The sequence below is a fragment of the Sciurus vulgaris genome (genome assembly GCF_902686455.1).
Source record: "Sciurus vulgaris genome assembly, chromosome: 19".
NCBI lineage: Eukaryota > Metazoa > Chordata > Mammalia > Rodentia > Sciuridae > Sciurus > Sciurus vulgaris.
The window spans coordinates 7,271,616-7,343,704 of NC_136480.1; the positions used below are offsets into that span (position 1 = coordinate 7,271,616).

General features: G+C 40.5%; 2 protein-coding genes across 7 annotated transcripts; one reads left to right on the forward strand and one right to left on the reverse strand.

Moving 5' to 3' along the window:
• Positions 1-2,211: 2,211 nt before the first annotated feature.
• On the forward strand, positions 2,212-52,510 carry TAMM41 (TAM41 mitochondrial translocator assembly and maintenance homolog). Of its 6 annotated transcripts, XM_079122316.1 has the most exons (9): positions 5,010-5,146; positions 5,231-5,330; positions 8,179-8,271; positions 15,033-15,181; positions 19,830-19,980; positions 32,353-32,498; positions 40,560-40,725; positions 42,023-42,085; positions 52,374-52,510. In XM_079122316.1, exons 5-9 carry the CDS (start codon positions 19,845-19,847, stop codon positions 52,448-52,450), a joined length of 588 nt encoding a protein of 195 aa, XP_078978442.1. In that variant the 5' UTR covers positions 5,010-5,146; positions 5,231-5,330; positions 8,179-8,271; positions 15,033-15,181; positions 19,830-19,844; the 3' UTR covers positions 52,451-52,510. The 6 variants fall into 6 exon arrangements, with proteins under 6 accessions (XP_078978438.1, XP_078978439.1, XP_078978440.1 ...); XM_079122312.1 differs by lacking the exons at positions 5,231-5,330; positions 15,033-15,181 and adding an exon at positions 2,212-2,589 and having other exon boundaries at positions 4,964-5,146; XM_079122315.1 differs by lacking the exon at positions 15,033-15,181.
• LOC306650550 (tubulin-folding cofactor B-like) lies at positions 29,644-30,594 on the reverse strand. The gene has a single exon (XM_079122585.1). It carries the CDS (start codon positions 30,546-30,548, stop codon positions 29,814-29,816), a length of 735 nt encoding a protein of 244 aa, XP_078978711.1. The 5' UTR covers positions 30,549-30,594; the 3' UTR covers positions 29,644-29,813.
• Positions 52,511-72,089: the final 19,579 nt, after the last annotated feature.

Below are 72,089 nucleotides of genomic sequence, written 5' to 3' on the forward strand. Positions count from 1 at the left end.
GAAGGATGGCAGGTCAGTGGCTTTGCCTCACCTGTGCGTTGGCTCGCCGTGCCTGTATGGTCGTCTCCAGCCCGCAGCAGACCTGCTTAGTGCTTGCGCTTTGACCCACCCATGTGGAACACTGCTCCCTTGCTCTGCTCCTCTGCTGCCACTGCTTAGCAGGGACCAGTAGGTTGTCTGTGCCGCCCCGAAGCTAAGGATCCATGTCACTATCGATTTTTTTTTTTTTTTCTTTTTCTTTTTTTGAGGTACTGGGAATGTAACTACCACTGAGTTACACACCCTTTTTATATTTTATCTTGAGGCAGAGACTCGCTAAATTGCCTCAAACTTGCGATCCTCCTGCTTCAGCCTACCAAGTCGCTGGGATTACAAGCATGAGCCACCATGCCTGGCCTTTCAGTTCTTCATAGAACCTGTCCTATTTGTCTTCTGCGTGATAAACTGCTACCCATCCTTCAAGCCCTGGCAACAATGTCAACACTGTGGCTGTGGCTTCCTGTGGTCTCTCCCCTGCACACCCAGAGCTGATTAATGTTCCCGTATTAGAAGGACGTTATTACAGTGCTGGGTACTCAGGTTCATTACTATACATTATTTTCTGATTTGCTTGCATCTCCTCCATACACTCTTGTCCCTGCATGGCCATAACCCTGATGTATTCATCTCAAATTCCTCAGCACTACACCTCAATTAATTTTTCCAATTGATCTAATCTCACTTTTCCCTGCTTTTACCACCAGGGAGTCACCATTTTTCATTCATGGTGGCATTATGGTAACAGTTTTGGTTACTCTTTTTTTCTCCCTACACCAACCTAAGCTCACAGCTCACTCGTAACAGGATGGTACTCAAAACCCCTCAAGGACAGAGTAGAGAACTGCAAAAGAACCACAAGGTGGAGCCAGACCTAAGTTTTAGCTCCAGTTTTGCTAGAGAATAATGTGATCAAACAGGTTGCTTTATCTCTCTGAGCCTCAGGTTCATCGGTAAAATAGAAGCGATTACCTCCTTCCACAGGGTACTAGAGGGGGATGAATGACAAATTCACATGAAAATATGCCCATATTACCTAAATGTTAGACATTACAACTTCCTTTTTCTTTCTTTGCTTTTCTATTTTGGAAATGGGGTCTCACTATGTTGTCCAGACTTGCCTCAAAATCTCCTCTCAAGCAATCCTCCTGCTTCAGCCCTCCAAGTAGCTAGGTCTGTAGGCGCACACCACCGTGCTTGGCTCATTTTTGACACACCGTATATATGGAGACAGAATGAGTAGCTATCAAGTGTCTGTCCTGGATGTCAAGCTGCATCCTGAAAATTCGGCTGATCTTGAGAGAGTTTCTATGATTGCAATGAAAAGGATGCCTCTAAGATCTTTTCTACCCTTGGGTCCTATTTGATCCAGAAACCACATCTCACTCTAAATTCAAATATCAGAGAACATGTGTACAGTACTTTTCCATTTGTGAAGCATTTTCATATCCATCATGGGATTTGAAAAGGGCTTTAATGGGAAGAAATCACAGCCAAATATTAACAGTTTTTAATCTCCAGATGGTAGAGTTTAGGCGTATTTTTTTAAATTATTTGTTTTTTTCTAAACCTTCAAAATTCCCTTCAAGCTGGGCACCGCAGCACACGCCTGTAATCCCAGCTACTTGGGAGGCGTAGGCGGAAGGATCACAAATTTGAGGCCTTCCTCAGCAACTAAGCAACTTAGTGAGCCCCTGTCTCAAAATAAAAAATAAATAAATAAATTTTAAAAGCGCTGGGGATGTAACTCAATGACTAAATACCCGTGGGTTCAATCCCTAGAACCTCTCCCCAACACGAAAAAAAAAATCCTTCAATATAAAATCACAAAGTGATGATGGTTGCCTAATATTGTTAATGCATAAATGGCACTTTAGTTAATTCTACATATGAGCTTTGCTTCATTTTAAAAAGTCTTCGACACACAAGATTTTTTAACTATTTCTTAAACTGTGGCTTGAGGAGAAAGTTACCGAAGATTCTTTAGACTCAAGATAAGTTTCGTTAGCGTACATTCACCTGCGACCCCCATCCGCCCTGAGACCCGCGCTAATGTTCAAGTTGCTCAAACCAGGCCTGCAGAGCGCTCCTCCGACCACCAGGAGTCTCTGCGGAGTCCTTGTGTCCGCAAACACCGGAGAGCGCCGTCTCTTGTGCGTGAGGGGCGGGGCCAGGAACGGAAGCTGAGCCTGCGTGACCGCCGCCCACCTGAGGCTAACCCGGTGCACCTCTTGCCTTGGGTTCTGACTGACTGCTCCAACTCCGTGCGAGTCTTTGAAGTCCCTCCTCTCCACTCAGCCTTCATTCGTTTGATCGGGTCCCCAACTTCCATTTCCTCGCCCTTAATCTTTGTCCCTGCTACCGTGTTCCTTCAACCCGCTCCGCCAAGGGTCCTCGGTTTCTCTCAGCCTCTGGCCCATGGCGCTTCAGGCGCTGCACAGTTCGGGGGTGGCCTTCCGCAAGATCCTGTCTCATTTCCCCGAGGAACTGAGCCTGGCTTTCGCCTACGGCTCCGGGGTATACCGCCAGGCGGGTCCCAATTCAGACCAGAAGGTGAGCCCGGCCCCAGAGACCGGACCTTCCCCATGCGGCTCCTCCGGTCAGCCCCATTGTCCGAGATCCGCTTGTTCTCACGAGTCCCCTCGTGCGTTCGATCCCTTCAGAGCCCTAGAGTGACCTGTGGGCTCTGCGCACTCCAAGCGTCACTTAGGAGGATGCAAATCGTTCAGAAGTATTCTTAGTATTACGACAACGTGAGCTGAGTTTTGAAGAATAATTTAGGAGTCCATTTGGGTCTAGAGCTGGAGCTGCAGTTAGGCGTAGGGAAAAGCTGTTGCATAGGCAAGGTGGAAGAAAAACAAAGAAATAGTTGCTAGGTACTAATTCAGTGTTTTCAGCCTTGACTCTACGTTGGAATTTTCTAGGGAACTTTAAAAAATAACCAATGCCTGGGTTCCACCTGAGATTTCTGATTTAATTCATCTAGAATGACGCTTGGGCTTCAGAAATTTAAAAAACTTCCCTGGTGATTCTAATGTGCAGCCAAGTTTGAGAATCCTGTCCGTAACTGTAGGAGAAAATACAAAATAATCCTCTGACTGAAAGAAAACTGATGAATTGTCTGTAGGGTCAGGGCAGGTACCGTGAAGGTAACTAATGACAACAGTTAGTGGTGGCCAGCATATTTGTACTCACGCTCAGCACATTTAACAAGTGTCTAGTGGGGACTAAACATTGTTACTCTTCAGAGTTGGCTGAGCACAACAGCAATATAGTTTTCATTTGTGATTTACAGAATTCAGTGTGAAAATTGCAATAGGGATTCTGGGACTTGGATACTTGGCTGTAATTTGCCTCCTGGTTAAAGTTTGCCTATTCACTTCCTGGTGAGGCTATCTGTAGCCTGGATTTCCTGTCTATGCTATTACAATGTTTTTCTTTAAATTGGCAGCATTTGAAATTGTATGAGAAATTACAGGATAGTATGGCCTAATTACTTTTTCTAATATACTTTTACATAATTATAGATTTTTTTAAGAAATCATGTTTATCCATGTCTTCCTCACATCTTAAATATCACCAGTGGTTTGTGGATCACACTGGGGGAAACCCAGAGCATCCTTTAGTCTCCTGTAGCCTCCTCATCATTTTTCAGTGAAGGTTTTCCTTTGAGTAGAATTCGAATTCCCTCCAAGAAAAGATTCTTTCCTTTCCCTCATTCTCATACCCTACATTCATGTTAGCAAGGCTTGTATATTCTAACACTAAATCTCTTCCAAACCAGTCCCTCCCCTTGGTGCCTCACCTCATACCTTTTTGGTACTCACCTGGAATTTTACACCTATCAGATTTCCCTTTTCCTTTTTCTCGTCTCTCCAGTCAGTTCTTTTGCAGGAAAGTTTTCTATCATGACAAACAGCCTCTCTTTCTGGTCATATCTCCACAACAGCAGTATGTTTTGTTCTGGCACTATCAAACTACAGGTCCAGAGCATGCCTGTCTCCTATCCGTAGAAGCGGTTTCCTGTACATGACTCTCTTCCTTCTCCATGCTTCTCCAAGTCCTTCCAACAACCCTGTTTCCCTTGCATGCCTTCTTCAAGACACATACTTGAGTCCCCTAGAAAAATCTCTGCTTTTTTTTTTTTTTTTTTTTTGTACCAGTGATTGAACTCAAGGGTACTTAACCACTGAGTCACATTCCCAGCCCTTTTTATTTTTTTATTTTGAGACAGGGATTCACTAAGTTACTTACAGCCTCACTAGGTTGCTGAGACTGGCTTTGGACCTGCAGTCCTGCCTCAGCCTCCCCAGCCACTGGGGATCTGCCCCGACTCTTCAGTGATGTTAGTACATGACACATTCCTTTATCAAGTCAATTTGTCTACTCTCTCCAGTAGACTGAGCTCTTCTACCCTAGGACCTATCAGAACTCATAGTTACTTTATTAGTAGTAATAACTTATTTCCTTTTATATACTACTAGTAGAGTTTGTCCTTGTAATCTTATCTGAAAGAAAAGTGGAACACATTTATTTAACTGCAGTTAAGTGAAAGACAGTGTAGTATAATTATTCAGCACACAGAATTTGTTATCATACTACTTAGGTCTATAGCTCATTAGCTCTGTGTGCCTGGGCACAATACTTATCCTGAACATTGGTTTCCTTTCCTATAAAATTGGAATAATAGCATGCTTACCTTGTGGGATTGTTTTGAAGATAAAATGAGTTACTGTATATATTACACATAAAGTACTGACATAATATATGTTAAATCAGTATTTGTATTGATAAAACAAAGCTCACATTGCTTCCAGAGACCCTAGATCTTCTGACTGTTAATCATAATAGCACAGTATTTGGGAGGTTTCTATTCTGTCTAGCCACTTTTCTAGGAATTAATGAATTCATTCTCTTTTCCTTACAGAATGCAATGCTGGATTTTGTGTTCACTGTAGATGACCCTATTGCATGGCATTCAGAAAACCTGAAAAAGAATTGGAGCCACTACTCTTTTCTAAAAGTTTTAGGGCCCAAGATTATCACATCTGTCCAGAATAACTATGGTGCTGGAGTTTACTACAATCCATTGATCACATGTGATGGTAGGGTAAGTGACTTTGGGCCTTTGTCTTAACTTGGGCTCTATTAACTTTGTTAATAGAGCACCAGTGAAATATGTATGTTTGTGCAGGCAGGAAAGGGTCACACCCCTGCTGGATGTCCTGAACCCAGGGACAGAGCAGACACTGGAGTCTTCATCTCCCCTTCAACCATGATTGCAGTGTGAGAAGGTGATTGAATGTCATTTGCTTTATTTTTTGGCCTTTGGTTCTCAAGTTTTAATCTATTGTACACCCAATTGCAGGGATCCACCCCAAGTTTTTGATTCAGTAGGTCTGGGTTGGGGCTAGATAATTTGTTTTTCTAACAAGCTTCCAAATGATTGAAACTACAGGTCTGGGAACCACACTTTGAGAACCACTTGTTTGGGCAATGAAAGGAATAGACAGTCCTGTTTAAGATCAAGGTGGAGATTAATCTTATCTAGAAGGAGGAGCAGACACCCCCAGAAAGAAGTTGGAAATGAAGAGGGCATCAAGTGGGGCTGGGAGTCGTGGGGCCAAATGATAGGCAGGAACCTATCAGTGTCAGCAGGTGGGTGAAATTCAAGAGTAGGGTGTTGGAGAGCAAGGGTCCCCAAAGAGGGATTGTCTGACATCAGGGACCCTTGCCTATCTGTCTTTTAGATGAAACACCCCAGAGGCTTGGGCTGTAGCTCAGTAGAATGCTGGCCTAGCAGGTGTGAGGCCCTGAGTTTGATCCCTAGCAATAGCACTACCTAAAAAAAAAAAAAGCAAACCAGATGAAGCATCCCAATATCTTAAGAGGACTGCCAAAAGCTAAGCAGACCTGTGAAGACCAGTGGGGATCTAACTCAGATGCCTCCTGTACATTAACTGGGTTAGGAATGAGGTGTGGGCTTTCCTTGCTGGGCCAGCACTGCTGCTGATTTTAGAGCAAACTTACAGGCATATGGATCACATGGGGATCTTGTTGAAATGCATATTCTGATTCAGGTAGTCTGAGATGGAACCTGAGATTCTGCATATTTTACAAGCTCACTGGTGATGCTTATGCAACTGGTCAAAGAAGCATGCATTAAAGGGCAGGACCTAGTAAGTGATTGGAGTACTGACTTGAGAAGATTTGAAGACCTAGCTGAACTTGGCTGAGGAATGAATGCTGTGATTGACTGGTGATGTCTATAAACCCTTAGGGCCATCTATTTGCTTTTCTGGTTGAGGTTCTATCCTGCTTCCCCTGCTTTTTTTTTTTTTCTTTTCTTTTTTCTTTTATGTGGTACTGAGGTTTGAACTCAGAGGTACTCTACCACTGAGCAACATCTCCACCCCCTTTTTTAAAAAAAATTTTTTTAGATGTTGATAGACCTTTATTTCATTCATATGTTTATATGTGGTGCTGAGAATCAAACCCAGTGCCTCACACATGCCGGGCTAGCACTCTGCCACTGAGCCACAACCCTATCCCCCCAACCCCTTTAAAATTTTTATTTTGAAACAGTTTCTTGCTGGGTTGCCCAGACTGGCCTCAATCTTGTAATTCTCCTGCCTGAGCCTCCTGTGTAGCTGGGGTTCTAAGTGTACACGTAGCTGCACCTGCATCTTGCAGATGAGGAAATAAAGTTTTAAAGAGAGGAAACGCCTTCTATAAGGTCAGGACCTAGTTAGTGTCAGGCTCCTTGACTTCCAGACCCATACTATTTCCACTGCCTCCCATCTTTTACTTGCTTATAGCAAGAATGATTTCTGCAGTCCTGTGACCTAGTGGAGGGTAAAGGTAGGTAGTTATTCAGCACAACCTTCTACTTCCACTTATACATGCAAAACACATAACTCTGATTTCTATGCATAATTAATGTTATGCTGAGCCTATCTCTAATTAGTAATTTTCAAACAATATTAGAAGCTCCAGTAAGTAAAGATTTAGGCAAAATTGTATACCAAGGAGGCTGTACATTGTAATTGAACTTCATTAGATACTTTGTAGATAATGTGCAACCTGAGAAGGCTATTTGGATACCAAAGTTGAGTAAAGTGAATCTGAAGGTATTTGTTGACACAAATCAGACTCTGTAACCTGGGAAATCTACATTCAGGTTTATACAAATTATTATGGAAATTGACTTGACTATAATTCCATGTGTTTAGCACTGATAAAGAGGTTTCATTTGGGGATGTGGCTTTGTAACTGTAAGCCTTTCAAAGTCAACAGCAACAGATAAATTCACCATGTAAAGGATATCAGTGAAAATTTTTAATTGAAGAAACTTTCTGGTACTTTGCAGTGAAAGAACATTGGAACTGAAATTCTAGGATCTAGTTTGTTTGTCTTTGTGGTACTGCAGATGGAACCCAGGGACACATACATGCTAGGCAAGCACCACTGAGTATGTTCCCAGCCCTTGTTTTGTTTTAGAGGGGACACGGTCTCTTGTATTGTTCAGGCCTGGTCCTGAACTATAGTACTGGTCCTGGTCCTATAGTACTGGCTCAAGCAATCCTCCTGCCTCAGCCTCCAAAATATCTGGTCTATAGATACATACTACTGTGCCTGGCTCTAGGACCTAGTTTTAACTCTGCTACTACTGTTGCCACTTTGGGTGTTTCTTTTATTCTCTCTGGGCCTCAACTTTTTGTTTCTCAGATGGAGAACATTAACTAAATCAACATTTCTCAAACCTGTGGAAAGGACCAGTTTTTTGTTTTGTTTTGTTTTTTTGTTTTGGTTTTTGCAGAATAGACTGTTATGGACTAATGGTGTCCAAGAGCCATTCTGTCTTTAATCACTCGGTTTGACCTAAGTTTGTGGTCAGCTCACCTCATGTACCTTGAACTGTACTTTGAACCATACCTGACTTCCAGTTCAGTTTTGGACATTAAACCTCTCAAGGGTTTTGGTGGAGATGTGGCTGTTCACATGGAAGGCATTTTGAGTGGTTTTGGAAATCAAGGTCCTACTCTGGTCGAGATTTCGATCTATTTCCTTATATTCTGTACTTCCATAAGCGACAACCTGATATTTTGCTATTTTTTCTCACCCATTTCTTTCCTTTTTCAGCTTATCAAATACGGGGTTATTAGCACTACTCTTCTGATTGAAGATCTTCTCAACTGGAATAACTTATATGTTGCTGGACGCCTCCAAAAACCGGTGAGTGAGTGTTTTTTTAGGCTGCCATAATCAGGGTGCCTCTGATCCTGACTTGACTTTGATCCTTGTGATTACAATGAGATGGAACTCCAGGAAATGGAAATGCCTGTTAGATTCCTCCTACTCCCTATAAAATTATTACCAATGTCCAGATATTACTCTGATATTGTGATATAATAAGAAATATATATGATTGGCTTTTGCCCCTGGCTTCTGGCACAGAGCTCCTACAAGTTTTGGAATTCCTGAGTGGTAGGAATAATAAGTCCCTTTCAACCATACCTGAGTTCATGCTAATGAGGTGACTTTTTTTTTTTTTTTTCTTTTCCTTCTGCCTATGCTGGGGATTGAACCCAGAGCCTCATGTATATGCATATTGAGCAAGCACTAAACCACCAAGCCCCATCCCCAGCCCTCCCAGGTGACTCCTGATGGGCCCCTAGAGAGCTTCAGGATAGGGGCTGGTTACCAGAGGACCACCAATGTGCTTAGTGGGTTAACCTTTCATCCTGAGCTCCCTTTCTGCCCCGCCTCCCCACCTCTGGGAAGGGAAGAGGGCTGGAGACTGAGTTCCTCCTAATGGCAGTGAATTAATCAGTCATGCCACCATAAAAACCCTCCATAACAGAGTTCCGAGAATTTCCATGTTGATGAACATACTGAGGTGCTGGGAGGATGGTACCCTTAGAGAGGGCGCAGAGCTCAGTTCCCAGTCCCACCCCACAATACCTCACCCTGTGTTGTTGTTGTTGCTGCTGCTGCTCCTCCTTCTCCTCTTCCTCCTCCTCCTTCCTCTTCTTTCTTCTTTTCCCCTCCTCCTCCTCTTCCCCCTTCTTCCTTCCCCTTCTTCCTTTTCCTCCTCTTCCTCCCCTTCCTCCCTCCTCCTTATCTTCTTCCTACTCCTTCCCCCTCCTCCCTCCTTCCTCATCTTTCCTCTCTCCTCCTCCTCCTCTTCTTCCTCTTTCTCCTTTTTCATATGCTTGGTGTCAAACCTAGGGTCTTGCACATGTTAAGTGCTCTACCACTGTGCTACATCCCCAACCCCTGCCTCACTCTATTAAGCTGATCCTGAGTTGGATACTTTAGAATAAACTGATGATAGTAAGTAAAGTGCTTTCCTGAGTTCTGTGAGCCCTGCTAACAAATTATCAACCCAGAGTAAGGAGTTGTGGAAACTCCCCAATTTACAGCTACTTAGTCTTGTGGAATTGAGCCCCTAATCTGTAGGATCTCTATGTAGCTTAAGGTGGATAATATCAAAATTAAATTGTGGGACTGGGATTGTGACTAGCGCACTTGCCTAGCATGTGTGAGGCACTGGGTTCCATCCTCAGCACCACATAAAAATAAATGAATGAAATAAAGGTATTGTGTCCATCTACAACTAAAAAAAATATTTTTTAAAAAATTGAATTGTATTGTAGGACACACAGCTGGTGTCCAAAAAGTTGGAGAAGTGGTTGGTGTGAAGGAAAAAGCCCCATGCGTGTCAGATGCTGACAGTAAAAGACAGATTGTTATATGCCCACACTGCTGTCCCTGCTCTCAGGTACAGGGTCAGTCCATTTGGGCTGGAGGAAAATGGCAGAGGAGGTGTCCAGTGTCTTAGTGGCACCTCTGTCAGTACTATCCCCATCATCTTTTCTTCTAGAACCTCAGTGCCATGGAGGTATTCTTTTGTCTACTTTTGTTTCCCCAAAGAGATAGTGCCTGTAGGACAGTGCTTGTCACACAGAAAGCAGTCAGTAACTGTTGAGTAAATGAATGAGCCAAGCTGTCATTCTAGGGTGGAGTGATATTCTGGACCCTGTATTATCCTCCTGAGGCCAGTGGTAATGTCCTGTCACTACTTTCTTACCTCATTGGAGATACTCCAAGAAGAGACTATGTGATTTTGGCTTCTCCAGGGCTTTGATAAAAACAAACAGGAACAAAGAAGTGGGAAGGAACTTGAACTTTAAAAAGTGTTTCCAGCTATCATGTTTCCTCTTTTTTTTTTTTTTTCCCAAATATATAGTCTATTTTCTGAGAAAGTTTCTTTTTCCTAGTTTTAAGAACTATGTGAGCCAGGTGCAATGGCACACACCTTGAATGCACATAACTCAGGAGGCTAAGGCAGGAGAATCACAAGTTTGAGAACAGCTGGGGCAACTTAGCAAGACCCTGTCTCAAAATAAAAAATAAAAAGGGCTGGGGATGGAGCTCAGTGGTTAAGTACCCCTGAGTTCAATCCCCAGTACTATGCTAATTAGTCACAGTGGTCAATTTCACACACCTCCCAAGGAAAATTTTCATTATATTGACCAAGGGTCTTAGGTTCCAAAAATAGCAGATGGGTTGTTCTCAGGTATCTCCCATAACAGCGACCCCCTTCCTTCTTTTATAGTGAGCTATGGGAAAAATTAGAGCGTCCTCCAGTCATAGTTCATTTGGTTTGTGTCAGAAAATTTTCTTTATTGGTGTCTGTAGGCTGTCAAGATGCTCTTGCTTTGTACCTGGTCTTAAAATTTAATAATGTAAATGGAATTTTATTCAGAAAGAATAAAACCCTGCCTAAAGAAGAATAAAATTCTGTCATTTGCAGAAAAATGGATTGAACCAGAGACCATAATTTTGAGTGAAATAAGTGACTCACAGATTAAAGTATCATATGTGAAAAACAGAGATATGTATTCTCTCATGTGTGAAAGCCAGAGGGATGAAACCAAAAGGATGCCATGAAAATAGAAGGGAGACCACCAAGGTAGAGGAAGTAGATAAGGGGAGAAGGAGATACTAGGGAATGAAAGTGATCAAATGACATTTTATTTATATATGTATATACCACAATGAAATTAAATAATATGCACCAATAAAAAATAGAAAAAGCCAGGCACAGTGGCACACCCTGTAATCCCAGTGGCTCAGAAGGCTGAGACAGGAGGATTATGAGTTCAAAGCCAGCCTCAGCAATACAAGGTGCTGAGCAATTCATCAAGACCCTGTTTCTAAGTAAAATACAAAATTGAAATGGGGATGTGGCTCAGTGGTTGAGTGCCCCTGAGTTCAACCCCCAGTACCCAAAAAGAAAAAGAAAATAATTAATAGTATAACTCATTAAAATATGCAGAAATACTTGAGCATGGTACATATGTAATAAATATGTAAAAATTTATCAAGCCAAACCCTTCAGATATGTGAATTTATGTAATTTTTCCTTTGGTAAAAACTTATACATATACTTATTATTTTGGCAGTGCCAAGGATCAAATCAGCACATACTAGGCAAGTGTCCTACCACTGAGCTGTATCCCCTCACCCAAGAAAAACAGATTCTTATTGAACCTAAGGAAATAACTGTATTACCATAAAATAAGAATATTTCCCAGTAAATTTTAAAATTTTGGAGAGATGATTAAGTAGGAAGAAAAGAAAATGTAATTTTGTTTCAGAGCAAACTACCAAATCACTATAATCCATAAATAGCCCTAAATAGAAAAAGTTTTCTTGTGTCTGGAAAACAAGAGAATTTGCAAGGTGCTTTTTCATTATGTTTTGTTCTTGTGGTGCTGGAGATGGAGCCCAGAGCCTCATGCGAGGCAGGTACTCCACCACTGAGCTACACCCTCAGCCCATACATAATTTTTTTTTTTTTAACATCCAGAAAGAGTAGGCTTACTGAAACAATTTTATATATCTATAGATGAATTTCTCCTTCCTAGACTGGATAACAGGTAAAACTTGTAATTAAGCAAATAAAAGCAATTGAAAATACATAAATATTCATTTTATATTTTAAGGGTTTTTTAATTTATAAAATGTGTTATTGATAAGAAGATAAATGAGGGACTGGGGATATAGCTCAGTTGGTAGAGTGCTTGCCTGGAAAGCACAAAGCCCTGGGTTCAATGCCCAGCACCGCAAAAAAAAAAAAAAAAATGATGATAAATGAATGTGAAATTATAAGTCTAAGGTCATATTCATTCCTACCACTTATTAGCAGTTTATATGAACTCAAGCAACTGGTTTTATCTTTCTAAATGTCAGTCAATTCATGTGTAGAATAGGGATAATAGTACTTACCCTGCCGATGCCATAAGGTGTTGAAAATTGGAAGCAGAGTGATAATGCTGGGAAGCACACAGGCGGTTTAGAATCTGACAGAGCTAAGGTTACGATCCCAGGACACTTCCTAATCTGTGACCCTGTGCTACTGATAGAGTCCCTCACACCTTGGTATGTTTTTATCTGTGGACAAGGGTTCTGAAATTCCTGGCTTTTCAGAACCATTCAGAAAATCGTATTTCTCTTCTCTCCATCCTTGACTATCTCAGTTACGTTGAGGTAAAATGAGATCATATAGAAAAATATTCTCTATTATACTCTATGCTTGGAATTTTTTAAATTAAAAAAAAAAAAAAAACAGGTGTTAGAAACCTATAATGCCCCCAAATTTAAGAATGTAAGTACTGGAAATTACTTTTTTGTTTTGTTTTGGTTTGGTTTTGGGGAGTGAACCCAGGACCTTGCACATGCTAAGCGTGTGACCTACTGAGCTATACCCCCTGGCCTGATCTCAGAATTTGTCTAAACGTTCTATGTTTTTATAAAATAAAAGCAGTCCAAGACAAGGAATAGCAGCTACACTTAGCCTTAAGCAAAACTATGCATTTCTTGACTAATTTAGAGAATAAAATGTCAGTGATAACAATGATTATCTCTCATTCTTGTTAAGTTTCTAACACTAGAAAATTAGGCTAGAGAGCTATTAGGGACATAGTTCAGTGTGAGAGCATGTTGCTTAGCATTGGGTTCAATCATTCCAAGCTCCAAAAAGAGACAAAAAATGAAGACAAGAAAAAAAGCAAAAGAAAGTTAAGCTATCTTAAGCTTGGCATGGTGGCGCACACCTGAATCCTAGCCCCCTGGAAGACTGAGGCAGGAGGATCTCAATTTCAAGGCCAGCCTCAGCAACTTAGTAAGACCCTGACTCAAAATAAAAAATAAAAAGGACTGGGGGTGTAGCTCAGAACACCCCTGAGTTCAATCACTGGTACAAAAAAAAAGCCAAAAAAGAAAAAACTATCTTTTAAACAAGTGAAAATAATAAGCAGGTAAAGTAACTCCATCCCACTCCTGCCCCCAGTTTTCCACTCCTGTGGAAATCACTGTTAACCAGACTTCTCAGTGATAACAGTCTTTAAATAAACCATTTTTCCCTCTAGGTGGCAGCAAATATTAAACAAACTTGAGCAAATCTGATGAAAGGGTGGTAGCATTTTCAACAAGAAAAATGGGTAAATGTTTTTAAAATATGAGAATGAGTATGAATTCTTTTTTTATGTTTTAAAAGAAGTTGCATTAAGTTATATTGTCTAAAACTCCAAAGTCGACTTACCCTTGCAAATTGAAATAGAATTTCTCAATTTCTTGCAAGTCAAGTCTTTAAAAGGAATATACAGGAGTTAAAAAGATGGATATTTCTGGGAAAAGTTGGGTCTAAAATTAAACTTCTGTTACACTTTACTAGCAACATACCTCATAATTGAGGAGATACCATGTGTTTATTTCTAGTACAGCCTTAAGTTTCTGAGTCATTTAGTCATTTGCAGTTGGTGTATGCTGTGTGTGTGTGTGTGTGTGTGTGTGTGTGTGTGTGAGGCTGAGCGTGGAACCCAGGGCCTTGTGTGGCTGAAGGCCATCACTGAGCAACATCCTAAGCACTGCAAATATTTTTTGAGTGAAGAATCATGGAATTTAAAGTATTTAATTGAACATTGTGGACAATCTTTTATAAGTTAAAAAAAAAACTAAAGCAACTTAAAGTCAGTTCCCTAATTAATTTGACATAACTTTGGATTTTTATATTTCACATTGTTTTTCATGTAGATAATTTTGTTTCACATTTCTTTTTTTCTTTCACAGCTCTAGGGGTAGAACCTAGGGCCTCAGGCATGCTAGGCAAGCCCCTCTACCTCTGAGCTACACTGAATTTTTGGTTTTTTGTAATAGCTTTATTGAGATACAGTTCACATACCATATAATTCAACCATTAAAGTGTACAGTTCAATGGTTTTGGTATATTTACAGTCCTGTAACTATCACCATATTGTAGCTCTATTTATTTATGTATTTTGAATAGAAAAAAGTCCAATGGTATAAAAGATCCCTGAACTGGGAATTGGAAAACCTGGTTTACTAGTTTTGGCTCTTCCCTGTTGTGAGCCAGCATTTGATTCTCTTGCCTTTGAAATGCAAAGATTGAGCCATTTATTTAGTTATTCAAAAGACAACTAAGTTTCTTCTTTGTGCATGCCAAAAATAAAAAGACCCCACATTACGTGTCCTTGAAATCCCCCAGTCTAGCAGGCAGATAAGGTTTGATCCCATTCTGTGTTCCACCCTTCTTCGTCTTGAAGCAGTGACTATTTAGAAGAGTCACCCCTTTGACCATTTGGAATGGAAAAGTTCTGGCAAATGGTTGAGTCCCACTAGGTAGGGTTGCCTTTTTTTGTAACTGAAACTTCACTCTTTGCAATTCAAGTAGTCTCTCCCCATGACTGTTATAGAGACTAAGGGTGGCTTTCTTTTTTTTCTCTGTCTTGAAAGGTACTCACAAATCTCTCCTTTGAAAGTCCCTTCAAGCTTTGCCCCTTCCTCTCTGCAGTCAAGATCTGTGGCCTGGCAGTAGTGCTACTGTTATCTATGCAGTTCAGGTCGGGGCATTCCCAGTAAGGTACAAACAGCTATTCACAACTCTGAGGACTTTCTTCTTTTCCCAGGCCTCTCTGGCAGTGCCCCAAGCGTTCACTGGCTTTTCACTCTGAACAACAAATAACAGTGCTGCCGAGACAAGTTCCTAGTTCACCTTTCGTTGAAGAACCAGATCAGCACAGTAGCAGAGCCTTCAGAATTCACGTTTTCCCTTTGAGTAAGGATGCTTTTATTTGCACTCTCTTCACCTTAAATAGTAGACTGCTTTCTTACAACCTAAGTAGAACAGCTCTCTTGGAGAACAAGTGGTTATTCTGTTAACTAGGAAAAATCTTCCAAACTTATTTTATTTGCATCTTTGAATTTTTAGCATCTCAGAATAGTTTTTAATTTCCCTGGGTTTCTGTAATAGCCACAAAAACAGAAGCAAAAGAGAGAGAGAGAGAGAGAGAATTATTGGGAAGGACCTGGTGAATTAGGATGAAGAATGAAGAGCAGGAATGTGAAAGCAGAGCAATATCACAGGGGACAAATTAGGGGTCTGGACCCAGATTGGTCCATTTTGCTGCTTCTCTTAGAGAAAAATTTTTAACTTCTCAGGCCCTCAGTTTTTCCACCAACAAGAGGAGGAGGGTGACCTCCTAGATCAGTGATTCCATATGGAATACAAAATTGGGGAAAGTTAGTCAACAATAAAAATAGGAGTTATAGGACCTTAATATTTCAGGAGCTGGAGATGCAACTCAGTAGTAGAGTACTTGCCCAGAAAATGTAGAGCCCCCAGTTCAATTCCCATATGGAAAAAAAAAATTGTATTTGTTTTAATCATCTGTCAAAATAAGAAGTCAAACAGAATACATCCCTAACTGAATGCATGAGAACAACTCAAAATATTTAGATTTGCATAGTATAAGGGTGTGACCCTGGTTTTTGCCATTGATTCATGGTGCGACCTTAGACAAGTCTTGTTCCTGGGCTGTTCCTTGGTTTTACACTCTGCAGATGATTGCAGAGATACTAAACTCACCCAAGCTGAGAGGCTTAATTGAGGCCTATTAAGTTCTCATAATTATAAGAGTGGAGGAGGTGATATTGAATCAAGTGGCTTACCTCTCACTTGTGAGTTTATAAATATTCCCTTAGAAAAAAGGTAGATAACACAAGGCAAAAGTTAGAATTTAGTAAGCTTGATTTATAAATTAGTTATATGCATTATGGTACTGCTACTTTTTTTTAAACAACGAAAAACTGTGCCTTGGAATAACATCATTGTCCTCTTTCCTTGCTTTCTAGTAAAATTTTATTTTGGAATTTGTTAGAGTATGCCTTTTATATGCCATTTTAATTTATCATGCATTATTTGAATTTGACAAAAGGAACTTTTGCCCTGCCTTCTAGAATAGGAGGACAATTTATCGATAATACCAAGTTGTTTAGAGACAATTGATACATTTCAAATATATACAAGTCCAAAGATCTCCTATGTTCTTGGATAGGCAGAATTAATTTTGTCAAAATGGCCATACTACCAAAAGTGCTATGCAGATTCAATGCAATTCCAATTAAAATCCCAATGATGTACCTTACAGAAATAGAGCAAGCAGTCATGAAATTCATCTTGAAGAATAAGAGACCCAGAATAGCTAAAGCAATCCTTAGCAGGAAGAGTGAAACAGGTGGTATTGCCATACCAGAACTTCAACTATACTACAAAGCAATAGTAACAAAAGCGGTATGGTATTGGTACCAAAATAGACAGGTAGATCAATGGTACAGAATAAAGGACACGGACACAAACCCAAATAAATACAATTTTCTCTTACTAGACAAAGGTGCCAAAATTATGCAATGGAGAAAAGATAGCCTCTTCAACAAATGGTGCTGGGAAAACTGGAAATCCATATGCAACAGAATGAAATTAAACCCCTAACTCTCACCCTGCACAAAACTCAACTCAAAATGGATCAAGGACCTTGGAATCAGACCAGAGACCCTTCATCTTATAGAAGAAAAAGTAGGTCCAAATCTTCAACATGTCGGCTTAGAATCAGACTTCCTCAACAGGACTCCCATAGCACAAGAAATAAAAGCACGAATCAATAACTGGGATAGATTCAAACTAAAAAGCTTTCTCTCAGCAAAGGAAACTATCAGCAATGCAAAGAAAGAGCCTACAGAGTGGGAGAAAATCTTTGCCAATCATACTTCAGATAGAGCACTAATCTCCAGAATCTATAAAGAACTCAAAAAACTCTACACCAAGAATACAATTAACCCAATCAACAAATGGGCTAAGGAAATGAACAGATACTTCACAGAAGAAGATCTACAAACAATCAACAGATATATGAAAAAATGTTCAACGTCTCTAGTAATAAGAGAAATGCAAATCTAAACCACCCTAAGATTCCATCTCACCCCAATTAGAATGGTGATTATCAAGAATACAAGCAACAATAGGTGTTGGCAAGGATGTGGGGAAAAAGGTACACTCATACATTGCTGGTGGGGCTGCAAATTAGTGCAGCCACTCTGGAAAGCAGTGTGGAGATTCCTTAGAAAACTTGGAATGGAATCACCATTTGACCCAGCTATCCCACTCCTCGGCCTATACCCAAAGGACTTAAAATCAGCGTACTACAAAGATGCAGCCACATCAATGTTCATAGCTGCTCAATTCACAATAGCCAAATTGTGGAACCAACCTAGATGTCCTTCAATTGATGAATGGATAAAGAAACTGTGGATGCAATGGAATATTACTCAGCCATAAAGAATAATAAAATGATGGCATTTGCAGGCAAATGGATGAAATTGGAGAATATCATGCTAAATGAGATAAAGCCAATCCCAAAAAACTAAAGGATGAATGATCTCACTGATAAGCGGATGATGATACATAATGGGGGATGGGAGGGAGGCAAGAATGGAGGAAGGAGGGACTTTATAGAGGGAAAAGAGGGGTGAGAGGGGTGGGGGGAAGGAAAAATAACAGAATGAATCAAACATCATTACCCCCTGTAAATGTATGATTACACAAATGGTACTCCTCTACTTCATGTACAACCAGAGGAACAAGTTGTACCCCATTTGTTTACAATTAAAAAAAAGAAGAAGAACTTCTAGGGACTGGGGATGTAACTCAGTTCATAGAGTGCTTGCCTGTCAGGCACAAGGCCCTGGGTTCAATCCCCAGCACCGCAAAAAAAAAAAAAAAAAAAAAAAAAAAAAAACTTCTGGACTTTCCTTGTATAGAAAAATCAGTCAATAGCCGATGTTTTAAAAAGATTATGGTGGGAGTACAAATTGATATAACCATTCTGATGAGTAATTTGGTAATTCTACTTCTAAACATAATGCCTTAAAGTATTCTCAGTGTGGTTTGTGCCTGGGCACAGTGGTGCATGCCTGTAATCCCAGTGACTCAGGAGGCTGAGGCAGAAGGATCACAAGTTCAAGGCCAGCCTCAGCAATATAGTGAGACCCTGTCTCAAAATAAAAGGGACTGGGGATGTGGCTTATTGGTTAAGCACCCCAGTTCAATCCCCAGTACAAAAAAAAAAGCCGTCCCTGAACCCAAAGCAGCCTCAGCATTTCCTAAGACTTCATTAGAGATACACATTTTCAAGCCTCGCTCAGGTCACCTGAATTAGAAGCTTTGGGTTTGGGGGCCCATTATTATGTGTTTTCATAAGCTCTCCCATGATGCTAATGCTAGCAAAGGTGAGATCCCCTCACCCAGAGAAACGCATTCCTTGTGTACTACGAAGCACGCCCAAGGAAGCTCATTTCAGCTAGTGTATCATGTGCCATATCTCAGTTGGTCTTCCCAGCACACTTATGAGCTTGATTTTGATAACCCCATATTATTGATTAGAAATTATGTCTCTCACCACAGTTAGGAGGAGGATAAGCTGGGACCTAAACATATTCTCTTAACTAGAGTGCAAATTTTGTCTGTGTGTATGTGTATGTCTGTAACTAGGGATGGAACCCAGGGCCTTAAACATGCCAAGCAAACACTCTACCACTGAGCTACATTCCCAGCCCTGCCTTACTGTCTTTAAAATAGAGACTCTCAGAACAGACTGGAGCTCTTTTTGTATTTAATGGGTTTGGAGAAAGTCAAAGACAGCTGCTTCCGCCATATATTTAGGAGAATGATCCTTTTTATTGAGCAAGGCAAGTACTTGAACACGGGGCACTTTACATTTATTGTTGTTTTCAATCTTTGTGACAATTCCTTGATAGAAATCGTTATCCCTATTTTATAAATGATGACTTAAGTTCTGAGAAGTTAGGTCATTTGCCCAAACTCACACAGTTAGTAAGTATCTGGATATGAGCCCAGAGCTGTATTTAAAACCCATGATTTTTCAATTGTAGCTAATTTTCTTTCCATTTTCCTTAGCCGAGTTCCAAATCTGTGTATCTAAAAATCATAAAGCATGAACTGCCTGGGTTATATGTGAGCAAGAAGAGATGTGAGTTCTGAGTAAAGAAATAAAATGCCATCTTCCCCTAGAAAATTTAAAAAGTGAGATAAAAAATTTTAAAAATTGATGTTCCCAAAGGATATTTATTCTTTTTCAAAGCCTGTGGTGAGTTTCCTCATTTAAAAGGAATATTAATTTTGTTTTCTTTGGCATTGTGATCCTTTCCTATGTGATGATTTCTCTGATTTTGGCATAAGAGGAGATTCTGGGATTACATATTAGAACAGTAATTATTTCATGTGAACCAAACTAATTCCAAGGTCCTCAGTAGTAGGCATCTGGGATGGTTCTGGCTGCATTGTATCAACCTGCAACTTGAGCAATACTCCTCTTCTAAAATTTTTCTTCTGAATGTTCTGCCTTTTCCAGGTGAAAATTGTTGCAATGAATGAAAATGTCATCCTTCAGTCAGCCCTTGACAAAAATCTGAAGAGCGCTGTGACTGCTGCCTTCCTCATGCTCCCTGAAAGCTTTTCTGAGGAAGACCTCTTCATAGAGATCGCTGGACTCTCCTATTCAGGTTAGTGTCCTGTGTGCCCAAACCTTTTCCAAGAAGATTTGTCATCTGAAGGCTATGCAAATGCTTGCTCCTCACTTTGCACTGGAATTGCAACAGTCTTAGTTCTAAATTCCATCACTTCCTGTATAACTGCAGTAACTTCCTAATTTGCCTCTCTACCTCCAGTGTCTCCTTCTTCCTTTTCCACATCCCTTCAAATATGATATGAGAGTAAATTTTGGTTGTTGCTTTTGCTCATTTTTATTTTGAAATGATTGTAAACCTACAGATAAGTTTTTGAGAAAAAGAAAACTCCCTAAACCCCTTTCCCAGATTCACCAATTTTAACATTTTACTACATGTTTTCTCATTCTCTGTGTATCAGTAGTTTCCAAACTCAGTATGCCTCTGAGAGCTTATTAAAACACAGACCACTGACTGGATTTGGTGGTACATACCTTAATCCCAGTGATTTGGGAGGCTGAGGCAGGAGGATTGCAAGTTCAAGGTCAGCCTCAGCAACTTAGTAAGACTGTGTTTCAAAATAAAAATAAAAAGGACTGGGGATGTAGCTCAGTGGTAAAGCACCCCCAGATTTTATTCCCAGTACTGCCAAAAAATATTTAATTAATTAATTAAAAAACACACAGACTTCTGACCTTACCCACAGACAATCAATTTAGTAGCTTTGAGGTTTGGCCTAAGACCTTGTATTTCTAACAAGATTCTGGGGTGATGCTAATGCTCCTCCAGGGACCCTGCTTTCACTGCTCTTTCTGCATATAAATATGCTGTATTGTTAGTTTGTTCGTTTGTTTCTGAACTGTTTGATAGTAGGTCATACATATCCTGTCTTCTTTAGACCAAACCACAGTACAGTTATCAAATTCAGGAAATTTAATATGGATGCAGCAGGTCGAGGTGTCCCACATCTGTAATCCCAGCAATTTCAGAGGCTGAGGCAGGAGAATCTAAAGTTCCAGGCCAGTCTCAGCAATTTGGTAACATCCTGTCTCAAAGTAAAATAATAAGGGCTGAGGATATAGCTTTGTGGTAAAGCATCCTTGAGTTCAGTCCCTAGTTCTAGATGATGATGATGATGATGATGATGATGATGATGATGATGATGATGATGCAGTGTTTGATCAAATTGACAATACATATTCCAAATATCAGGTGTTCCAATGTCCTTTGTGACATGTTTTTCCTCAAGTACATGACAGTCAAAAAGTATATACTGAATTTAGTTGTACGTCTCTTTTTATTTTTTATTTTATTATTTAGTGGTGGGTGTTGAATGTCAGGCCTCGTGCATGCTAAGCTTGCTTACATTTTAATCTGGAGCATTTCCTCAGTCTTTCCTTTCCTTACATGACATTCACATTTCTGAAGTCTATAGACTAGTAGACTCAGAGACTCACATAGAGACTATTGACCTCTTTATAACCAGTGTTTCTTCCCTTATATGCAATCTGTTTACATAAAGGTTAAAGAAATACCCTGCTTCTTATTAAACTTTCCCTCCTAAATTTAGCACCCATGGATGAGTCTTGCTCAAACCAGTCTTTACTGCCTTGGTCCAAAGTGGTGATTTTCCAAATCCTCTTCTTCCTCCACAGGCAGGAAAAACTTTCCCTTCTTCCCCATTCATTTAATGTATTTATTTGTTAATTTGTCTGAATGGTAGCTTCCTTTCCCTTTCAACCAGTTGTGTTCCTCAGAGATGGCAGCAGATCCTTTAAAGGTCAAGAGGAGAGCTGAGAGGATAGAGCCCCTGTTCTCTCACCCAGGCTGCAGCCAGAGGAGTATCACATTTGCCTGTTTCATTCAGTGAGGTCCCATGTAAGAGTTCATTTGCAGGGTTTAGTATGTAGCTCAGTGGTAGAGGGCTTGCCTAGCATGAATAAGACCCTGGGTTCCATCTCCAGCATCATTGAAAAAACAATTGCTTTTCTTTCATTGACAAGAAAAGTGGTCTGCTACTTAAAGAATTTTAAAACCACTGTCTTAAATAATCTCTTTCCCAATTTCTTAAGGGTAAATCAAAGAATTCAGTCCTCAAAACATTGCAAAAGCAGCTTGTTTACTCTCCAAATCTCAATACAGATAACATTTCATGGAAATATTATGCTGTAAGAGACTTCAGAGGTGTCATTCTTCAGTCTTCTTCCTGAAATGTATCTAGCACGGTGCAGCTGTATTTGCAACACTGGAAAGAACAGAAGTGAAGTAAACTTGACCTTTTGTTGCTTCCAGCTTCACCTGGCAGCATCCATGCCCTTCAACAAGAGGCAAAAAATAGTGTGACTACATACCAGAATAAACGGGTCCATGTGCAGTTAGTGGGAAAAGAGAGTGCCTTTTTAGGGTGGTTCCCTCCCTAAACTCCCATGTAGAAAAAAGAGATGTAACAGAAGCCTTTTGTGATAGGTTGACTTTGGGGAAAGATGCAGGACTACTCTGTATGACCCACAATGTTACCACTCCTTCAGTTTTTTTCTCCCATGTAATAATATCCACACAGTACTGGGTGGATTCTGGTTGGAAGTTCTCTTTAATATATTCTAAACATTGACTAGAGAATGACAGAACTATTTTTACCTGTCTGCTGACTCTTTTAGTGCTGGGAATTGAATCAAAACCTCACACTTGCCGAATACGTGCTCAACTGCCGAGCTCTATCTCCAGTTCTTGATTTCTTAAGTGTGCATTCAAGTTACTATGAATCTGTAGCTGAGTTTTGTTGGAATTACATTAATAATGGTAGAAAAGGATGTTGACGCTGTGAGTAGGTCATTTTCACAGGTTTGAGATTTGCTTCAGGCCATGTGTCAAAAGGCAAATTTTCCTCCTGTTTCCTAGGCTTCTGAGAACCCAGGATCCTTGAATCAATAGAATTATGGCCCTTTGTTAAATCCTAGTCTCCCAAGACCTCAGAATATTCCAGTATTGAAATTACCCAACCAGTCTCTTTTTTATTTACAACTTGGACATTTTCCTTCATTTTCACAGTTAAGAGATTATATGGGTTCCCTTCCCTATGAAGTTCAACATTTCTCCTGGGAGAAAGAAAGAGGAGGGGCTAGAGAAAGTACCTCTCTTCGTTAATTGGACAAGTCCCTGCCAGTAGTTACTGGCAGAGTCAAGATCTGTCAGTATTACTATGAATAATAACAACCCATACATTTTATATAGTACTTAAAGGTCACTTTACTCTGGGGCCCCTATTTATGGCAGCATTATTGTAAATGATGGGTGAGAAAGGAGTAGGTGGAGGACAAGGGCCTGCAAAATTAGGGAGGAGAAAGCGTTCTAGTCCTTCACTAATTCTTAGAAGTTGGCACTTAAGTAAACAGAAAAAGAATACCACATGAATTTGAAATACTCGCCTTGAACTTTCTAAGTAAGTACAAACTATAAAAATGACTAATTTTAGGTAACGATCCTGTTTAACATTTATCAAATGAGTCAGCCACTCAAACCCTAAAGAGCTGAAGATAGAACTTCTGCTCCAAGGAACTTCACACTGGTAAACATGTGCAGTCACAGTGAGTCAGTGGTGAACTGGAAAAAAAAAAAAAAAAAAAAAAGTGTGAAAAAGACAAGGAGGCATTTAGGGGAAGAGCCCATGGACTGAAGTCCATATGGCTATGGCAGGAGAAAGTTGTACTTAACATTATATGCCAGGAACTACCCCCAATACTTTGAATGTGGTAACTAGTTTAATAATCCTCATAGTAGCATTTTGATTTGGTTGCTGTGTTATTGTCCCATTTCAAAGATGAGAAAACTGAAGCCCAGGGATGTTACCTGACCAAGGTCCTTCATCTACATGGCAGACCTATTACCAGCTTTCTGAAGTTGCTTAACTCTTTCCAAGTCCCCTCCCCCATTTTCTTATTTATGAGGTAGAAATAAGTATCTCATAAAGAATTTTTCAGTGAGATAATATATATAAAAGCCCCCACATCTTATCTCATTGATAGTGCTCAGAAAATGATTATTATCATTTTGTTTATTTACTGTAGTACTTGAGTTTGAATCTAGGGGCACTTAACCACTGAGCTACATCCCCAGTTCTTTTTCTTTTTTATTTTGAGACTGAGACTGGACTTTAATTTGTGATCCTCCTGTCTCAGCCTTCCCAAGCAGCTAATTATTACAGTTGTGTGCTACCATACCCATTGACTGATTGAATGGTGCTAGGGATTAAACCCAGGGCCTCACACATGATAGTCAAGTGCTTTACCACTGACTTACATTGCCAGCCCAGCCAGAATTAGAAAACTTGTTACATGTTGACAAAAATAAATGTCTGTCCAAATTAGGATATTTAAGGTGGATGGAAACTTGACAGCCCCAGTTCATCTGTTCCTTTAAGGTCCTTAAGGAATGAAAAAAAACACCTTCTAGCACTGTCCTGGGAGAGAGGAGAGTGAATGGGCTGCTGTCCATGCCAGATTGTCTGAACGCAGGCAAGCCAACTTCTAGGAACAAACAGAGCAGTGAGGGAGTTGCCAGTCAATTCTTGGGGGAAAAAATCAGTGTGTACGCCAGTGCTCGAAAGTGTGAGTAAACGTCCTCTTGCCTGGAATCTGGTAAAAGCCAGTGGAGAGACATTTTTTCTTTGGAGTGAAAGCTATTAAGATTTTATTCCATGATGTCATACCTTCCAAAACCTTGCCAGCAGTGCCACTGGGTGCTCTGGACATGGGGGTTGGGAGACTTGGAGGATTCAGGAGGCGACTGTCAGAATTCGGAGGCTGCTGTCTGCTTGACTGACTTGACCTTTGGTTGAGGCCTCAGCTGGAACCTCTGTGACCACTTGACTGTGTGGTCACTTGATTATTTCTGAAAATGCAGCATTTCCAAAGGACATGAATCATGAACAACGTCCAACTCTCCTGGGTGACTTACTGTGTCAGGGGTTGTCTTAGTGCTTTGCATGTGTCAACTTATTCATTCCCTCCAACAGATAAGCTGGTTCCTATCATGGCTCCCCTTTCACATTTGAGGGTGCCGTAGCTTGTGTAAGTGCCAAGCTGTGATTTGAACTCAGAGGGTCTGATCCCAGAACCCTGCTATTAACCACTCACTGTCTGATGGGGGTGCTGGTTCACACCTGGGCAGTTTTCCCTCATGGTTCTACCGGCTCACCTCCCACCAGGGCACCCATAGGCCTGCCTCCTGGCTTATCTGAAGTCTTGCCTGCCCACCTCTGCCACCCCAATATTGCCTATTGTTTTTCCCTGCTTTTCTTTTTTCTCCTCAGCATTTTCCACAATCTAACACAAATTTTTATTTATTGGTTAGTTTGTCTTTGGGAGGAAAGGAATTTTTGTCTTTTATTGTTGTTTTGGGGGTTGGGGGAGATTGGTGCTGAGGATTGAACCCAGGGCCTCCATTTTATACCTCTCTAAAGTAGAAAGAAGAAAAATTATTCAGATTTATATAACTAAGTACTTCAGCAGTTTATTTCTTATCTCATTCTCTTCTACATGTGACTTAGTGCAGTATAATATCTTTCCTACAACTATGGAGATATTTCTGAGGATGCCTTTTGAGTAGTACTTTTTTAGGCTGGCTCTTAGAAAAACTGCCTTAGGTTTTTTATTTATTTATTTGGTTTATCAGCAGTACTGGAAATTGAACCCAGGGTGTTCTACCTCTGAGCTTATATTCCCAGCCCTTGCTTTATTTTTTATTTTGAGACAGAGTCTCACTAAGTTGCCCAGGCTGGAATCAAACTTAGCATTCTCCTGCCTCAGCCTCCCAAGTAGCTCGGCTGAAAGGAGTGTGTCATTTCATCTGGCTTGGCTTACTCATTTTTGTTATAATAAATATTATTTTGTTCAATTGCAAAAGAATGTAGTTAGATCCCTAATTCACACTATACACAAAATTTACTCAAAATGGATCATGGATATAAGAGTTAAATGTAAAAGATAAATCTATAAAAAGCTTAAAAGAGTGACTTTAAGTTAGAAAACTTATTTCTCAGATATATGCCAAAATGTATACCAAAAGCAGAAACAAAACTTTTGTGCTGCAAATCATATCATCAGGAAAGTAAAAAGCAACTAACAAAGTGGAAGAAAATGTTTATAAATCATATATCTGACAAGGAACTACTATCAAAATATATAAAGAATTCTTAGAATTACAATAAAAACAACCCAAGTTAAAAACAGGCGGAGGATTTGAATAGACATTTTTGTCAAACAGAATATGCACATGGCCACTAAGCACATAAAAAGATGCTCAACATTATTAGTATTAGGGAAATGCTAGTCAAAGCCACAGACACCACTTCAGAACCACTAAGATAGCTGTGTTATCAGGACAGACGTGCCAAGCCTGGTGGTACGCACCTGTAATTCCAGCAACTGGGGAGGCTAAGGCAGGAGGATCACAAATTCTCAGCAACTTAGTGATACCCTGTCTCAAAATAAAAAATTAAAAGGACTGAAGATGTAACTCCATGGTAGAATGCTTGTATGGCATGTTTGAGGCCCTGGGTTCAGTCCCTAGTACTACAATAAGAAAACATCTTGTTTGGACTACAGTCCTTGGAAGTACCACATAAAATCCTGCACTGAATTATGTGTCATTTGCTGCCTGAGGTAGGGCCTAGACTATTGTTATCTCCAGTGGTAGCACAGCTTGTGGGGCTTGGTAGCCACCCAGATAGTCAGTGAACTGAAATGACAGCAGTATTGTAACTAATTTAAAAAGGAGAAAGTTAGCCAATAAGATAATAAAGTTATCTTAAACATAGGACTTCCTCTGTCCTCTATCCTCTGCCTATACTGTTTGTTTCTTTTTTGGTTTTGGTACTGGGGATTGAACCCAGGACCCAGGGTCTCTTTATCAGTGAGCTATATCTCCAACCCTTTTTATTTTGTATTTTGAGATGGTGTCTCACAAAGGTACCCAAGCTGGCCATGAACTGAACTTGCAATCCCCCTGTCTGAGCCTCCCAAGTTGCTGGGTTATAGGTGTGCACCACTGTGCCCATTTGCCCATCCTGTGCACAAATCATACCATCAGCAGTATCTACTTTCCTACTTGACAAAACATTCTCTGATACATTAGTTCTGTAAATCTGAAAGTAACTGTGAGGTTGTGAGATTAGTAGGATTGTAAAGCCATTTTACAGAGAAGGAAACTGACTCAGAAAAGCTGACTCAAATCACCCTGGGACATTGCCAGGCTTGGAAGAGTCTTTCCACGGTACTGTGCACCCACCTCCCACCCTCATGTTTATAATTAGATCCCTGACTGCTGGGTGCATGCCTGGATCACAGAGCTATAGATGGTTTACAAGCTTCTGAGCTTGTCTCATGTCAAATCCAAAGAGAAATTATTCTTTTGGTTGCCCCATTGCATTATTCTGGCAGTTCTCTGGGTAGAACAGTCAAGAATTAAAAATAGCAGTAGATAAAAAATAAAAGTTAACAGTTTTTCTCAGTCTGTTGCAAATAGATCTCCAAAGGTAAGAAAAACTGATTCTTATGATCAGATGCTGGTTCACATTGTGCCTATGATTTTATTCACTTTGTTCTGAAGAAATGAATAATCAATCCATTTGCATATGGGCCCCTGTGACTGGGCTTGAGGTTCTGCTATGCAGCAGTTGGAGAAACTCAATTTAGCAGACATTTATCCATGTGCCTTCTCTGCCAGGCAATGCATAAGGAGCTGGGGGGTCCAGAGCTGAATGAGCCCTTCTTTGTTCTCAAAGTCCAAGGTGTTCTCTAGGTCTTTTAGTCATGGCACGCAGTTGTTCTCTAGGGAGAGGATTCAGATTCATTTGCTTTTACATTTTGGTCAATCAAATACAATCATCTCAGAAAATTACTGTGTAAACTATAAGAAATTTTTTGTGGAAATTTTTTGTATAGAAAGACAAAGATTGACATGAATATTTAGGGCTCAGCAGTGGTGCAAACTGATCTTTCATTTCAGGGCCAGCCCTGTGAAATTTCACCCTTTCAAAGATTAATAGAAGTTTTCAATGAAAGCATAAGGGTTTGCATGTTTGGAAGTTAACCCAGCTGCAGCTCCATTCACATTCATCATCACACCTATATGTCCTATGAATTTAAAAATAATACAAGTAATACATCAACATTATAGAAGTGAGGAAAATCACAGAGTAAAATAGTTGCCTAAAATGTCACTACCCTGATACTGAGAGTCACTTGAACTTTGGGCACTTTATCTATGTACCTGAATCTCCTCATCTGTAAAACTGGAATGAGAGATACTTCATGAGGCTTTTCTAGGGCTAAGAAATAGCAAATGTAAAGCACATATACACAGAACCCACAGTAAATGTGTATTTTATCAGAGAAAAAATAACTTCTTTTGTGTGTATGGTGCTGAGGATAGACCCAGGGCCTTGTGCATTCTAGATAGGCACTCTTCCATTGAGCTTCCCTGCAACTCCTGATTTTTATATGATCCCTTTGTCTTGTTTCCCATGTGTGTTTTTTTTTTTTTTTTTTTTACAGTTTTTTGTTGTAATTCTGTATCCTCGTTTCATATTGCATATTGTTATACAGCCATTTTCTTTGTTGCATTATATGTGATTTTTAATGGTGGTACACTGTTGCTCCGTGTTAGGATCACAGCTTATTCATTCCCCTATTGTGCCTTTGGGTTGCTTCCAGTATAAATAACACTTCAATGAATAGGGTTCTTGTTATCGTTCTTGTGGTGCTGGAGAGCAAACCCAGTGTCTTACCCATGTCAGACAAGCACTCTACCACTGAGCTATGTCCTGTCCTAAGCCCATTTTTGATATGTAGTGTGTTAACCTACTTCCAGGGAAGTCATAGTCAAGTCACTTCATCTCTGTGGCAGTTGCCTTGTCTACTAACTGGAGAAGGAAAAATCTCTCTTGAGAGGAGAGCTGTGTGGGCAAAATGGGGCAGCACAACAAAGCCCAGGGAGCAGAGCCTGGTATATACCAGATGCTCAGTAAACATTACCTCTTAATATCTGGTTTCGGTTTATTTCTTTAGGCTTGCTTGCCAGTGATGAGGTTTCTTGATTTGCTGCTTTCCGAGGATTTTGGCAGTTTATAATGGCAACAGTAATAGGTGAAAGGACCAGTTTCTCAGCACCCTCATTGGCAGTGATCCTTGGTTTTAACAATATAACTCTCTTTCCCTTTAAAATAGGGCAGCAGCAGGTATACAGCACTCACCTAGCAGGTGTGAGGCCCTGGTTTTGATTCCCAGAACCATAATCAATCTATCAAATTGGAATGAAACATCAAATTCATCAAATTTGGGCAGCGTGTTATGATGGGGTCTCTTCTGCTCACTCATCTGGACAGTCAGTGCCTATGCCAAGGTTGAGTTCCTCAGGATGTTTAGAATTCTGTTTTCCTGAAACCTGCAGTCCCCAACTGCATTCTACCAATTTATTGTGTAAGTTGGACCTTTGAAACTTAAAAACCTAGAGTATTTTATTTCTTACTGAAGTGCATCCTCTCTGGATAAATTATAAAGAAGAGAGGTTTATTTGAGGTCACACTTCTGGTTCAAGGCCAAAGGACCACACCTGTTGGTGACCTTGCTGGCAGAGTCCCACACAGTACAGGCCATCACACAGTGATCGGGAACATGTGTACATCTGTCTTCTGCTCTTTCTTCTTTTTTTTTTTTTTTTTTTTCCTGGGTTTCTGATGCATTTAATGTACAAATCTCTAAAATCAATGGGAGGGAAAAAGGTGAATAAAATTAAAATGAGGTCAGGAGCAGAGGGCCAGGGGCACACACATAGGGAGGGGCAATGAGTGGCTGAGATAGGAACTGGAACAGGGAGATGCCCTTCCCTGGATGTCACATCTCGTCCAACCCATAGTCTTCCTCCGGGAAATCCCCCACTGTCACAACTGATGGCTTGAGGAAGGCTCCGTACTTGGGCTGGCATTCGAAGTACCGTTTTCCATTCACACTGCCATCGTTTTTCCCTAGTGGCTCATCATAGCGAACACCAATCCAGTAGCCGGGCTTGATATCTGTGAGTCCTACATACATGACAGTGCCCCGGCGACAGGCCTGTCCAGGTGCCCGCACCTCACAGCGGCTGCCCATAGAAATGGTGCTGGCTTGGGCCTTCTCCTCGGTGAGGCGCTGGTTGGTCTCGGCTTCTTGCTGTGCTCGCTCCTCTTCACTGTATCGGCCTAGCTTGCTGCACTTCAGAAAGGAGCGAACTGTGTCTTGCCTCTGGTCATAGGCTTCTTGTGAGAACTCGAATTTTTCCACTTTGGACACGTCCTCATACTCTCCAAGGCGGGCACCACTGTGGTCAATGACGTGGATGCGGCAGCCATCGTCTACAGGATAGGAGCCCAGCAGTGCATCCTCCTGATCCAACTTGCTGTAGAATTTGTCATCAACTCCATAGAGCTCCAGTTCCATGCACGAAGCAGGACTGCCCACCACCAGCTCCAGTTTACACTTGAACTCTGCGATGGTGAGACTCCGGCTGTACCGCTTCTCAGAGCGGAAGCTGTTGAGGGAGCTGCTGATGAAAACAGTCACTGTGGGCGCTGATATCCCCGCCACCTCCATTTCGCCGCGCCCTGCAGTGACCCGCAGCCCCGTTCAGCTGTCTCATACCGGCTCCGCCGCCGCTGCTTCTGGGATATCAGCCCCCTGCTCTTTCTTCTTATAAGCCACCAGTGTTCAATCATGGGGCCTCCACCCTAATGACATTATCTAATCATAATTAATCTCCCAAAGGCCCCACCTCTAAGCCTCAGAGTCCGATTAAGTTTTTACCCTTTTAATACCTCCCCAAAAAAGATTAAACCCCAGCATGAGTTTCAGAGGGGACAAATCATATTCAAACCATTGGCAGACCTCTTTATATTTTTACTTTTCCCCAAATAAGCCAGCAGTTTGCTCTAGGAAAATCACTGTGGCAGGCAGTGGCCTCTGATTTCTTCCTCCATCCAGAGAAAAGAAATTGGCAAAGGTAACCAGTATGCCCTGGTTTTCCCAGTTAATACTCGTCCTGCTGTAAGTGTCTGTAGTGCTCTCTTCATCCTCTAAAATGACCTAGTTTGGATGAGAAATTATACCATCCTCCTAGTCCCAGGGGTTTCTCAGCAGCTGGGGCATCTGTCTATACTTGCCACCTCCCTGGCACTTTCCTGTCTGTCCAAGAAATGTTTCAGGCATATTTTTCTCACCATGCTTATTTAACCTGGGAGTGTCCAGCTTCTTTCTTTCTCTCTCTCTCTCTCTCTCTCTCTCTCTCTCTCTCTCTCTCTCTCTCTCTCTCTCTCTTTCTCCCTCTTTCTCCTCTTTCTCCCCTTTCTCCCCCCCCCCCCCCACTTTGTGTGTGTGTGCATGTGTGTGTTCTGGGGATTGAACCCAGGGACCTCACACTTGCTAAGCACGTGCTACCGCTGAGCTACATTCCAACTCCTACCAGCTTTTTCTGAATTCACATTCACCCACTGGGCATTCACTCAAACATTCCCATTTTATCACTCTTTTTTCCTCCATGTCTTACTGATGATTGTCATTGGTAGAGGCAGGCAATTTTCATTTTGTTTCAAACGTTTCTCTTTGTTATTTATGTCTCAGCTCAGTTCATGCCACAAGCAAATATAACATCCCTCATTTTTCACCACTTGTAGTTATTCAGATTCTATCTGCTTTTAATTTCATCTTAAATGGAAACCTCTTCATACCGGGATTTTTAAGACTCACTGCTCTTGCCCTCATCAAATGCATTCATTAATTACATTCATACAGCATCGCAGAAGCCCTCATGCAAACAAATCAACAATGAGTGAGCAATGGCAGGGACAAATCTTAAGTGCTAATATACAGCTTCTGCCTCCATGAATGGCCACAGGCAGAGTGTTCTTTATAAGATAAAGGATTATAAGTACAGAATCTTCTGCATTCGAAAAACAAACTAGCTTCTCACTGATGATTACCTTGTTTACTTAGGTAACTATATTTTCACTAGTCAATAGGGCTTTGTGATTTTTTTTTTCTTTTCTTTTTTTTGGGGGGGGCTTTGTGATTTGAGAGGCTCTCTCCCACCCCTCCCTACCACAAGTGCCTTCCTTGGATAACATATTTGCTGTTTTAAAAACTTTAAAATATGTATTTTTAGTTGTAGATGTACACAATACCTTTATTTCATTTATGTATTTTTATGTGGTGCTGAAGATCGAACCCAATGCCCTACATGTGCCAGGCAAGTGCTTTGCCTCTGAGCTACAGCCCCAGCCCAGTGTTTCCTGTCTTAAGGAAGAAAAGTGGATGAGGGATCCAGCCAAGTCCATGTGGGGGCTATAGTTCCTAGATGCTCATGGGGATTCTAAATGGGAGTTTATTTTTCTGTTTTAACTAGGTGACTTTCGGATGGTGATTGGAGAGGATAAGACAAAAGTGTTGAATATTGTACAGCCCAACATGGCGCACTTCCGCGAGCTGTATAGCAGCATTCTACAGGAGAATCCCCAAGTGGTGTATAAAACCCAGCAAGGCAGACTGGAGGTAAACTGTAGGTGGGAAATAACTTCCATCATTCCTAAGGCAAGAGCTATTTGTGGTACTGGGGATTGAACTGAAAAGACAATTTGAAGAAATAGGAATTATTTGTGGTACTGGAAATTTAACCCAGGGGTGCTCTACCACTGAGCTATATCCAGTAGCCCTTTTTTATTTTTTATTTTGAGACAGGGTCTCCTTAAGTTCCCCAGACTGGCCTTGAACTTGTGATGCTCCTGCCTCAGCCCCCTGAGTTGCTGGGATTATAGGTGCACATCACTGCACCTGCAGGAATTCTTAAAGTAAGAAAAGAGCAGATAATGTGAAATGCCAGAACACCCAATGCTCAGATTTTGTCATGTTTGCTTTAGGTTAAAGTTTTTTGGTTTTCATTTTTTTCATTTTTACTTTTGTCAAAGTAATATCTGCACATGGTTTAAAAGCCAAGTGGTATCTTGAGGTTTATAACAAAAAATAGCAGTTCACTTCTCTGCCCTTCCCTGCTTTCTCTGACTGCCTCAGCTCTACAACTGATTCCTGTGATATTTACCACCACATTCTAAATAGCATGATATGACTTCTTTCTTGATTACTGTCAGTTTTATACTTTATTTTTGCCATCCTACTATGAAGATGAGGATTCTTTTTCCTCTGACACTACTCCCACCAACACACACACACTTTGTCTCTCTCACTCACTTTCCACTCTTACCTCACCTCCTTATGCTCCACGTATAGTTATTGTATAATTATTGATAAAGTTAGTATTCAGTATTTACTTCATTATGACCCCCCCCAACCCCCATTCTGGGAATGGAACTCAAAATGTTGCACATTCTAGGCAAGTGTCCTACCTCTGAGCTCCACCCCCAGAGCTATGACAGCTTCATTTTTATTGCTGAGGTATAGTACTATGAAATTTCCTTTCCTGCACAACTTGTTTCTCCTGGAGTCAATAACCGTCTCCTCCCCCCATCCCCCCTTGCTAGGCTTATTTGGTAGAGTGCTTGTGTTTTCCTAGCGTGGGCAAGGCCCTGAGTTCTATCCCCACCACAGGAAAACAAAAATTCCTCAAACTCTCAGAGATCTGTAAAGCTCATCTGCTTATAGACAAATACATTGAATATTTTCTTTTTTCTCTTTTTTTCCCCCTTGGGGACATTCTTCTTTGAGGTCCTTGTCCTGTCCGTTCCTGAGAATTTCCTTTGCCTGTTTTCTAGATCTTGTATCTTCCTCCTTTATGATTTACATTTAATTTTGGTGAAGTATGTCTGTTTGTACCTTTTTCATATAGATTTAAGTGAAGCAAGTTTTTGAGCTCAGATACCTCTGATAAATTGGCTAGATATCAAATTCTAGGGTAGAAATAATTTTCCCTCAGAATTTTAAGTCATAGTTCCATTTCTTCTAACTTTCAGTATTGCATTAAAATATTCAGTGACATTCAGATTGCCTGTCCTTTGGATATGACCCCTTTTATCTATGACAGTATTTAGAATTTTTTCCTTTTTTGCACACTTTTTTTTTTCTGTTGTCGTTGTTACTTGTTTGTTTTGGTACTGGGGATTTAACCCAGGGGCATTTAACCACTGAGCCAAATCCTCACCCCTTTTTATTTTTATTTTGAGACAGGGTCCTACTAAGTTGCTTAGGGCCTTGCTTAGTTGCTAAGGCTAGCCTTGAGCTTGAGATCCTCCTGCCTCAACCTCCCAAGTCACTGGGATTACAGGTGTGTGCCCCGACACCTGCCCAGTATTCTTAACTTTTGTGATGATTTACCTTTATTTTTTTATATGTCTCTTTTAAATTTATTATTTTAGCACTTGGTGAGCCTTTTCTATGTGGAAAATTGTGAACTTCAGTTTTAGGAAATTTTTTTCTATTAAATAATTTCCTCATATCCATTTTCTTAGTTTATACTTTTGGGAATGCCGGTTACTGCTCAATCTCCTGCTTTGGGTTTTTTTTTTTTTTTTTTTTTGTCTTGTTTTGTTTTGTTTTTCACTTTCCTGTTTCTTTAGGGTTTTCTGTTCAGCTTTCTGGAAGAATTTTTGAAGATTGATCACTTAACTCTTCTATTGAATTTTCAGATCGCCTTGAATACTCTTTTTTTTATAATTTTAATTATAAAATTATAAATTTTATAATTTTGAAGTTTTTTCTTGCTTCCTTCATTTGTCTCTTTTCCTTAGTTCCTTTGATTCACTCATCTGTTGTGTTAGAGGTCTTCCTCAAACATCTGGATGCTTCTCCTGGCCTGTTTTTAAAAAGTGAAGCACTAAAATGCAGACTGAGAGTTCTTTGTGACAGATAGGGTATACCAACTGATGGGCTTCATATAGAATTAGGTAGCAAGGAATTGGCTATTTTATTGTAGGACCCTAAATGTCAGTATCTGTAGAATTTCTCCAGAGAGGTATCTTCTCTCAGTCTAGAGAACAATAAAGGGTTATATTTCTGACTGCCAACTTTTCTAGAAACTGAGCAAAAAAAGAAAAAATTGGAATTTCCCTAAGTACGAAGCTAGACTTACCCAAACTCCCTGTGGTCTGCAAAAGCCTACATGATCTAATTTTTAGCTGATTTCTTTTCCTAAGGAAACTTAACAAGAATAAGATTAGGGTATTGAGCTCTCATATACAGATCAACATCTGTTCCTGAGGCTGCAACTAATACTCATCTTCTCCCTCTTTTTCTACCCATTCCAAATTCCCTTCACTCTCACCTAACTTCTCCTTATCTAGATGAGGTGTCTTAGGCCCACACCTGCAAAGAATATGAGACCCTCATCACCATTCCCATCTCTTGGCTCCTCTTATGATCAGAACTGGTCAAGGGGTACTAAGAGATCTGTATCTGCAACCCTACCTCCTACTGAACTGGGTTAGTTGCTCCTGTTGATATGTAGGAGACTCATTTCCTAGACTTTAAGCATGGAATTCTAAAGTGATGGGTGGCTGTCCTAGTTAAAGTGTAATGAGATACTTGCTATGTCTTGGGAGAAGCCATCCTCTTCTGGGAACTGGGACCTTTAAACCCACAGATCTAGAGAGTTGTGAGGTGAGACATAGCTGGTTCCCAGGTGGTCACTGGAGGTGATGCTAAGCAGGGTCACTTCTTCTACCCTTGGTTCCCAGACCTTTGTCTCTGCCAGTTGGAAATGGTACTATGCAGTGGTCATTAATTTAGGACGTCTACTACATAGGCATAGGGTATCATTGCCAAGCTGGTGCCTCAGCTGTACCTTCATGGCTGTCATAGACCTTTTCAGTGTGGCCCATTGACATTTTAAACCAGATAATTGTTTGTTGTGTGGGGCAAAAATTGTCCCCCTTTGAGAACCACTGCTCCACTGGGCTGGCAGTTGTGATACAGTGTGTGGTAGTTCAGTGGAGCCATGGTCCTGAGCCCACTGCTGTCCCTCCACTCCTCCTTTGCTCTAAAATGACCCTATGAGTTCTGTCACATGGTACACCAAGTTGATGAATCCATCGTTCTCTGATCCTCATATAGTGGTACTGGCTAGGTTCTGTGGGCAGGAAAGGCAAAACTATCATCCTCTCATCTCTGTTGATAAGTGGGTCTGAGCATTATTCTCTATTCTGCCTGAGAACCTAAGGAGGCCCAGCCCATCACTGTGCTTCTTTCTTAAAGGTGGGAGACATGAGATGCCATAAGTTAGCCTTTACTCTGGAAAGGATGTCCCAGCATTTAGGGATCAAGACTGACTTGACCCTGCCAGGCAAGGCAGGAGGATAGTGAGTTCAAAGCAATTTAGCGAGGCCCTATCTCTAAATAAAATACAAAAAGTGCTGGGGATGTGGATCTGTGGTTAAGTGCCCATGGGTTCAATCCCTGGTACAGGAAGGAAGGGAGGAAGAAAAGAAGGGGGGAGAGAGGGAGTGAGGGGAAGGAGGGGGAGGGGAAGGGAAAAGAAAGAGATAGAAAGAAAAAGAAAAGAAAAAGATTTCCTTATAGCTCACCAGGTAACACATTATATCATTGATCTAGTTCAACATGATGATATACTAAATGTCCAAATAAACTGTTTTCCTCTAAATGTAACAGGGGATGTTCTAGCTGTGAGGTGAACCATAAGGTATACTCTTTTCTGTCCCATAATTGAGATGATTCTGATCCTCTGACCTAATTAAGATGGAAAAGAGTGCATTCATTCACTATGTCTGTGGTCTCAAATGCATACCTGTAGTTTTATTGATTTGCTTTTAGAAGATTTACCACATCTGGCACAGCAGATGCTGTTGGGGTTCCTATTTCCTTGAGTTTGTAGCACAGTCTGCAAAACCTATCAGGGTCTATTTGGTTTTGTAAGGGCCATACTTAATGGGGACATGATGGGGTCCATCAACGCTTGTGTTTGTCAGGATTCTCCAGAGAAACAGAACCAACTGTGTGTGTGTGTGTGTGTGTGTGTGTGTGTGTGTGTGTGTGTGTGTGTGTGTGAAGAGACAGGGGTTGGGGGAGAGGGAGAGAGGGAGAGAGAGAGATTGATTTTAAGAAATTAGCTCATGAGTTGTGGGATCTGGCAAGTTCTATTTGTCATTACTAGGGATTGAACCCAGGGATGCTCTGCCACAGAACTACATCCCCAACCCTTTTTATTTTATTCTGAGGCAGGGTCTCATGACATTCCTGAGAGCTGGCCTCAGCCTCTCAAGTCATCAGGATTATAGTCATGTGTCACCGTGCCTGGTGGAGTCTGGCAAGTTCTAAGTTTTGGGGTATCAGGCTGGAGACTCAGGGAGGGGTCAGCATTGCAGCCTTGAGTCTAGAGACAGAATTCCTGGGAGAGGGAGAGACCTTGGCCTTTTCTCTTAAGTCCTTTATATGATTAGATGAGGCCTACCCATAATCACAGAGGATAATCAACTGTACTCAAAGTTGACTGATTTAAATGTTGATTGCATCTTAAAAATACCTTCCACTCAACATCTAGTCTGGTATAGAACTAAGCAGCTGAGCACTATCGCCCAACCCAAGGACACCCAAAATTAGCCACCATATCCTTGAGGCATGCAGCTGGTACTAATCACTGCCATCTCTCCCAGGGTACTGTTTTATTTTTTCTTTACTCTTTTGGCCAGGGGAGAGAATGTCAACTTCAGAGTCTTCCACTTAGTCTTCTGCATTGTGGCAGCTCCAGAATTCCATCTTGGAGTCTGTTTGCTGGGACCACCCCTGGCACCAGTTGAGTAAGGTCAAGATTGGGCAGATTTGCTTAAAAAGGCCTCTGATTCTGTGGTGGTGCTTGGGAGACAGAGGGGCCCTCAGAGTTGTCCAACATGGCTCAGAGTCTAGCCTTTGTACTCTGGCATTGTCCAGTTGTTGGATACAAGCAACTCCCTTTGGCAGGAGATGGTTCTAAGGACTCCAAGAGACGGGGTCAGCTGACTTTCCCAGTACCTTGGTCCTCCTCAGATCTGAGTGGTGTACCACAGCTTCCGCTATCATAGAACTCTGTCTGCTTTTTTTAAAATATGAGTTTTATTGATGCATTTTTCATGTAACATAAAATCGAACCCAGAGGCACTGTACCACTGAACCACACCCACAACCCTTTTTAAATTTTTTAATTTTGAGACAGGGTCTCAATAAGTTGCCCAGGCTGTTCTTGAACTTGAGATCTTCCTGCCTCAGCCTCCTGAATTGCTACAATTACAGTTATGCACAAATTCATTGGTCTTTATTATATTCACAGAGTTGTGCAGTCATCATCACAGTATAATTTTAGGACATTTCCATCACTCTGTACAGAAACCCCATACCCGTTAGTAATCCCCAGCTTTCAACTGCCCCAGGCAGCCATTAATCTACTTTCTTTCTCTATGGATTGGCCTACTCTGGATACTTCATATAAATGGAATCATACTTTTAAAATGTTTTTTGACTTGCACAACTTAACTGCTTTCACTTTCATGCTTTAATGAGAATTTTAAAATACAAAGAATAAATCTACTGATTTATTTGAAGATGTCACCTAATATTTTTTCTTTAAACACATGCTTTCAAATAAAAATTTCAGTACATTCTTGTCCTCAAGAGAAAGCTTGGCAAACACTATTTTCTGATTCCTCATATTATTCAAGCCACTTTGGCATTTCTAAAATTCTTAGAATCTTATTTATTTCATTGCTGAAGCATAAATTAAATATAAGATCCTTTTGACCTATCTTAATACATGGCCCCAAAACAAGAATCTATAAATATCATTTCTGGGATAATCTACAGAAATATCAGCATTTTTTGGCATCTGTATAGCAAACACTAAGTAAAGATGGAGCCTGTGAATTTATAACCATCCTAGTGATAAATATAAAGTATTTAGATTTAAAAAAAAGAAAACCTCCTTTATCTTTACTGGAACCACTAAATAATGGCATTTCCTTCTTTGCATAGATATTTAAACAAAACTAGAAAATTTAGGCATTTGATATATATATGTATGTGTGTATATATGTATATATATATATATACACATATACTTAGTAAATATTTGTTGAATGAAAAACATGGTAGAATGAGTGAATTCTAATTATTAAGAAAATTGATCAAAGCTAGAAAATCTTAATCTAAAATTTTATACATTTGTTTGTCCAAGTTTTTTGTTTTTTAACTATCCTCTTAATTGAAGTTAAGACCCAAGCATTTTTTTAAAAGAATATAATGGAATTTCTTACTTAGAAAATAATGTGCTGGGGGCTGCATTTGTGGCTCAGTGGTAGAGTGCTCACCCAACGTGTGGTCTGATCCTCATCACCACATAAAATTGAATAAATAAAATAAAGGTATTGTGTCCATCTACAACTAAAATATATACATATATATGTATATATTTTGAAAAGAAAATAACATGCTGAGCTGCTGAAGGCAGTATTGCTGGTTCTCGTCTTGGCAAGCAGGCAGTGTTTATGTGTAGACTTTTTTTAAAAAAATGTAATTCCAGCAGCTTGGGAATCTGAGACAGGAGAATCTCAGGTTCAAAGCCAGCCTCAGCAAAAGCAGGGTGCTAAGCATCTCAGTGTCTCTAAATAAAAAATACAAAGCAGGGTTTAGGATGTAACTCAGTGGTCAAGTGCCCCTGAGTTCAATACCTGGTTCCCCCAGCCAAAAAAAAAAAACAATGAAGCAGAGTAAAATGTAATAGTGAAGCTGGTCTGATTGCAGTCCTGTTACTACCTTTGGATTCAGTGGTTTCCAGGCAGAGTCTAATGTATAATTTTATGTTTTATATGTATTTTTTTTAACAACGTACTTTAGAACTCATTAGGAACAGATCCATTCACATTGCTTACTCTTACTTAGCAAGTGATGACAACCAAGTTATATTGATTCGTTTATTTGTTCCCTCATTCATCCAGTATATTTCGAGTGTCTACTATGTGCCAGGGGATTAAAAGTGAATATTAGTCTTCGTCATCAGTGTATTCCCATGGTTTGTGAAGTCCAACATGGTATGTAAAAGACTGTAAGGGCAAGAAGCACAAATTCACATTTCACTCATTATTACTGGCTCTGTTTGTTATTATTACATGTTCTGTGCATGTTATTGAAACTCCCTGCATTTACAATGGGAAGGATAATCTGAGCATCCTGGTTTGATAGGTATTTGTTACCTATAACCCACCTTTTTGTAACCACTGGATTTTAGACAAATGAAAATTTTAATAAAGTCAGAAACTCATCCTCAGTAGAGGCTTCTCTACTTTTCTCATGTCAAAATAGAATATAATAGGAAAAGAATTGTCCTTTTTGAAGGGATTTGGGATTCTAAACACAAAGATGTTGAGTTTCAGAAAGAAGAGAGGCTCCTTTAGCATGCTGCCTAGCTTAGGTGTGGGTGCTTATTGTTTGTGTGATTTAATTTGATTTTACTTTATTTTTAACTAAAGAAAAAACATATTTAATTACATATGTATGCCTGGAAGCCCCACATAATATGAGATTCCTGTTTGTGTTATTTTAAATAGGAGCCATGTGTCTCTGAATATTTATAAAATTCACAGCACTTCCTTAGATACCATTTCTCTTTTTTTTTATCCCCCTCAGATAGATAAAAGCCCAGAAGGACAATTCACTCAGCTAATGACATTGCCCAAAACCTTACAGCAACAAATAAATCACATTATGGACCCTCCTGGAAAAAATAGAGATGTGGAAGAAACTTTACTCCAACTTGCCCATGATCCTGACTGCGGTGATGTGGTACGGTTAGGTATGTTTGCACGTTTAAGGCAAAGAAGTGCTGGATGGAGATGTATTATTTCTTCCTTTTTCCTTAGTGAAATTGAGAGAGAGAGATTACCTCAGGGAAGAAGAAAAACTCCTTACGCTTTGGGGTTTTCCCAATCTAAATTTTCATTGGTTTGAAATAAGATGGTGAAATACTTTTTTCAGATTTCTGTATCCCAAATCACTGTCAAAGGGAGAAGCAGTACTGCTTTTGGTTCCAAGAGCATAACTTCTAGAAGTTGTTTAAAAGGTATGCCTGTGTTCTCCATGGTGGTCTAAGAAGGAAGGACACTGGTGGCATTTTTAATGTTTTCATAATATCAGGAACACAGCTCTCATGGGCCACCTCCTACTGGATGTGTCTCAGACTGTGTTCAGCAGGTTCCTTCCAGCATAGCCCACATTTTACAGCATTATCCCCAGGGCCTCCCTAATTGTCAAAAAAATAGAAACCTTCAGAGATCCACTTTCCTAGAGGTGGTAAAGGTAATTTACAAGGTCAGTCAGTAAAGAAATAATTATGAAATTGAGAATCTCTCAAATGAGTGCATTCTCCTGTTTTCATTCAGTGAACATTTAGTGAACCCCTCCAGGGTGCAGGCTCCCTGCTAGATGTAATTTACAGTAACAGTTTTGAACATTAAGCCCCAGTTGAACACTAGCTGCCCTGGGTGACTCCTCTCTCTCTGAGACCTGCCCAGGTTTTCAGAGCACACATTTTTATGCTCCCTGTGGCAGAGTTCTGAGGCACATTGTTGTTGTTTGTTTTAATGTGTCTTAGTAACAGTGTGACCTCTGCTGTTGCTTTGAAGGGATGGAAGACTTGTACTGTGGCTCCTCACTTGAATACCCTGTATATGTGTTTTCATGATGGAAGTTTTTCTCCTAGATTTAAAAAAAAAAAACTTGGTTTTTTGTTTTGTTTTGATCTTTTCACATTTTGGAATTGAGAACCAAGAACCTTACATGGATTTAAATTCCTAAAATGGCCTTTGAGGGTTACCTGCCCTCCACCTCTTATTTTAAGGTGATGTGGCCTGGGCTCAGAGGAGTTCAGTCATTTGCCTGAGCTCACACAGCAGAGAAGTACTGGAGCTGTCCCCTCCAGGGTCCTGGCCCTCAGTCCTGATGCCCTTTTCACTGCTACTCTGTGAAGAACTGGATTTGCTTCTTTTATTGGATAACTGGAAAGAATATATAGCTTCAGGTTTTAAAACTGTTAAGATAACTAACATCTGTTTTTGGTTTTCTTGGTGTCCTTTTTGTTTTTTTTCTCACAGGGCTTTCAGCAATTGTGAGACCTTCCAGTATAAAACAGAGTACCAAAGGCATTTTTACTGCCGGTAAGAACTTTAGGAAATCCATATGGCGGCAACTGGATTGTGGCTCGGTGGGAGATTGCTTTCCTAGCATGCATAAGATTGTGGACTTGATCCCCAGCACCATACAAAAAAGAAAGAAAGGAAAGAAAATCCTTAATTCACATACCTGCTGGATTGAGTGGCCTCAGTGCTCTAGGTTAAAGCAGCGTACAACTTTACCTATACTGTATCTTTTATGTGTTTGTGAAAGGCTGAATTCTGATTGTCATATACTAAGATGTTGTAGAAATGTAAAAACAGGCTCAGGAGCAGTGTTGTCTGGTAGTCCAAAAAAACCAGACCAGTTGAGGTCCTGTTGGAAGGTTTTGCTGCTTCTCTAACAGTCTTGAACAATTCCTTCCTTGCAGGACTTTTTTCCTCATAATTTTGTATTTATCACAGTTTCACATGCAGAGCATTGGCAAAAACAGCATCCCCTCCCCTTTTTCCCCCTCTTCAGAGACAACTAATTCCAAATTTCTTGGTGAGTTATTTTTATTTTTATTGCCATTTCTGAGAATAACATGTGTCTATTGCTCCTTCGGTGTTTATCTTTAGGCACAATCTATTGATATCTCACTGAGGAGATCAGAATTCAACTCATACACCCACCCTCACTATACTTACTCTTTTGGTTGTCTCCATCCTAAAATACTTATAGTTTTGGCTAAGTCAGTATTTAACATTTAACTATTTTTTAGGGAGGGTGAGTACTGGGGATCAAACCCAGGGGCACTTTACCACTAAGCCACATCCCCAACCCTTCTTATTTTGAGACTCTCACTGAGTTACTTAGGGCCTCCTTAAGTTGCGTAGTCTGACTTCAACCTCATGATCCTCCTGCTTCAGCCTCCTAAGTATCTGGGATTACAGACATGCGTGTATCACCACATCTAGCTGGCACCTAACATTGTTATGAGCCACATGATATCATCTCCTCCCCTGCAGTGGAGAGTATCTTCACCCGTCCTTTTGTCCTTTGTAGGAATTCACTATCTCTGTCTCATGTCTTTCACTTTTTTGGTGTACACGTTCATTTTGGTGAAGCACATGATCCAGTGATTTCCTGAAAAAGGGTGCATAGGATACAAAGTTGGAGGCTGCTATGCATGGCTGAAAATTTCTTTTGTCTACCATCACACACAATTAATACTTAGGTTGGGTATTAATTAAAAATCATCTCTCTCTAGAATTAGAAATTCTAATCTTTAGAATTCTGAAATCATTGCTGCTGTATATTCTCACTTCCAGGACTGCTACTAAAGTGCAAAGCCATTCTGATTCTTAATCCTTTGTGCATGTCTTCATTTTTTTCCCAGGGCTTTGAAATCTCTCAGTTATGTGCTTTGATAAGTCTGTTTTTGTCTGTTTTATGGGGTACTCACTGCCCTTTCAGTTTGGAAACTTCAGAATATAAGAATACAAGAAAATTCTTTTATTCTTTCTTTAATTTCCTCCCATCTGTTCTTTTTATTCTCTTTTTAGAACTTCTTTTATTTAGATATTGGACCTCCCAGACTTGGATTTCTTTCCAATGCTTGGGTTTTCTTTTTTGCAGGACTTGGTATTGAACCCAGGGATGCTCTACCACTGAACCTCATCCCGAGCCCTTGTTAATTTTTATTTAGAGACAGGGTCTCGCTAAGTTTTTGAGGCTGGCCTTGAACTTGTGATCCTCCTGCTGGGATTATAGGTGTATGCCACTACACTCAGCAGTTTTCTTTAGTTTGTTTCCTATGTATTTCCTCTTTGCTTTTTTGGAATTTCTGGGGAGGTTTTCTCAACTTTAGTTTCTAGTCTTTCTGTTGAGTTTTTTTGGTTCTGCCCTTTTTGTATGTGTGGTGCTGAAGATGGAATCTGGGCCTCACACATGCTAGGCAAATGCTCTACCACTGAGCTACATCCCTAGCCCCGACTCTTACATTTTTAATTTCCAGCTTTGTTGTTGTTGCTGTTATTCTCTGAATGTTCCCTTTTGTTGTTATTGTTGTTGTTATTTGTTTACATGATGTTTTTGTCTTATGACCTTAACCACTTGAACATATCCTTAGATATTGCCATGTTTTCCCTCCAAAGTGACCATATTGATTCATAGTCCTACCAGCACTGTGTGAGAACTCAGTTTTCTCCCCATTCTTTCCAACAAGTGATTGGCTTTCCTCCTTTAGTCTTTTTTGTGTAACTTTTGATCATCTCTCATGTGCTAACTCTCCTGGATATAAACACAAACATACCATCCTGCATTCCTGGGGCTCAGAATCTAGGGGATACAGATATATTAATAGAAATTGGTAATCTTGGGGATGAATGGCAATGAACTAGCCCCCAAAAGGCAGTGATCTTTCAACCTGCACCTATTCCCTGCATTTGTGATCTCCTGGGTGCCAGTGTGGTCTCTCAATGTCTTACAGCCCAGCCACCTGGATACCTATCCAAAGCATTTGGCCTTTGAAACATAGCATTACCCTCCTGAACTTTCAGAAAGACTCAAGAGATTCAGTACCATTTATCCTTAATGTATTAAAGTAAGGATATTCCTACCACTTGGGGGTGCAAAACTTTGCATTTCCAATTATGATAATCATTTAATCTATGTTCTTGCTGGTTTATCCTGGTAAGACTACAGATAAGTTGCTTTTGTTTGCTTGGGTAATTCAGGCTATTAATTAAGGTTTTGCATGATCACCACTCCCTTGCCATGCTCCTTCTCAAGTGAGACTTAATGATTTATTTTCTTGATCTTGGCTTTCTATGCTATAAGGAATTATTAGAATTATTATTATTATGCTTTTAGTTGTGATAATGGTGTTGTTATGGGGTTTTTAAAGACAATTTTCTTTCAGAGATAACATAATAAAATATCTATGATACAGTGCCTGGCATTTGCCTCAAAATAAAGCATGGTAGAGAGAAGTGGGTGAGGACTAGATTACACAAGATTAGGAGGCAAGTATGTTGTTGAAGCTGAGCAGGGAAACATGGAGATACATCATACTATTCTGTGTGGGGTTTTTTTGTTTTGGGGTCGTTTTTGTTTGTTTATTTGTTTGGTCTGGGGATTGAACACAGGGATGCTTACCAGTGAACTACCACCCCAGTCCTTTTTTTCTTTAATTTTAGTTATTTTAGTTGTAGATAAACACAATACCTTTATTTTATTTATTTATTTTTTTTAATGTGGTGCTGAGGATCCATCCCAGAGCCTCACACGTGCTAGGTGAGTGCTGTACCACTGAGCCACAACCCCTGTCCCCTCCCCAACCCTTTTTTTTTTTTTTTATTTTGAGTCAGGGCCTCGCTAAGTTGCTGAGGCTAGCCTCAAACTTGAAATCCTATTTATAGGCATGTGCCACGAATCTATTTTTTTTTAATAAGCTTGAATTTTTCTCTAATAAAAGATTTTAAAAGAGCCATCATCATCTCCATACCTCCAGTCTGGAATGAGACTGATTCAGCCTTTTTCTGCTTGTTCTTTCCCTTCGCCAGCAGGGGGCAGTGAGTTGCAGAATCCACAGCCCGATTTTCCTAGTGTCCCAGGAGTGTGGGTGCTGGTTCCCCTGAGCACTTATTTGCTTCTCTTTCACTTCTAAGGATGCCACATTGCATCATGGAATTTCAGAGCAACAGAAAGTGTATAACCTGGCACTGAGGCTGCAGAAATCTCTTCAAATTCTCCCTACCTTGCACTCTAGTTTCTGTTTACGGCAGTCGTGGGCTATGATGAAGTGCCAAGTATAATGCCAAAGACAGGGGCTTGTGAACCCCAGAGACTAGTAGTGTTCATATCTTAACCTCTGCGACTTGAACCAGCTGCTTTATTTTTCTGATTTCTAATTTCATAGAAATAATTATGCCTGTCTTACTAGGTTGTGAAACTCACTTCTTAAGACATAAAAGGACCAGTACTGTGATTGGTCTCTCCTCTTTTGGTACCATTACCTAAAGGCTTTCTGACCTCTCTTTAAAACATGCCTCCTTACCAATGGCACCAGCCCATTAACCAGTTCTCCTGCTGGAGTGAGCTAGCAGGAATAGACACAAAGGGACTGGTTCATTCTCCTGCCCTCCTGCCACTTGTTCCTGTTGGAGTCACAGCTTTGGTTGTTCCATCTTGCTTTTGCTGTGTCCTTTTCCCTGAAATCTCCAAGGTTCTGTCTCCCTTCAGTTTTTCATACAGATAGCATAAACCCTGATGTACTTGGTTTAGTTTTTATTCCTTCATAGTCCTTATCTTCCCTCCCTGTGCCACCTTGTACTCTTATAGGGGTAGAAAGGAATATTCTCTCTTTCCCCTTAACTGGAATTCAGTTAAATTCAGGGAGACAGCTAACTGAAAGGGCTAAGCTTGGGGTCAAAAGACATGAACTTGAGGTCCTAGTTGTTCCTTTCTTCATTGTGTAACCTTGGTATGTTAATGAACTTGTCTCCTGTGAAACAGATGTTAATAGCCAACTCACAAGGAGTTCTGAGGCCTAAAAAGGTGTCTAGTGTGTCACCCAGTACCCAGTAGGTACTATATCACCTTGAATAAACCTAACTATTAAGTAATAGTTACTCTTCCTAGAAATGTCACTCTTCCTAGAAAAAATGGAAACCGGGTGTCTATAAACCAGCTCAAAGGATTATGCATCCTAGTAAATTCTGTTAGAGAACATGGTAGTGTATTCATATAGCCTGACACTCTTTTATAGTTCTCTTGAAATTTCCTGACCATCAGATACACCCATGTTTAAGTATGAGGATAGAAATGCTTCCAAAGCTAAGCACTGCTCTTCTTTTCCTTTTTCCTGGGAGTTTCTTTCTTTCTTTTTAAAATATTTTTTTAATTGTAGATGGACACAATACCTCCATTTTATTTATTTTTATGCAGTGGTATGAATCGAACCTGGTACCCCACACATGCGAGGCAAGCACTCCACGGCTGAGCCCCAGCCCCAGCCCCGCCTGGGAGTTTCTTATTTAGAAAATAATATCAATTTCTCCTCCACCAGGCTATTGGTAGACTAGTACAATTCTCATCAAGGCCACAGGTCAGCAGCTAAAGCCAGCTAGCTCAGGACTGCAAAAGACCAAAGCCTCCTCATACCTACTTCTCTGCCTCTTGCGGTAGCAGCAGGCGGTGTCACATCTCAGGCTCATCACAAAAGACCAGCTATGCAAACTGTCATTTTCTGAGTAGCAACCTTTTCAAAAGTTTATTGCCCTGTTGGAGAGAAGTGGAACTGTTTGGGTATGCTGGCGTGGGAACAGGTGGGTGAGAAGTGGGGAAAACAAGTGACCAGGCTGAGAGATAGGCAGACAGACGGAGGCCTTAAGGCCACGATGAAGAATGCAGAGTTTCTCGGGGCAGAAGGAAGCTACTGGAAGATGGTAGCAAGACCACCATAGCAAGAGAAGAGAGAACAGACTAAAGGACAAGAGAGCTGTTATTAGGGAGACTAATTAGATATGGTTGCAGCCAGCAGAGGAGTCACTACAGCCTCAGAGGCCATTGCAGTGCAGACAGGTGAGTTCCCGCAGGGAATGACTGGGTCTTGGTGACAAAAGGATATGGGAAGAGAAGGAGAGGAGGAGTCAGACCTAACTCCCAGGTTTCTGGCTTGGGATAGCAGGGACACTGTTCCTTAAGGTGGGGAAGGATCTGAGTCTTATTTTCACAAAATCTTGCTTTATTTTTCTCCACCTGACTTTCTACACAATCAGAATTAATTCCTGGGTCAGATACCTGTTTATCACTCTAGCTTCAAAAGATTTCAACTGAATTAACAAGGCAGGTTTGGTCTTGTTCCTGAAAAGATTCTGGCATGCCTCAGTTGATCCTTTCCAACCCTTTCCTGAAACACAATAGAGTGGATCATCATTTCCTCTCTTTCTGATTTCTCCCAATTTTTTTTTTTTGCCTTCAAATTTAAATAAGAACATGAAAGATTTTTCTTCCAGTGCCTTTTTAACAGTGCTATATATTGAACCCTGAGACCCTTGACCACTGATGAGCTGTACTCCTAGCCCTTTTTATTTTGAAACAGGGTCTTACTAAGTTGCCAAGACTGACCTAGAACTTATAACCCCTCTGCCTCAGCCTCCCCTGGGATTGTAGGCATGCACCAACCACCATGCCCTGCTGAAAGTTCTTAAAATAAATTGTACTTATTTTAAGGAGAAATTAAAATAAGGAGAAATTTTCTTTGTAGTTATGTCTGACTGTGGTTGGAAATTAATTGGAAGAGTGTAGGTACCCAAAAATCTAAATATAGAATTATAGGAAGATAGAGACCTCCCATCCTAGTCATATCTCTGGCTCACAGTGTTTTCTGGAAATTTTGTCTGTTGGGGGACTCTTCTGTTTAAGGTCACACAGGTTCACAGTCTTCCATGTGTGTTAACTTTACTATAGGTCATGTGAAGTAGGCTGGATCTCAGCATAAGAGAAACGTCAGGAACTATATGTTGATATAGATTTCTGTATTCTTCCCATGCAAAACCTCGACTGGCAGCACTAATCCATATTCATAATGACTAACTTCAGGTTTTGCACCAAACCCAACACCATGGCTCTGTTTTGCCCACTTTGGAACTTTATATAAATAAGTCCTCTTTTGCATCTTCACTCCTCATTATGTCCTCAGAACATCCTACTATTAATGGACACTAGGGGGTTTGCATTTTGGGACTATTACAGATAGTGCAGCTGTGCATATTTTTGTACTGATCTTTTGGTGAATGTGCTTACTCATGTCTGTCAGGTGTATACTCAGGGGGAGAATTTCTAGATTACAGAGCATGTGAATGTTCAGTGTAAATAAATAACAGTTGTCCAGCTTTACACTCCCACTAGCAGAGTTCCTGTTGCAGCACACCCCCTACTCCCTGCCAGGACTTGATAATATATGTTCTTTACATTTTAGGCACTCTGGTAAGTACTGGTATCATCTTGGGGTTTAATTTACACTTTTCTGTTGATGAAGGAAGTGAGCAATTTTATTTATTCATTTATTTTTTACTTGTAGATGGACACAATACCTTTACTTTATTTATTTTTATGTTGTGCTAAGGATCAAACCCAATGCCCCACACATGCTAGGCCAGGGCTCTATTACTGAGTCACAACCCCCAGTCCTTGAGAGTTTTTCATATGTTTATTTGGATAATCCTCTTTTGAGAAGTATCTAGTTATTCTTTGGCCCACTTTTCTATTAGTTGTCTGCCATTTTCTTATGAATTTTCTACATAGTCTAGATAAAAGTTCTTGTATGTTTATTGGTGTTGGAAATTGAACCCAGGGCTTCACATACTAAGTACTTGCTGTACCACTGAACTATAGCCTATATATCATGTATATGTCATATATATAATGCAAAAATCTCCCACTCTGAGTATTATCACTTCACTCTATTAATGATGTCTTTCAGTGAAAAGAAATTCTTAATTTTACTTAGTCCAGTTTATCAATTTTTTTCTTTATGGTTAGCAGTTGTTTGTGTTTTGTTAGGAAATTTTTGTCTATTTCAAATACAGAGAACTTAAGTCCTCTGCTTTTGTTGAAATTAGAGCATTATGTCAGAAAGGGCCCTTCTTTCTAATCTGTTGGGTTTTGACCTTTTGCGAATCTAGGATTCCTTTGCAAATTTGTCTATAACTGTGGACCCTCTCATAGCAGCACACATAACACACACATGGCATATTTCCCTACAGTTTCAGGGAGTTCTGAAACCCTGACATTTTACAGAAGAGAAAATTGAGGCCCCGAAGAGCAAACGTCAGGCTTCCACACAATTCGGCCCGGCTGGGCACTCAGGTCTCTTGACTCCTATTCCAGTGCTCTTTGTAGCCCATATCCCTGCTGCAGTCTTTCTGAGAATCTCTGGCAGAGCCATAGAAGAGAATGTGTTTAGTCAAGGGAGGTTTCTGTTCACCAGTAGCAAAAGATGGCTGCATGGTGACACACTTCTGCTTTATGTATTTACCTTAAATGTTTGAGCTCCAAGGAGTCTGTGACTAAGTTTTCTGATGGTGAGCTGGGAATTATCATGGTCTGTGCATCTGCCTCTAGCCGTGACTCAGTGCCCTGGGGTTGCTGTATTGAACCTTGCCATGTGCAACTCCCTGCATGCTACTCAGGCTCTTGGTTGGTTCTGGCTGTAATTTTAAAAAGCACCTTATGTAATAAGTTACCAGCCTCTATTCTCAAGTGGGTGAGGTCTACCAGAGTGGTTGCTACAGGGAGAAAATTAAAAGGGGTGAAAGCAGAGAAAGGAGCTGTGAGCTTCTTGTCCAGCTTATGCCAGTTCATAAGTAGTTACCTGGTGGACAGACCAGGCCTGAGGAACCAGACAGAGTCATTAATGATTTTACCAGTACCTGTGACTCTCCCTTTCACTGCCCACAGAAACTCCTTCAGAGGTTATAAGTGGGCTAGGCACAGTACCATACACCTATAATCCCAGTGACTTGTGAGGCTAAGGCAAGAGGATTGCAAGTATAAGACCAGCCTCAACAACTTAGCAAACAAAAACAAAAAAATTGTTTTTTAAAGGACTGGGGATATAATTCATAGAACAAAAACCAAGTAAGGTTCCAGACAGACTAGGCAGTAGACAGGGGGCAGAGACAGGTATTTTCAAGAGATCACTCAAACCCTAATACCAGGCATCTCTGGAATAAATCCTGCCACCTTGTCAGCATACTTACCAAGCACACTGCTAGGGATGTGCATTCCAGACTCACTGCACAGTCATTGTGTACATCTAAGAGTGAAAAAGACTATTGGGTTCTTTGGGCCACACACAGACTAAATGACCTCACTCTCCACACAAAGGAAGTTAAGTCCATGATAACTTCCCTGAGCAGTATCCTATCAGATCTGATAGACAAATAGCATCAGATTTATTTTATCCCATTTTATGTCTTTCCCATGAGCCTCCAGAGCAGCTCTTCTGTTTCATCATGTACCTGTGACTGAGTCATCAAGGGGTGCTTAGAGGGTCATCTATCTGAATAATAAGGTGCATTTGTTTTGACATTTCAAAAGCATTTGCTGAGGGCTGAGTGTGATGGCACATGCCTATAATCCCAGCAGCTCAGGAGGCTGAGGAAGGAGGATCAAGAGTTTAAAGGCAGTCTCAGCAACTTAGCAAGGTCCTAAGCAATTCAGTGAGACCCTGTCTCTAAAAAAAAATACAAAAAGGGACTGGGGGTGTAACTCAGTGGTTAAGTGCCCCTGGGTTAAATTCCTGGTACCCCGCCCCCCCCCAAAAAAAAAAGCATTTGCTGAGCACCTACTGTGTGCTGCAGGGTCATATACTAGGTATATAGGACAAGATCCTCATCCTCAAGTAGCTCACAGTCTAGCCAGAGGGACGGGTGGGTCCATTGATAGGCACTATACAGTGGGGTAAGTGCCACACAGGAGGTGAGCACAGGTACATGGAACCATCCTGGTACTTCTTGGAGTAGGAATCCTCAAGCAGGTGTTGAGTCTACTAGGCAGAAAGTGGTGGGAACAGCAGGCAGGCAACATACACAGGAACACAGAAGCAGCAAGCTGAGGTAGGTGCTTGGAATGTAGACCTGTAAGAGAGAAGGGGCAAGGATGGCCAATGACATAAAGACTTTTTTTTTTTTTCTGGTACTGGGGATTGAACTCAGGAGCACTTTACCCCTGAGCTACATCCCCAGCATTTTTATTTCATTTTATTTTTTATTTGGGGGTGCTGGGAATCAAACCCAGGGCATCACTCATGCTAGGACAGTGCCGTACCACTGAGCTACATTCCCAGCTCTTTTTTGTTGTTGTTGTTGTTGTTGTTGTTTGTTTTTTGTTTTGAGACAGGGTTTCACTAAATTGCTGAGGCTGGCTTTGAACTTTTAATCCTCCTGCCTCAGCCTCATAAGTCCTAGGATTACAGGCATGCACCACTGCACCGGCTATATTATAGACTCTTATCTCTGCCTACCTTTCTGCTTTTTAAAAAAGATACCAAATCCAAAGGCTGCCAACACACTCATAATTCGAAAAATTCACTTTTCCCAGGAACTCAGGCTCTGTTGGCATCCATATCACTGTTTCAACAGATAGATACCTAAATGAGAATCTTCCCCCAATACCAGTCACAGTGACCTTTGGTGACCTTTCATTCCCTGGTCTTCCAGAGCACCCCAGTCAGCCCGTCACTGCCCTGCTCCTAGACAAATCTTACATAGACCATCCCTGAAACTGCACATCCACCCCACCAGCCTCCATGTTCTCACCCTCTCTCCTTTTCTCTTGCAGGCTTGAAGAAGTCCGTGATTTATAGTTCACTGAAACTGCACAAAATGTGGAAAGGATGGCTGAGGAAAACATCCTGATTTTGCTGGCTTTTATAAGTGTTTATAGATGAATAAAGTGTTTGATCCTTTTTAACAGAACAGTTCTGTTACCTTGACCCATTGCTTGAATTTTGAAGAGACTGTTATTTGTCTGATATTTTATTTTTTGAAATGTGTTCATCAGATATTTACCCAGGTGGGACCCAAATATATAAGAGGTCTGAGCAGCTGAAGAAAAGAATCCTTTCCATGTATGGAACCATGAGTCCTGCATTTTGTAGACACTTGAGAGCCGGAGACGTGACAAGTGATGTTTGTACAGATGGACATGCAGGCCAGGAGAATCGCAGGCCAGGCAGGCGGAGTTCTGCCTGTCTGGTTCTGTCTATAGCCTCCCTCCCATTCCCTCTGCTTTTGCCAAAAAGAGCTCTCAAGTGTCGCGTAAGCATTTTTCTGGATTAGGCTTTTTACTTTTTTGTTTTCCAAGGTGTGCGGCAGAGTGACTTTCGGGTGAGGAGCCTGAAACAGACACTGCAGAGGGACCTGAGACAGACACTGCAGAGCCTACAGACATGTTTGGGCAACAGGACCCCATGATAGTTACTTGGAGCAACAGAATGGACTCATTCATTCACCCTAGTCCCTTTCCGTCTCTGCTCTCCATCCTTTGCAGTATTGGTGGCTTACTAAGGTTGGCTCCCCTCATGTTGTGAGAATACTGGCAACATTTTCCAGGGATTTCTGCTTCCCCATCCCCTTTTGGGGAGACAGAAGATTCTTTTCAAAAGTTCTCTTAGAAAATCAAGAAGGAAAACTTTCCAGCAGCCCCTGGCAAGCCTCCGTTTGTATTCATGGACCCTGATTGAGTGACACGCCCATCTGAGCCATTAAGTGACTGGACCATGCTGACTAGCTCAGACCTGAGCTCCTTACCTCTCTCCAAGAGGCAGCTTCCTCACAGGCTCTGGGACTGTAGAGAAGGAGTGGACACCTGAATAGAAACTGAGGAGGAAGGGCATCAAGAAGCAACCCCTCATCCATCTCATTATGTGCATCTGTCCAGTCAAAGCTCAAGGTTGTCTTTTTTTTCCTTTGCAGCTTTGTGACTTTGGATGGGTTATTTAATCTCTGAACACTTTCACCATCTGGAAAGCAGAGATAACATTACAAAATTTCATGAGCTGTGAACTAAGGTTTGTAACACAGGGCAACACTCAACCCATTGCATTCATTCTATGACATTTGCTGCCATCATCTCTTGTACTGTGGTTTTTGTTATTTTCTTCCTCATGAAGCTAAAATGATTTCCCACTCCTTCTAGGACAAATAAGAATCTTACCAGCCTTGCCCAGCACAGTGGCACACATCTGTAACCCCAGTGGCTTAGGAGGCTGAAGCAGGAGGATCGCAGGTTCAAAGCCAGCCTCAGCAATTTAGAGAGGCTCTGAGCAACTAGTGAGCCCTGTCTCAAAATAAAATATAAGAAAGGGCTGGGCATGTGGCTCAGTGGTTAAATACCCCTAGGTTCAATCCCTGGTACCAAAAAAGAAGTAAAAAGAATTTTACTAGCCTCATCAAGACCCTCTATAATTGGGCTTTATTTTACCTTATTTTACTTAAATTTCTAACCATGTCTGATACAGCTTTTTATATTCCCAAGGTAGATACTTTGCAAAGTAGCAAGTAGTAGAGCATGAATATCAGATCGATTCTACAGATGTGGAATATAAGACATCTGGAGAGAAGGCAACCACCTGGGGTCATAACAGGTGAGCAACGTAGCTGGGTCTTGAACCCAGGCTCCCAAGCTCCTGTCCCATGCCTTTTCCCACGCACCCTGCAGCTCATGAGAAATGAACATGCGAGTCTTTGTGTTCCTGTTCCCCTACTTGTATTCTGGTCTTCCTCTTCCTCAATCCATTTTGAAAGGTAGCTAATATCTAAGTTGGGATTTATCCAACTGGCACATAAGGATGAGAGGTGAGAGTTCCTCTGAGGAAGATGGAGCCCTTTGGCAAGAAGTAGTGTTTCTCATTCCTGAAGACCCAAGAAAGAAGTGTGTTCTCTTTCCAGCTCTGTCCTTGGGCAAGTTATTTAAAACTTCAGAGCCTCAGTCTCCACATCTGTAATGTAGGCATACTCATACCCATTTGTCAGGGTTGGTGTTAGAATTAAGTGTGGCATAATTCATAATCCACCTACTGTGTGTGGTACATGGTTAATATTTCTACAAGTATCTTTGCCATTCAATTCAGATAGTGAATTTGGATAGCTAGAGATAACTCCACATTAGTGGGAATCCTGTCAGGAGAAAAGCAACTACCCTAGGTATATCAAATAGAAGGAATTTAATACAGGGAATTCATTACAAAAATATTGGAGGTGCTAATAAAAGAGAAGGGGAATGCTAAAGGAAGAAGAGAGGCTGTGTTCAGAGAGCAGGGGGCTGCTTACGCCCCTGGGCTAGAAGCTAGAGGCCCACACCTAATTCTATGTTGCTGCCTATGGTGGTTTTTAAAAATATGTCTGCAGATTCTTTGGGCCTCCTCCCATCTATAGGTGCAATTTAATTTTCCCTCTTTGAGTGCAAGCTGACCTTAGTGACTTGACTTGCTTCTAACAGAGAGAATGCATTGGACAAGATATCGTGTGACTTCTGAGACTAGATCTCAAGACAGCACAAAAGATAACAAACTTCAGTGTGACTCTGGGAATGCTTCTTAGCACCCAGCTGCCATGTTGTAAGGAAGCCTGGGACACTTAGAGAGTCAGCCAACTGACAGCCCACATCAACTGCCAGGTGAGCAAGTGAGCAAGGCTTTGCTGTAACTCCAGCCCCAGCTCCTTTTCTGCAACAGCAGGAGACAACCCAAACAGGAACTGCCTAGCCAAACCAAATCAAAGTCTAAGAAAGAAAACCAACTGAAAAATGTTGTTTGAAGTCAGTAAGTTTGGGGGGCTTGTGGGCAGCCTTAGACAACTGGCACAGTACCCCAGCCACTGCTGAAGATACCACTTGTCATTCACCAGTGCTTTCTAAGAAGTGACAGAGAATGAAGGAACCTGAGTGCTTGGCCATTGACCCTTAGTTGGGGGTCACTTGGGTTCTGACATCACACTGTGAGCACAGGCAGCCCACCAGTATTGAGCTCACTTGTATTTATTGTCTTGCTGAGCCATTTTTTCCCCTAGTCTCTCAAAGACCAACCATCCTGAAGCTCAATCACCAGCAACTTAAGATTGGACTCAACATCACTGGGCTGATGTGTGGCAGAGCCAAGTTGGGATGCAATTATGTAGTTTTGGTTATCAAACCAAAGTTTTTCTTAGCTGGCTGATGGAGAAAATTTTATAACTGGAAACCAGGACCGTGTCCCACCTGAGATCTACCCTCTATTCCTCCAAAGCAGGTGATCACCTTGACTGCCAAAATACCCTCCATGAGCTACAGGAAGCATAGGACTGAATCTTATCAGACTTGGAAGATGCGTATTGATGTAGCTACTACATGCTACCAAAACAGCCAAGCTACTGTGACCCACAGAAGCATCCATCTCCCAAATTCTAACCTTGTGAAGAGTGAGTAAAGTTTATAGGTATAAGCTCATATTCTTGTACATATCTTTAATCTAGTGAAGGATTATAGAAGATAGGAAAAATAGTCTAACATATATGGGAGGCTTTTACATAGCAGGTATGATATATAAACAGCCTCATTTAATCCTTACCCTAATCCTACAACAAAGATACGAACCCATTTTTTTCCCCAAACCAGGGAAACAGGATTACAAAGTTTAAGTGATAACTGAAATTTGGGTGTTTTTTTTTTAAAGAATTTCACTTTTATTTTATTTATGTATTTATATACCTATTTATTTATTCATTTATTTATTTATGTGGTGCTGAGGATTGAACCCTGTGCCTCACACATGCTAGGCAAGCATTCTACAACTGAGTGACAACCCCAGCCCAATAACTGGAATTTTAATTAAGCTTTATGTAACTCTCAACTCTCCTATCACACCATGCCTTTGGGCCTTGCCTACAAGATGTGGACAGTTCTCTCTAAGTTGAATCATATCCTGTGGTTATTCTTCATCATTGGTCATAGGACTAAAGACACCCGGTGTTGGTCCTTTCTGTTTTCCTCTATTCCTTCTGATATCAAGTGAGGCCATAGAAAATTCCTTCCTAGAATGCTCTAAAGAGAGATGATGTCAGAATTGATAAGAAATTTAAAAATCTTTTAAATTCCCTCATTTTCCAGGTCAGTCACAGTTGTGACTTCCAAGGTCACATCTATTTATTGACAGCCTGGACTGAAACCTGGGTCTCTTACCTTCTACTTAAACCCGCTTTGCTTTAGCCCTGTGTTCTACCTACTCAGCATCTGGGTGAATTATAACAGGGTCTAGGGCCTTAGATGGAGGAACAAAATCTCTGAGCTCCCCGTTTTTTAAAAATTACAGGACACCTGATCTAAATATAACTCCCACCTCTAACTTGAGTTCACTGTCCTCAAGCCATTTTGTAAAGCTAATCTACTATAACAATTGAGCTTCAGAATTCCAGGTTACAGTGGATTATGTCAAAACAGATCATAAGACATGGAAGATGGGAAAGCAGGAAAAGTCTTAGGATCTCTGAGAGGAGAGTTTGATTGAACAGATTTCAATTTATTGTGTGCCAAGAATAAAATATTGTTAAGCAATGTTGGGTCAGAGAGCAAAGGAATATGCCCAGAGGACCATTCAGTAAGCTTACAAGGTATGAACAACATTTACCTGTGCATCAAAATACAAGATGAGAATTGACCAAGTTCCCTCATTTATTGATTTACTCAAACATTTAATCAATATTTAGTAAATGATTATTGCATGCCAGGAACTGGATAGAGTCCTAGAGAGTCATCCTAACTCTGATGGTCTTACAATGCAGAAGAGTAAGTAAGCAAGTAAATTGTGGATTGTAGTTCTTGATAAGTGCATAATTATAGGTATAATTATTGGCTGCTATAGACATACATCAAAGTAATGGCAAACATTGGTTGAGCCAGTTCAGTGTGTCAGGCACTGTTCTAATCACCTTCTATATATTCACTCATTTAATCCTCACCACAATCTTATGTAATAGGGACTCCTATTATCTGCTCAAGGCAGTAGAGGCACAAAGAAGTAAAATGCACAGCGTCACTGGTAGTACGTGACAGTCAAGTTTCAGAACTGGACCATCCAGTTCCAAAATCCTTTCTCTTGACCTCTTGGCTAAACTATCTTTTAATCACTTAGTGTTCTCCCAGGTGGAAGGGAAAGAGAAACTGATGCCCAGTCTGTTGCTTTAAGAACAAGTAGGAGTTACCCAGGAAGAATAGTCTAGGCATAGCCACGTGGATATTCAAAAGCCCTGGATGAAGAAGAGATCAGTATGTCTAGGGAACTCAAGATAGCTCAAGATGAATGAAGTGCCAAGCAGATGCTGTGCAGGAGTAGGGCTGGAGCAACGACTGAGGCCAGATTAGGAAAGGCCTTAGCCTGGTATGTGTTACTCCTTATCCCCAGAGCATTGGAGAGCCAGTGAGGAATTCCGAGCTGGAGAGTGACAAAACAGGATTTGTATTTTATAAAAAGCAGTATGGCTGCAACTTGGAGACTGAATTTGAAGGGCAGGAGTGTGGCGTAGGGCAGAATCTCTGAGAATGAACCAGAAAGGATACATTTAAGCAATACTTAGGAAGTAAACTCAATACAACCTGGTGAAGAAGGTGGTGCCAAGGTTCTGACTGGGGAAATTAGGAAAATGTCGTGTGTCCATGTCCCAAGCTGGGGATCCAGGAGAAGCAGCAGATTTGGAGGTGGCATGAGGGCAGTGGCATGCCTTGGCATGTGCGTGGAAGATGTTTAGCAAGCAGTTGCCACTCATGTCTGCAGCAGAGGTGACGCTGGTTACAGACACCATGAGAGTGAATGAGATGTCCCTAGGAAGTCTGCAGAGTACAAAAAGAAAAAAGTCAAAGGCACGAACATGAAAGAAAGAGGTAAAGGCATCAGAGTAACTGGAGGCCAGAGGGCAACGAGGAGGACAGGGCATCAGGCCCTACAGGAGATGGATGAGAATGTGTTCAGTCCTATTACTGTTCCCCTCAATAACCTACTTTCCAGCAGGGCATGGTGGTGCACACCTATAATCTCAGCACCTTGGGAGGCTATGGCAGGAGGTTCACAAGATGCTGCCTCAGAATAAAAAATAAAAAGAACTGGGGATGTAGTTAAGCAGTAGAGTGCTCCTGAGTTCAATCCCTAGTATAATAATAATAATAACAATAACAACAACCTCCTTTCCTCCCTGCAGTGTCCCCCTCCTTATGGGAGGAATAATTTCACTCCCTGACTGATATCATGTTTGACCTTATGACTTGTTTTAGCTAATGGATTGAGAATGGGAGCAACATGGGTCACTTCTGAGCAGAAACATAAGGGTCAGCCTAGAGTTGACTGTGTCTCATCTTCCCTCTGCCACAGGACTGGCAACATTCCAGATAGAGGCTCTTTCATCAGCTGGGTCCTGGAACAACGTGCAGCAGAGCCAAAGCTGACCCATGATGCACACTTAGCATGAGTGAAAAAAACATTTGTTGTTGTAGCCTCTGAGATGTTAGAACCAGTCATTACTGCAGTACAACAGCAGTACCAACCTACCATGTTACAGTTGTAACAGCCTACCATGGCAAGATGGGAAAAGTTAAAGTCAGCTGGTAGCTCCAGGCAGTAAAAGTTTTCATGCAGTCAATTGATTTTTGACAAGGAACCCTTACCTCTCACCATATACAAAATTACTCAAGTGGATCAAAGACCAAAATGTAACAGCTACAGAAGTCTAAGAAGAAAACGTATGGTTAAATCTTTACGACCTTGGATCAGTCACTGGCTTCTCACACATGACACCAGACCACAAGTAATAAATAGATCAACTGTACATCATTAAAATGAAAAACTTTTGTGTTTCAAAAGACATTGTCAAGAAAGTGAAAAGAATACCTACACCCCAGCACCAAAAAAAAAAAAAAACCCACAAAATGGGAGAAAAACTCTGGTAAGATGCTTTGCTTATACCTAAAATAAATAAAGAGCTATTATAATCCAATGACAAAAAGATAATCAGCCATATTAAAATGAGCCAAAGGATTTGAATACACATTTCTCCCCAGAAAATACATAAGTGGCCAATAAATACATGAAAAGATGTTCAATATCACCAATCATTAGGGAAATGCAAATGGACCAGCAGTGAAAAGACTAAAGTAAAAAAGATGTTTTAACAAGTGTGGTGAAGATGTGGAGAAACCGGGTTGCTCCTACGCTGTTGGTTGGAATGTAAAGAGGCCCAGCTATGTGAAAATCATTCTGGCAGTTCTACACATGGCTAAATGTTACCATATGACCTGGCAATTCCACTCTCAAGTATCTACCCAGGAGAAACAAAAACATATGTCCACACAAAATCTTATACATGAAAGTCCAGAGTACCATTAGCCATAATAGCTAAAAAGTAGAAACAGCCCAATGTTCATCAACTGATGAGTGAATAATTAAAATGTAGCATGTATCATTCGATGGTGTTTTGTCAGCTTTTTCACCACTGTGACCAAAAGACCTGACAATTTTAGAGGAGGAAAATTTTAGAGTTTATTTGGCGCTCATAGTTTCAGAAGTCTCAATTCATGGACAACTGACTCCATAGCTCTGGGGCCAGGGTGAGGCGGAACGTCATGGTGGAAGAGTGTAGCGAAGGAGAGCTGCTCAGGACCTGACAGCCAGGAAGCAGAGACAGCTCCACTCACCCAACATAAACTCCAAAGCCACGCCCCAGTGACGCGCCTTCTGGGTCACACCCTATCTGGCTATAGTTACCACCTAGTTAATCCTTATCAGTGGATTAATTCACTAATTGGGTTACAACTCTCATCATCGATCATTGCACCTCAAAACCTTCTTGCATTGTCTCAGGAGCTTTTAGGGACACCTCATAACCGTAACAGATGGAATAGTAACAATAAAAGACAAGGTCCTGATGTGTGGTGCTACAACATGTCTCAGTCTTGGAGACAGTATGCCAAGTGAAAGAAACCACACTCAAAAGAACCCAGATTGTATGATTCTGTTTATAAAAAAATGCCCAGAATAAACAAATGTGTAGAGACAGAAAGTAGGTTGGTGGCCATCTAGGGCTAGAAGAGGGTAATAACAGGGGGCTTGGGAGTTACAGCTAAGGGATTGGGTGTTTATTTTTGCATTAATGAAAATTTTATAAAATTGACTGTGATGGTTGCACAATTCTGAATATACTGAAAACCCCACAATTGTGCACCTTAAATGGTTGAATTATATGGTATGTCAATTATATCTCAATAAGGTCATTCAAAATTTCAACCAAGTTTTCAGGGAGAAAAAGTTCTTTGATATGGTCTCAAAAGAATGGTAGAAGTTTAATAAGTGAAGAAAGAACAAGTAAGAAGGGGCATAAATCTTGGTAAAGCAAGAAATTGACAGGAAAGAGTAAGATTTATTTTTTTATTTTTATTTTTTGCCCTAGTTTAGAGTTTTGTGTTAGGGTCTCAAGACAGCGCTACTCTCAGCACTAAACAAAGCTAAAGTTTGAAACAGACATAAAGGACATCACTCTGTCTTTGTTTCCTGTCAAGTGCTGTTCCTGTATATTTGCTCATTGCCTCCAGCCCTCCACTAGGAGATAGGAGTCTTCAGCCTGCCCCAGAGTTGGCATTGTCCTTGGAGATGCGAGGTTAGGGGAACTTCAGAGTTGAGTATCTACAGACCTCACCACATGGTGGCAAAACAAGGCAGAAATGGTGGGCCCATAGTGACATCCAATCTTACATCTTTTGCATAACAAGGAGCAAAATTTTCACCATTCTTTTATAGAAATTGGAGAAGCCAATATGATTTCTAAAACCGGAAGGGTTTTGAAGAAGAATTTGCAGTGACTGCATATTTTCCGCCCATGTGACAGCTATGTTGCCAATTGTCTGGCAAGAGACCCAGGGATCTGGGCATCCTTGAACAAATCTGACTAACACAATTCTCAGTCTGTTAGTACAGCTGCTTCTCTTGAGGATAGTGTAACAGGGATGTGTGCCATGGCACTTGTCTTTGTAACTCAAAGAAGGATTCTACCTGCAGGAGTTTTATTGGGCAATGTTCTTAAAAATAACCCCTGCAAGGGCCAGGAACAGAGGCATATACCTGTAATCCTAGTGCCTCAGGAGGCTAAAGCAGGAAGATCTCAAGTTTGAGGCTAGCCTGGGCAACTTGGGAAGACCCTGTCTCAAAATTAAAAATAGGAAGTGCTGGGGGCATAGCTCAGTGATAAAGCAACACTGGGTTCAATCCCCAGTACCAAAATAAATAAATAAACATATCTGAAAGGAAGTAGCAACAGGCAGAGACCCCGGGGCCATGATATAGCTGTACTACAATAGAGACCTCAGTGCATCCCGCATCCCACAGGGAAGCTCTGGAACTGGGATGGAGCTATGGTTTAGATAAGTGTCCCCCCAAAGGCCTGTGTGTTAAAGGTTTTCTTGGCAGCCTGTGGCACTATTGGGAGATGGTGAAACCTTCAGGAAATGGAGCCTAGTGAAGGACATTAGGTCATTGGAGGTGTGCCCTTGAAGGGGATATTGGGACCCCAGCCTCACCTCTTTCTTTGTCTTCACTTCCTGGTAAACAGTGTTGCTCCACCACATACTCCCCACCATTATTTGTTGATTTGCCACAGGCCCAAAAAACCAAGGATCATGCAACTGAAACCTCCAAAACTATGAGCCAAAATAAAACTTTCCACCTTAAAAATTGAATATCTCAGATATTATGTCACAGTAATGGAAAAACTAACACAGGTGGCCCTTCAGAATTTGGTCAAAACTTGAGATGAGGCAGCAGCCTTTTGTATTGCAGCAAAAACCAGTTATCAGATATAAAGACTGATTCTGTGTAGGTGACTCCCTTCAACTGGTGGCGATTCCCACAGAAGGACTCAACTGTGTAATAGTCAACATTCTTGGCAGCTGGAGGAATGTTTGCACTATATCCAGAGGGGGAATCTGTATGGTACCAAAGTCAAAGGGCCACCTTTTTATTTATTTATTTTTTAGCTATAAAATCTTAGAGGCTCTGTAATGCAGGAGAAGCAGTCAAATATTAAATATGTGTATGCTAACATTTTTTTTACAAAGCCCTCAAAGACTTCATAAACTAACAGGGTGGCCACTCGACACATGGCCATAGAGTACTTGAAATGTGACTGATCCAAATTGAGATGTGACATCCAGTGTCAAATCACACCAGATTATGAACACTTGGTATGAAAAAAGGCATGAAGAATATCACATTAGTAATTTTTAAGATATTGATTGTGTATTGAAATGATATTTTAGATACATTGGCTAAAATATGTTAATACGAATCTCAATATAAGTCTTACCTATTCCTTTTTACTTTTTTATTTCAATATGCTCCTAGGAGATTTAAAATTACTTGTGTGTCTCCCACTGTCTGCTGCTATCATAGACCTCTTCAGAATGAAGTGGGAAGGAAACGGGGTTTTTCTGCTTCACTTGATAAGAAGTAAGAATTAATATTCATTTCTTCTGGCAAACCACGCAGAGCCCACAATAAGCTTTCACAAATTAATTGAGGAAAATGATGAATCAAGAAAACCCTACTTAGGCTTCTTTCTCTCTTGTAGATGATGCTGCACTGTTTTGTTTATCAGAGTTCTAGCTTCTTCACAGCTGGGGAAGAAGAAAAGTTGTGGGTATGTCCAGGGTATGTGAAAGGAAGAGTGGCTTATTGGAACATAGTGATGTCATTTAAAGTAGTTTGGTGAGGATTATACAATAACAATGACCTCCACTTTGCAGAGTTTAACAGCTATGAAATGTTGTTCTAGCTGGCCTCTGTAGTGCATGCCTGTAATCCCAGCAACTAGGGAAGCTGAGGCAGGAGAATCACAAGTTTGAGGCCAGCCTAGGAGACTTAGCAAGACCCTGTCTCAAAATAAAATTGAAAAGAACTAAGGATAGAGCTCAGAAGTAGAATGCAGCTGGGTTTGATTCCCAGAACCACAAAGAAAAAGTCTTGAATGCCTTTTCATGGGCATTTTCTGCTATTACTTCATTGGAAAAATTATACATTCCTTTGGTTTGTATCTCTGTGTCTTCGTCTATCCCAATAAATCATAAATTTGGTCTTTTCACCTTGTCCCATAGTTCTTGGAAGTTGTGTTCATGGTTTCTTAACATCTCTCCATGGTCAACTCTATTTTCAAGATTATATATTTTGTCTTCATTGCCTGAGGATCTGTCTTCCAAGTGGTCCAGTCTGTCGGTGATGCTTTCTATTGAATTTTTAATTGGGTTTATTGTTTTCTTCATTTTGAGTATTTCTGCATTTTTTTTCAGAATCTCTCTTTATCCAAGTGATCTTTTGCTACCTGTATTTGCTCTCTTACATCATCCTTTACTTCATGATCAGTTTATGTACATTCTAAACTCCTTCTCTGATATTTTTCCCACTGAGGTGTTGATAGATTCTGTTATTGGAGTATCTTGGTTTGCTTGGGATGATTTGTTCCTCTGTTTTTCATGTTTGTGTGTCTATCCATCTAACAGTATAGATCTGAAGCAGTAGAGTTTCTACCCTATGGATTTACAGTGTCCCTGAAGTTTTCCAGTACCTCACTGTTTAGGGGGAGACAAATAATAACAACAACCAATGTAATTACAGCATTAAACCAAATAGTTCCTGCTATGACATTTACAATGTTAATTATCACAATAAATAGAAATGATACGAGCAGTTATTGCCTCTAATTAAAACAGCAAGTTTGCAAAAGGGTTTACATTTTCAAATGGTGGACAAGGAAAGAACAGAAGTGATGTAGGATGTGATGATTATGACAGAGGAGAAGAGAAAACAGAAGTAAAAGATTAAAGGAACAGTGAAAGAGAGAACAATAGGGATTGGCTGTTAGCAGAAGAAAAGAGAATCAAGGGAAACAGGAGAAAAAATGAAGCAAAAACTTATAAATCAAAAAAAAAATGAATACAAAATAAAACTATAATATACTAATTGAACCTAATCCTAGTTAACAAAAAGCTAATCCATGTAAAATAACTGGCTTCAAATATGCTAGAGATCAGAAGAAGAAAAAAAATAGGAAATCGTATAAATGTCCATGTGCCCTTAAGGTCACAATTAAATAGTGAAAAAGAATTTTAAAAGAAAAAGAAAAAAAAAATCTTGATGAAAAGTTAAAGAATTCTTTCCACTGGAGTTCAAAATACTCTCAGCTTCTCAGCAGTGTTAGGTGGGGTCTTCTGGGGGGGGTGAGGCCCCACCCTCTGGAATGCTGGAGCTAGAGAGGTGACCCTGGGGTGGAGTCCCTGGAGGCAGGCTGTATGCTTACGTGGGCTCCAGGCTCTTTGCTGAACGCTAATTTGTCTAGAGATTTTAAGTCAGAGCACCTTCAGTGTCCAGAACTTGCTGGTCCATGCCGGAGGACTTTACCCCAGGGCTCCCCTGGGTTGCACTCATGTGGTGGGGGAGCCGATTTTTAGTCCCCTACATTACCTGCAGACCCCATGTTTCCTGGTCTTGGGTTCAGTCAAACAATCTCTCCTGCCCCCACCTTCTGAGTTCCCAGCCCGATGTGTCTCTCCTAGCTGATCTTGTAAGTAGTAGGATTGGAGTGGGAGGGTGGGTTTCTGAAACCAGTTGTCCCCTGTGTAAATCTCTCTCCATGTTTGATTTTCTTCTGGTCATTAAGCATACTCTATGACATGCAGCATATTTACTGGGCCTGTATTTCAGGCCAAACTGGGGTTTGCCAGGAATTGGCCCCCTCAGTTGCGAGCCCCCATGCAGTGGCTGTAGAATGGTTTCTTCCTTTGTCCTCCGCATGATACCTAAAGAGATGGTGGCTTCCTTACCCACACATAGATATTGTGCAGTGTGTCTTTCACGTTTGCCCAACAATGTCCTTCATCTCTAAATGCTCCATACCCACACATGCCTCCAGCCTCCCCAAAATATGGGTTTCTTAAATTGCCTTATCTCTCCACTATTCTCACAGAGGGACCATTCTGACTGGTGCTTTCAGCCCTGCTACAGCAGAGACAGTTGCTATGTTGCTGGAGATTTCTTCCTTATTTTTTGTAACCAACCTCCTGAGTCCATGATCTGCTTTGAATATCCAGTTTTAAATTCCAGAAAAGTCCCCCTGCATTTTTTTGTTTGTTCATTTGTTTTTGTTTTGTTTTTTGTTCACCCACCTTGCTGAGAAGCTACCTATCTGCTTTCTTGGTTTCACTCCATGGAGCAGCCAGGAAAGTGACCTCCTCTATTCCACCATCTTCAAAAAGTCCTTCATGGGCATTTTCTAATTTAATTCTCATAATGGTACTTCAAGGTATATATTTTTAATTTCCTTATTTTTACAGGTGAAATAACTTTTGTCTCTCCAAGCTCTGGTTCATATTACCTGACTGGCACTATGGGATTTGAGGTTCTGATTACAGTTGCTTGGCCAATTACAAATACTTTTAATATTTGAAAAAAAAAAAAAGAATTGAAGGGGGCTGAGAGTGTCACGTGGTGGTAAAGTACATGCTTAGCATGCCCTAGGCCCTGGGTTCAATCCCAGCACCACAAAAAAAACAAAGAACTGGGGATCATGGGTGGAAGAAGGGTGGATATGATCCATTGTGACTACAGGCATGTGCGAAAATATCATACTGAATCCCACTAATACATATAATTAAATGTGTTAACAAAATAAATTTTTTATTTTGTAAATAAATATATAAATATTATATACATAAATTTTATATATGCATTTATAAAATAATATTGAATAATATTTACTTATAAAATATTTTTAAAATATTTTTTAGTTGTCAATGGATCTTTTTTATTTTATTTATTTATTTGTATGCAGTGCTGAGGATTGAACCCAGGGCCTTGCACATGACAGGCAAGCACTCTACCACTGAACCAGAACTCCAGCCCCAAAATAATATTATTGAATAAAATTTATTTATAAAACTTTATATAAATAATATAGATTTATTTATTTTATATATAAATATTTGTTTTGGTCCCAGGGATTGAAACCAGGGGTGCTTTACCACTGGGCCACATCCCCAGCCCTTTTTATTTTTTATTTTGAGACAGGGCCTAGCTAAGTTACTCAGGGTCTTGTTAAGTGTCCAGACTAGCCTCAAACTTGCAATCCTCCTGTCTTAGCCTCCCTGAACTGCTGGATTTACAGGCATGTGCCATCACACGTGGCTTAAAATAGATATTTTTCCAAAATTGATTAAAACCAAATGAATAGTGTTAGAATCTAAGTTGTTGTCTTCTTCTCTGTCTCTTCTTTCGTGATGGAGATCAAACTCAGGGTCTTAAACATGCTGAGCACTGTATACCCCCAACTCCTCAATTTTAATTCAAATATTTTAACTGAACTAGTACGGTTTTTATTTGTTTGTTTAAAATAGACCTCCCTAACTTTTCCAGACCAGCCTTAAACTCTTGCCCTCAAATAATCCTCCTGCCTCAGCCTTCTAAGAGAGGCTAGGACTATAGGCAAGTACCATGAAGCCAGCTCCATTGAACTTTCTGAATCGAACACATTTACATTGTGATTTAAATATTTATAAATCTTTAAATATTTATAGATATTTATGTAGACATGATTTGATCCCTAGCACAGAAAATTTGATTTACAATTTTTTGTAATACATTGTAGTTGTTTAACATAACCTTGTAATGTATCTTTCTAAACTCAAAGATTATTTTAAGATTTTCTTTCGGGGGAGGAACAGATGCTGAAAATTCTGTGTTTTTCAAATTTCGGAGCTATTTCAGAATATGAAACCAATGGAGGCAGATAACTCTGAATTCTCTGGGAGGTGACCCCATTCCAACTCAGCAGTCCAGGGCAGGGTTTGGGGTAAACATTTTATTACGAGTACAGTCACAGCCAGCAAATGAGAGATGTCAATGGTTTTATTTAACTAAAATAACAAACATATGTTTTCCAAATATTTTTATTAAAGACAAAAAAAAGCATGACTTTTTTTTCAGTAAAGGAATAGGAATTTTTTAAATGCTGATTCATTTACAAATATAACATACACTTTAAAAAATATAGTCCTTCACTCAATATCTGTGAGGGATTACTTCTAGGACCCCCGAGGACCTCACAATCCACAGATAATCAAGTCCCTTATGTATAATCTTCCTATAGACTTTGAATCATCTCTAGTTTACTTGAATACCTACTACCATATAAATGCTATGTAAATAGTTGTTATTCTGAATTGTTCAGGGGATAATGAAAAGAAAAAAAAGTCTGCATATGTTCGGTATAGATATAGATATTTTTGCCTAAGTACTCAGGTGACAATCTACTTGGTTGAATCTACAGATGGGGAACCTGCAGGTGCAGAGGGCGAACTGTACATATGTACTAAATAGGTTGTTGACTTCTGATTGTGGTGTGGATCTTAAAATATGCAGTTCATGTTGCCCAGCCCAGTGGTGTATGCCTGTAATCCCGGGCATACACTTAGGAGACTTAGGAGGCTAAGGCAGGAGGATTGCAAGTTTGAGGCCGATCTGGGCAATTTAGCAAGATCCTCAGTACCTTAGCTAGACCCTGTCTCAAAATTAAAAAAGAAAGAAAGAAAAGAAAGGGTGAGGATGATGTAACTCTGTGGTAAAGTATCCCTGGGTTCAATCCCCAGTACTAAAAAAAAAAGAAAAAGAAAAGAAAAAATAATCTCAATCTCACAATTATTTCACACATAATGATGTACATATATAAGATTGTAGCCACATTTTGTTTCTCTTTGTTATTTTTTTGGAGGTGTTAGGATTCAATCCCAAGTTCTAATGGATGCTAGACAAGTACTCTACCACTGAGCTACACCTCCAGTGCCTCTCCGTTCTTATTCACAGGACAGAGAAGAAGACATTCCCACTTTCCAGTTCCCAAATTATATCTCTGTACATTATTAACTCATCCAAAGGAAATAAATATTCTTTTTATTCTATTGCTGTTTGAGGTTTAATTATCGACTCAGAAAGTTGCTGTGTGGTTTCACTGTGGCCTCCGGATACAGTAAGACTTAAATTCAAATCCCAACCCTATTGCTCATCAGTTGAGTGGCCCTGGGAGATGATTTCTCCTCTAAAAGGTTGCCTTTTTTCTCCTAGAAAATGGGAATAATAATACCTACCTCCCAAAGATTGACTTAGGATCAAATTAAATGACCACGGTAGCACTTTATCCATCCTGAAGTTCACGGCTAATGTCCTCTTTAATGAATTGCAGTGATGAAGAGGCAGCGTGGTGCAATAGCAAGAGCTCTGGACATGAAGTCCCAAGAGGGAGAGAGAGTAACAATAATTAAGTACCTACTGCCAGCCTGGTACTTTACATAAGCTGTATCATTTTTCTTACAATAACTCTGCCAGGTAGGTTGTTAATATTTCCATTTTGCAATCTCCTCACTATACCTCTTAGACCAAAGTTCAAGTTTCCATTATGCCACTTACTCTGTGGCCTTGGGGACCTCATTTATTCTAACACTCAGTTTTCTTATCTGTTAAATTGTAGTAGTAATTAGTCCTGATATCACTTAGTAGCCCTTCAGTTCCTTTTTGAAAAGTCTTACAATTTTTTAGAGCTGCATTAGCTCTAAATAAAAAGTGAGAGCTCCAATGGCTCTTTTTTTCTTCCAGCTTTATTGAGGTATAAGTGTCAAAATTACATGCATTTAAGATATACAATGTGATTATTTTATTTTTATATATTTGTATAATAATAGATTCACTTTACTATATTTACTATTAAATATATATATATTCATGTATCTATATATAGTGAAATGAATGCCACAGTCAAGTTAATTAATATACTCATTACCTCACATAGTTACGATTATATTAAAAATAAGAACTATTCTTTTGGCAAATTTCAAGTATACAATAGAATATTTTTTAACTACAGTCACCAGACTGGACAGTAGGTCCCCAGAACTGGCTCATACCCTTCAACCAACATCTCTCCATTTCACCCTGTTCCTGGCAAACATGACTCTGCTCTCTGCCGCTTTAGGTTCAGTGTCTTTAGATTTCACATACATGTGAGATCATGGTCTTTGTTTTTCTGTGTTTGACCCACTCCATTTAGCATTGTGGCCTCCAGTGTTTTATCCATGTTGTTACAAATGGCAGGATTTCTTCCCTTTGTGACTAAATAATATTCCATTGCCTGACTGTGCACAGTGTGCACCTTTTTTTCTTCATTTATCACCACTTGGGTTGTTTCTGCACCGTGGCTATTGTGAGAAATGCTGCTCAAATGGTTATCTTTAAGGTCCTACTGGACAACACACATAGCAACACCTGATTCACAGTAGAAAAATACTCATTATACCAAATCTAAGTAAAATTACTTCTACCAGCACACTGACATGACTTTCTTCTCTTTTTTCTTTCTTTCTTTTTTTGTTTTTTTGTTTTGTTTTGTTTTGTTTTGTTTGGAAGGTGGGGTGGGTATTGGGGACTTAATCCAAGGGCTATTTACCACTGAGCCACATTCCAAGACCTTTTTATATTTTTAACATTTTTATTTTTTGGTACTGGGGATTGAAACCAGGGGTACTTAACCACTAAGCCACACCTCCATTCCTTTTTATATCTTATTTTTCAGACAGGGTCTCACTAATTTGCTTGGGGCCTCGCTAGGTTGCTGAAGCTGGCCTTGAACTTGAGATACTCCTGCCTCAGCCTCCCAAACTGCTGGGATTACAGGCATGCATCACTGCACCCAGCGTGACTTTCTTTTAGAACTTGTCAGCAGCAGCTCCAGAAGCTGAGAGAGAGTGTTCTCTTCTGCCAGGTAAGGTTGCAGGGAGAGGACAGCTAGGTGTGAGGAAACTGCCCCTCCCCAGACACTAAATCTGCAGAGGCCTTGATCTTGAACTTCCCAGAACTTTGCAAAATACATTTCTGTTGTTTGTAAGACACCCACTTATGGTGTTTTGTTAAAGTAGCTGAAGATAAGCCTCAAAGGGACCGAGATAGGATTGTGGCAAACTTGTGTCTAGGGTATTGCAGGTTCCAGCCCTGGACCTCTGCATGTGGCTGCTTTATGGAAATTGCCTCCTCTTCTGCTTTTGGCACAACTGTTCTATCTTGTGCTAGCCTGGCCTTCTAGTTAATGCTTCTCTGACACTCAATTTCTGTTTTTGTTGGCAGGATGGAGGGCCTGTCTTTTTCAACTTGGTTTGAAGAACTTTCCAGATGTACACAAAAAGTGGCATAGCACCCATGATTCCCAAGGAAGAGAAGAGAATGACTCCTAGGCTGGAGATTCTAAACTGGTGAGAGAGCTCTCATGCTGTTTTCTCCAGGAAGTTTTCCTTTGCATAAATTGTGCATTCATAGAGCCAAAGAACAAGGGTGCTCAAACCTGTTTTAAGTGGCAGAACACCTGGAAGTCTTAGCTTCCTTTGCATAAGATAATGAAGCACTGACATTTCCATTTCTCATTATATGAGCCATGATTTAGTTCAGAACACATTGATGGATTTCGCATTTAGGTTGAGCTAGAAACATTCTGCTTAATTAAATGTGTATCTTAGCTGGTCACAATGGTGCACACATGTAATCCCAGGGACTTGGGAGGTTAGTGCAGGAGGAGCTCAAATTTAAGACCAGCCTCAACAGTTTAACAGGACCTTGTCTCAAAAAGGGGCAGGAGAGTTGCTGGGGATGTAACTCAGTGGTAGAATGTACCTGGGTTCAATCCCCAGTATCAATACTACTTAAAAAAAAGTTCATACTGTTGTAAATTAACAAAATTCCAGCCATAAGCATGCTGACTCATGGAGAAAACAAGCCACAGGCCATAGAGTTGCTGGGGATCAAGTTTCCAAGTGTCCCCATTATTATTTACTAGCTAATAGTTGGATGTTCTGTCAGTACTTGATAGTAGCTGTCAAAGAAAAATGTTGGGAGAACAACTTAAAATTGACAAAATGTTAATTATTGGCTCCCCCCTCTTTCCAAACAAATCATATTTTAGGGACTTTGGAGTCAAAAAGAACTAAGTTTGATTTTTTTTTTTTTTTTTTTTTTTTTTTTTTTTTTTCAGTACCAAAGATTGAACCCAGGTCCTTACAAGGCTTGACAAGTGCTCTATCACTAAGCTACATTCTGATGCTTACTTATTTTGGAAAGTGGGAAAAATAATGACCTTACTTGGCAGGGTATCTGGAGATTCACATTACCTGGGCAAAGCCAGCAGCACAGCCCTAACCTTAGGTAGGCGGCTTCATAGGTATTGTTAATATTATCAGCCTCATTAAACACTAGTGTTCCATTAGAAGGGACAGACTGAGCTGGAAAAAACCTAGAAACCACTTAGTTCTCTTCCCCCCATAACAGAGCAAAATAACAGAGATTCAGAGGGGAGTCCAAAGTCATACAGACATCTCAAGTTTGTGGAAGCCAGGTATAGAATCCCAGGCCCCATTGGCTTTCCTACCACACTGTGCTGCTCTCTTCTGCAAATCCAGGGCCTCTCT

What these genes read in the sequence shown, in the direction of transcription:
- TAMM41 (XM_079122312.1), top strand. Translation starts at nt 2,455, where the DNA reads ATGGCGCTTCAGGCGCTGCACAGTTCGGGGGTGGCCTTCCGCAAGATC. An exon ending in CCCAGCAAGGCAGACTGGAG is followed by an intron (nt 32,499 to 40,559) that starts GTAAACTGTAGG and finishes TATCCCCCTCAG; the next exon opens with ATAGATAAAAGCCCAGAAGG. An exon ending in CGGTGATGTGGTACGGTTAG is followed by an intron (nt 40,726 to 42,022) that starts GTATGTTTGCAC and finishes TTTTTCTCACAG; the next exon opens with GGCTTTCAGCAATTGTGAGA.
- LOC306650550 (XM_079122585.1), bottom strand. Translation starts at nt 30,548, where the DNA reads ATGGAGGTGGCGGGGATATCAGCGCCCACAGTGACTGTTTTCATCAGC.